Source organism: Carica papaya, chromosome 4, assembly GCF_054855325.1.
Source record: "Carica papaya isolate Zhongbai chromosome 4, ASM5485532v1, whole genome shotgun sequence".
NCBI classification, from domain to species: Eukaryota; Viridiplantae; Streptophyta; class Magnoliopsida; order Brassicales; family Caricaceae; genus Carica; species Carica papaya.
This window is the reverse complement of record NC_142312.1, coordinates 12180175-12249229: the sequence shown is the minus strand read 5'-3', so window position 1 is coordinate 12249229 and position 69055 is coordinate 12180175. Positions and strand designations below refer to the sequence as shown.

Here is a 69055-nt window from a genome sequence, read left to right as displayed (position 1 = left end):
AATCCACACTTACTCAACTTTGTACACAGCTTCTTTCTTCTGAAAACCTGCAAAACCAGAGTTAGATGGTGAGCATGTTCCTCTCTACTTTTTGAATAAACCAGGATGTCATCGATGAACACGATAACAAATTGATGTAAGAATTGTATAAAGACCCTATTCATCAGATCCATGAAGATGGCTGGAGCATTAGTTAGTCCAAATGATATGACCAGGAACTCATAGTGTCCGTACCTAGTTCGAAAAGCTGTCTTGGGGATATCTTCTATCCTAATTTTCACATGATGGTAACTTGAACGTAAGTCTCTTTTAGAGAAGACCTGCGCACCCTGCAACTAATCGAAGAGGTCATCAATTCTGGGAAGGGGATACTTGTTCTTGATTGTGACTCTGTTCAATCCTCTGTAATCGATACATAGTCTCAATGTTCCATCTCCTTTTCTGGCGAAAGTGACTCCGGCACCCCAAGGGGACACACTATGTCTGATAAAACCACTGTCCTGCAATTCAGTGATCTGTTTCCTTTGCTCATCTATCTCAACGCGGCTCATGTGGTAAAGAGCCATTGAAATAGGCTGGGTGCCTGGCTGTAGATCTATGGTGAACTCGACTTCCCTGTCCACTGGCAGTCCGAGTAGTTCATCTAGAAATACATCTAAAAAGTCTCGGACTACCGGAATCTCTTGAATATAATTCTCTTTCTTGGGTTTGCCTAGTTAGAAAAATAGTAAGGTTAAGGTACTCGACGAATAAGAAAACTTGCCATCAAAGAATAAGTACTAAATGATTTTATTAATTTGTAAATGAATCTTCATTAGGAGGATTGAATACAACCTTCTTGCTAAAACAATCTACGGTGGTGTGATATGCCGCTAGCCAATTCATTCCTAAAATTACATCGAAATTTTTTGTGTCTAATTCTATTAAGTCCACACTCAATTTTCTATCTGCTATCTCTATGACATAAACCCTATAGACAACCTCTTTAACTAGTGTCATACTCCCAGCAGTAGACACAAACAACATAGAATCAAGTATATCAGGTAATACATTAAATTTGGATGCAAAAATATGTGAAATAAATGAATGCGATGCACCAGTGTTAATCAAAATATGAACAAGATGGTTACAGATAGTATACATACCCTGTACCACGTCCGGGTCGGCTTCGGCATCCTGCTGGGTGAGGTTGTAAGCCCTGTCCTGAATAGGAAGTCTACCCTGATTCTGGTTCATTGGGCACTCTCTCACATATTGTTGGGCACTACCACATACACGACAGGTGTTGTTGAGGCAGTAGCATTGTTGGTCCCCGTGATCCCTACTGCAATGCTGACAGATCTTACCATGTCCTGCCACTAGAGCTTGAGGGGGAGCCTAGATCACCGGTCTGGGCCTCTTGTTCTGTTGGACAGGAGCAGTAGGTGCTGGTCTGTGGGTAGAGCTGAGGGTCTGTGGTTCCCTGCTGACTGAGGGAGGGTGTGGAGGCTCCTCTCCACTAATTGTGCCTTGGCCCGAATGACCGAATAAGTCCTGAGCTCCAGAACAAACAAATACTGCTTGATCTCTGGGCGGAGGCCCCATTGGAACCTCCTAGCCTTCCTGCCCTCATCCAACAACGTCTCAGGGGAGTATCGGCCCAAATCTAAGAATTTACGAGCATATTCTGACACAGTCATGTTTCCCTGGACCAACTGGATAAACTCCATTTCCTTCAGATATCATATGTGCTCTGGGAGGTACTCTGCATGAAAGGCTGCTAGGAACTGTTCCCAAGTAACTGGAATAGGGAGGGTGGTCTGCTTGAGTTCCCACCAGCGGTCTGCTTCTCCCACCAGCATGTAGGTAGCAAGGGTGATCCTCTGCTTAGGAGTCACCCCTAGGGTCTTGAAGATATTCTCTGTCTCCGCCAACCAGTACTGGGTATATTCAAAAGAGGATTTCCCTACAAAAGTAGATGGGTTTAGTCTCCTGTACCTCTTTATGTAGCTTGGGTCGATCGTGGGAGGAATTGGGTCCCGTAGAAGAGGGACTGGGCCAAGCTGAGGATAGACTGGGGGGCCCTGTGGTGGTACTTGCTGATACAGTGGGGGCACTAGATTATATTGTGGTGGTGAGGGGCAGTACTGTGGCTAGGGCACCGGATTATACTACAGTGGTGCTGGGTGGTACTGTAGAGGAGCAGGGTCATACCGGGGTGGCTCAAGATCCTTTCGCTGTAGTGGTGGCTCAACCTGTGGCAGCGGGGGAGGGTCAGGTAGCTCCCTCCTCTCATCTCGACCATGCTGGACAGCAATGAGTCTCTCTAGCATTTCAAATATCTTGTCAACGTCTTTTCGAAGTGAACTATCCCAGGCTGCTCGGTTTAATGGGAGTCTTCCTCTTCTCATCTCTCTGTACTTGCATTTCACAAGGAAGGGTTGAGTAATGATTAATTGGTTTGGTGTTTCTCTAAGTATTATTGTGTAAGGGACGGGTCCGAGTAACGCAGCTCTGATACCAACTGTAACGGCCCTGGAAATTCAAAAAGAAATAAAAATAATAATCTGAGTGCAGAAACAAAATAAAAAATTAAGATTAACATCCCTTACACAATAACTTAAAAGTACTAAACAACATAACGTAATAAGTTCTTTGAAAGAAATACGAGAAATGAGAAAAATTAAGGAAACTATAAAGCATCTAGCATCTACTTGCAGTCTTCTTGTGGATCGGGCTCGAGAACCAGGTCCTCCTGATCTGAAATGGTTAAATAAGAAATACATTTATTTAAAATACATTTATTTAAAATAAAACCATTTACCATTTTTCTTACCATCGGGGAGTTGATAGAAACAAGTTATAGAAACAGTAATATTATACATATCACAATTTCATGCATAATCAGTAATGTAAAACATATCATAAATCGGTATTCATTAACAATAACTGTTTATCACCGTTTATCATTTTTATCAGCCTACTAGTATTCATGGAGATCTATAGAGGTGTCCCCACTACACGTGAACCATTCTCCTTAACAATCTTAATTTCAAAGCCGTCCATATACCCCGTCTGGTATGAGCACCAAGACATTAAACCTCAATACCCCGTCCAGTATGAGGATGAAGCAGACCGTCCCCATACCCCATCCGGTATGAGTACCAAATGACCAAGTCTCCATACCCCGTCCGGTATGGGACAATGTTCACGGTAGGGTTCTCTATTAATCCGGTCCATCCACCATCTCTCATGATATCTAGTGAGGCTATCACCTTATCTGTGTTCCCTTAGTCTCTGTTACTAAGTTAAACATAATAACATAAATAATAAACATACACCCGATAATACAACTTAAATTTCAAAATCACACAGTGGTCAAGTAAGACAGTAATACATGCATTTAAAACCATAGAATAGATAAACCAGATACCATAATATATTTAAACTATAAAATAAATTAAGCAGGAATCGACAAAGAATAATGTTCAGTTCGGGCTCCATTAACAACCTTAATTAATTACGCATATCTATTTAATTTGTACAAAATACAGTATTATCATTTATTCAAAATTCAATTACATGGTAGGAAATAGGGTGAGGGGTCTTTACTTGATTTGATACCGAAAAACTAAATGGTTACTGCGCCTATGGGCAGTCCCTGGGTTTCTTGAATTTTTCTTCGGGAACTGAAACGCACTTACGGTACCTACAAATGTCCAAAATAACCCAAAATTAGTCTCAGGGCCTATTCGGCCAATTTTAGAAATTCGGCATGGCGGCTCCGCCGTGCTCCGGTGACGCCGCTGCCACCTGCGGCGGTAATCCGCCTCAGGTTGGCTGTTTTCGGCCCAATTCAGCCAAACTTACATCGGTTCCTGTGAAAAAACACACTTAGGGCCCTCGGTGGGCCGAAAAAATATAGAAAACCGAAACACCCTGCGGCGGTGCCGCTGAGCGTCAGCGGCTTTTTTGGCTAATTAGTCGATTCTTTCACTTTGATTTGGCCATGGATGGGTTTGAAATCAAATTCTGAGCAAAAGATAGAATTTTTACCTCATTTGGCGGTCGAAAATTTCTCCAGTGCGGCGACGGGTTGCGGCGGTCGGCTCCCCAACGGCTGGGCTATCTTCTCCGGTGAGAGGCTCTGACGGCTAGGGTTAGGGTTTGGGTGCGGATGGGGTTATTTATACCCATCCACTTTTGATTTGGGTCGTCTATCGGTTTTAATATGGACCGTCCGATCGCGATTAAATAGGGAGTGAATCTTGACTGTTCATCGCGATTCAATCTGGGCCATTCGTGCGCGATGCAATCTGGGCTGTCCGTGCGCGTTTTTGATCTGGGCCGTCCGTGCGCGTGGGAACGGATCTCAGCCGTTTGATTGCCCGCACGCGGATCTCCTACGTGGCTCCCCCCGCGTGGCCTCCTGCGTCAGCATCTCTGCCACCTGGCGCGTCCTGGTTGGTTGGGACTTCTGACCACGCAGCTGACGTAGTGTAACTTTTCTAAATAGCGTTTTGACCTCCATTTTTCGATTTTTCTTTCAAAAATACCTACAGAACCCAAATTTTCACTCATTTCTCCAAAATTATTTTCAATTAAATGCTCAATTATTTTTTCACCCTTTTTATTATTATTATTACTATTATTTTTATTTAATCATATTAAAATTAAAATTAAATTCAATTCAATTCAATTGATACATATTTATATTTATATAGAAAAAATAAAAAATAAAATAAAATAAAAATAATAAAAATAATTGGGTGTTACATAATGTAGATCGTATAAGCCTATCAATTTAATGAGCTCGCTTAAAAATAATCAAATATAATTAAACAATATTGAGCCTTTATGTATCAGATTTAATTATGAACTTATATTGTATAAATATTATTTTTGTAATATTCTTATTTTATGATAGATAAAATAAAAATTACAAAAATTTATCGATATAAAAGATGGTTATGGCATCTGAATCACAAAGTTATCATTTTTATTTTTCTAAAATTTTGTCACAAAAAAAATTAATTTCAATGTGTCGTATTGATTCGGAAGATCCTACCAACAGACGCAAACAAATCTTCTACGATAGATTCAGGTGCGCTTCCAGTTATATTTCTCGTTAATTCAGTATAATAATGTATGTTTAATTTTTATAAATTTACGGATTTAAAAAAAAAAATTTTATTTCAACAATTGATATCAGAACCATTTCTCGTATTGGATTTTTGAGAAAATTTTTTTTGTTACGTAATTTTAAATTTTGATTCAGAATTTTAGATTTTGAATTTTATTTTTGTTTAGTTGAATTCATATATATATATATATATATATATGCGGAAATACATATGTATATACATGAAGATTAGGAATATATATATATATATATATGAATATTAGAAATATATATGTAGAAAATTAAGAAATATATATATCCTCAAGTTTAAAATTATATATTTATATATATATTTTAAGGATGTACATATCTATATATATATATATATATTAAGTAGAATAACAAGAAGGAAGAGCAATGGACGACCGCCACTGCATGAGGAAGAAAGTTCGGCGGTTATGCAACCATTTGACTGTTAAGATGACTGCCAAATTTCGTATGTAACGACTCGAAATTTCCAGCCGTTACTGTGGCAATTAGGAATGTAGCTGTTACAGGCTGCATGAAAATGAAGGAGAGACAAAAAAAAAGGAAAGGTTTTTGGGCTTGTTGGGTTTTTTATTTTTCTGTTTTAAAATTAAGTTATGTGGGTTTGGTCCACAAGAAGAGAAGAAAATGAAGAAAAGAAAGAAAAAAAAAGAAGAAAAGGAAAAAAGGGAGATGCACATTCGGCTGGGCCAAAACTTAGGTCGGTTTGGGTTGGGGCAACCCGGCCCAGACCCAACGGGTGTTGACTCGACACGGTCAATGGTCGTTCGGTCATCAGTCAATGGTCAATGCTGACTTTGACTTGTTAACAGTAAGCTTTTGACCATTTTTTTTTAAAGGACATTTTTGGTTATTTTATGATTGATTTTCTTCCTAATTCAATATAAATTTAGTTTTAATTTTGAATTTTAATATTGGTATGTGTCTATACATATTGAAATAAATTAATTTGCACAACATGTCACCAAATTGACCTATTTTGTGGATAATTTATTTATTTTATAATATAAACAGTTATATGAATGTAATTTATATAAATATTAAGCGGTTCAAAAGAATATTAATATTTTACATTATTGCATTTCATTTTTGTGGTAATGAATACGTGACAGTTATTCAGCATAACATATAAATTTTAAATTTGGCTAACAGAAATTTTTTTGTTTGATGTGTTTTTACTGTCTGTATTTAATTATTCTTACAGAATATCACTTACAAGTTAATATTCTGTGCAAAGATAGAGTGTTAATAGAGTACTCAATATCTTGAGATGAGAATATACATTTATTTAAAATTCATTATTAAATTTTATAATTTACAGTTTTATGTGAGTATTAATTAATTTATTTGATCAAATCGATCTGATTATTCTTGATAACACCCCTGAGGAAAAGAAGGAGTTTGAAAGATGTGATCGGCAAAATCATATAAGTATGTTGGTTATGGAATAAGCCGTTTCAGAGGTTTTTCGGGGCACTATGTCCAATGATATCACAACAATTAGAGATTTCCTTCATTCTCTAAAATAACATTTTGCCTGAAGTGATAAGGCCAAGGCATGTACACTTATGTCGACTTTTGTTTCCATGAGGTATACGAAAAATGGAAATATTAGAGAGTACATAATGGAGATATCATATGTGCATACAAAACTCAAGGCACTAAGAGTGGAATTGTCAGAAGAAGTACTTATGTACTTTGTTTTGATTTCTCTTCCACTACAGTTTAATCATTTTAAGGTGACATAAAACTGTAAGAAAGAATCTTGAAATTTGAATAAACTCATTTCACATTGTGTTCAGGAGGAAAAAATTCTCAAGTTTGAGAGGATAGAGAGTGCTCATTTCGCAACGATCTCAAAGGATAAAAAGAATAAGAAAAAAAAAGGCTAATCTGTTGCGACTCTAGTACAATAAAAGAAGCAACAGAAGGTTCAAACAAAAAAAATTTGTATCTTTTGTAAAGCTCAAAGACACCAGAAGAAGCAATATGTTAACTATCATGCGTGGTGCACAAAGAAATGTATGCTTCTTAATTTTACTTGTTCTGAGGTTAATTTAACTGCTGTACCTACACACACCTAATGGATAGATTTTGGTACCACAACTCATATTAGTATGTTTATACAGGATTGCCTCCATTGCCGCAAGCCAAGTGATGGTACCAGATTCATTTATATGGGCAATGACAAACCAGTCGAGGTGGAAGCAATTGGTAAATTTAGATTGTTGTTAAATACTAAATTTTATTTGGATTTAAAAGAAACTTTTATTGTACTGTCATTTAGATGGAATGTGATTTCTATTTCTGTATTGGACAAATTTAGTTATTCATGTTCATTTGAAAATGAAAAATTTAGTCTTTTTCTTAATTCAAATTTAGTTGGTTATGATTTTTTATCAGCGCATGATAATCTTTATTTGCTTTATAAAATTACTTCTTATAATGAATTTTTGCATGTTGATAAAAAAGATATAAAGAGAAAATTAACTAATGAGAATTTCGCATTTTTATGGTACAAGAGATTAGGTCACATCTCTCAAAGAAGAATTAAGAGACTTGTGCCAGAAGGAATTCTAGATTCTCTTGATTTTTTAGATTTTGACAGATGTGTCCATTGTATCAAGGAAAAACATATAAATATTAAGAGATTAAGTACCAATAGAGCTATGAATGTATTAGAATTCATTCATACAGATATTTATGGACTATTTCCTATGGCCTCTTGGAATGGTCAATAATATTTCATAATGTTCGTAGATGATTATTCAATATATGACTACCTATATCTCATTCATGAGAAGTCACAGTCCTTGAATGTGTTCAAGAGTTTTAAAGTAGAAGTTGAGAATCAACTCAATAAAACAATTAAGGTTGTTAGATTTGACCGTGGTAGTGAATACTATAGTAGATCTGACAGATCATGTAAACAATGTCTAGGGCTGTTTGCTTGATTCCTAGAGAAATGCGATATCATCCCACAGTACACTATGTGAGGTTCTCTTAGCATGAATGGTGTTGCTGAAAAGCGAATAGAATGCTTAAGGATATGGTAATGAGTATTACTAGTCATTCTACCTTATCTAAATTACTCTAGGGAGAAGCATTAAAGACTCCAACATATTTACCCAATAGAGTTTTAACTAAAACAACTACAAAAATCCTTTATGAGCTTTGGATGAACAAGAAGCCTAATTTGAAACATTTGCACATTTGGGGATGTCTAGCTGAGCCTAGGCCTCATAGGCCATAGGAAATAAAACTGGAATTTAGGACTGTTAGTTGCTATTTTGTTGGTTATTCTAAGCGATCCAATAGTTATAAGTTTTATGATCCCACTACTAAGATAATTTTTTAGACAGAAAATGCCAAGTTCTTTACGAATGTTGAGTTTGCAGGGGGAGAAAGAGTTTGCAACCTTATTTTTGAAGAGGAATGGATTGATATTCTTATTCCTTTAGTTGCTCTTGACAATGATTAAGATCAGATTCTTATACCTAATATTATTCAAGAAGCAACTTCAGATCAAGAGAATGTCATAGTAACTCCCGTTCCTGTTAAAAAACTATTCCTGAAGCACAAACTTTACACCTTTAAGAATTTATGCCATTAAGAAAATCCACTATAGAGAGGAGAAGTGCAATTCCAGATGATTATATTGTATATCTCCAAGAATATGAGTTTGGCATTGGCACGGTGGAAGATAAACCTATCAACTTCCGTCAAGCCATGGAAAGTTCTAACTCTCAAAAGTGTATTGATACCATGAATAGAGAGATAAAGTCCATGAAGGACAATAACGTTTGAGATCTTGTTCTATTACTTAAGGATGTGAAATCTATTAGTTCCAAATAGATATTTAAGACCGAGAGGAATTCAAAAGGTAATATGGAGAAATACAAAGTCCGTCTTGTCGCTAAGGGCTTTACACAAAAAGAAGACATCAATTATAAAGAGATTTTCTCTCCAGTTTCGTCGAAAACTCTTTTAGGATTATATTAACTTTAGTGGCACATTTTGATCTTGAGTTATATCATATGGATATTAAGACAGGATTTTTCAATGGTGACATTGATGAGATGATTTACATAGTGCAACTAGAAAATTTTGTATCCGAAGATTCATAGTAAATGGTTTGTAAACTAAAAAAATCCATTAGTGAACTTAAGCAGACTTCCCGTCAATGGTACTAAAATTTTTATCAAATCATCATCTCGTTTGATTTTGAGATGAATTTTGTAGAAAATTGTGTATACCATAAGTTTAGTGGGAGTAAATATATTTTTCTGATTTTATATGTCGATAATATATTGCTTGTCAGTAGTGATATAGACTTATTGCACGAAATTAAGATATTTTTGACAAAAAAATATGAGATAAAAGATTTTGGTGGTGTCTATTTTATATTAGGGATCTAGATACAACAGGATCGCTCTCGAAGTATTCTTGGATTATCAGAAAAGAGTTATATTGAAAAAGTTCTAAAAAATTTTGGCATGCAGAATTATAAACTAGGTGACTCCCCTGTGTCTAAAGGAGATAAGTTTACTCTAAGTCAATGTCCCAATAATAATTTAGAGACTATAGAGATGTAAAAGATTGCTTATGCTTATGCTATAGGGAGTTTTATGTGTACACAAGTTTGTACGTGTCCTGATATTGCGTACATTATTTGGATATTAGGTAGATATTTAAGCAACCCATTTATGGATCATTGGAAAACAAATAAACTATCATGTGATATCTATAGAGAACAAAAGGTTATATGCTCACATACAGGAGGTCAAATTAATTGGAGATTAATGGTTATTCAAATTCTGATTTCGCTGGATGTCAAGATAATAGAAAATCTACATAAGGCTATATTTACTTACTTGCTGGAGGAGTTATTTCCTAGAAGAGTGCTAAACAAACACTTGTAGTCTCTTTTACTATGGTAGCAGAGTTTGTAACTTGTTATGAGGCATCTAATCATGGAATATGACTTTAAAATTTTGTCATTAGATTGCGTATTATTGATGACATAGAAATACCATTAAAGTTATTTTGTGACAATAAATCTGTAGTTATATATTCCAACAACAATAGGAACTCGACGAAATCAAAGTATAGAGATATCAAGTTCCTCATTATTAAAGAAAGAGTTCAGAGTAAGCATATATCGATAGAGCACATTGGAACAAACTCCATGATTACTAATTCGCTCACTAAGCGATTACCACCTAAGGTCTTTCATGAGCACACTGCTTATGTGGGTATTGTATCCCTAGATGATGTGTAGTTTTAATGGGAATCTTGTACTATAGTTGCATTTATTTTGTAAGACATGTCATAAATATTATAGTCAGGTTTGGTTTATGTATATATAATTTTATTTCAGTTTTTTGTATTTATGTTTATATATATTATTATCTCTAAATTTTTTTACAGTTGATCTCATTAAAGTTAAGACATGACTAGTTGAAAATAGACATGGTTAGATCATATAGCATATAATTTCCATGTTACACATCCATATTTAATCCATGTCGTTCGGTTATATTGATATATGTGACCATTGATGGATTTAGCTACATTAATTATGGCGAAAACCGCTTTGAACCTATGTCTTTATGATCAATGAGCGTGATTATTTGGTGATACATTCAGGTATTGATAGCACAGTTCTAAGTACTCATACGATTATTTAACATATAGTTAAGGTGTCATATAAAGTCTCAAGTGAGAGATTGTTAGATTTTTTCTAACGTGTGGGCTTAATGTGGATCTTGATTTGTGTATCAAGCTATCAATTTAATGAGCTCATTTAAAAGTGATCAAATATGGTTAAACAATATTAGACCTTAATGCATCGAATTTAAGTATGAGTTCGTAATATGTAGATACCATTTTTATAATATTCTTATTTTATGATGGATGAAATGAGAATTGAAAAAGTTTGTGAATATAAAAGACAGTTATGACAATCGAATAATAAAGTTGTCATTTTTATTTTTCTGAAACCCTGTTATTAGAAAAAACTAGTTTCAAGGCGCTGTGTTGATTCGAAAGCGAACAAATCTTTTGTAGTGGATTCAGATATGCTTTCATTTATATTTCTCGTTAATTCAGTACGAAAATATATGTTTAATTTTTACAAACTTATGGATTTGAAAAGAATTTTTATTACAACATATTCATCATAAAAAAAGATCAACGTGACATCTACTGGCATAAACACTAATTATAAGATGTTATGTGTGATCGTATTTGACATGTAGTATCAAGCTTAATGATGTTAATAATGGTTTAAGATAAGGGAGTAAATTTTTTTTTTTCTCAAAGATAAAAGGAGCAATTTGAGCAAAAATGAAGACAAAGATTAATTTGAACAAAAATTAATAATGTAAGGGTCAAATTTTTATTTTTGCCTTTAAATTTTTCATTTTTTCTTCACCTGAGTCATAGAAGAGAAAAACAATAAAAATATAAACAAGAGGATAAATAAAACGTAGTAGAGGGGAAGATAAACAGAAGCAAGAGGAGGTGTAATGATATTGGAGAAGGGAGACGAGATTGCTTCTTGAAGATAGGCTAAATGAAGAAAGCTAAAAACGAGAGTGGCGCCCTGATGAAGCAAAAGCTGAAGATGAAGATGAAGTGCTTGAATTGGAGAACATTAATTGAAGACAATTATGTACTTAAACTGAAGATGGAGGCTAAGGGCAATTAATGGAGGATGATAGATGAAAGTTGCAGAAGAAATTTGGACTGTTGCGTTTTAATATTAAACTAAGATTAGGGTTTATAAATGAAGGGTTAGAATTTAATAATGGGCGGTAAAACCATTGCGAAAAACACTTAGATAATTTATAGTATGACAGTAGCTTTGGAATCCGCCGCAAAATATTATTTTTTTGTTTGGTTGCATGCGAAGATGTCCAGTTGAAATTATGTTTAAAGGCCAAATTCAGTTTCTTAAAAATATTATTTCCTGCTAAAATCAGTAATATGCCAAAGTTGATGAGTAATTGGTAAAATTAAAAGGTCAATTTCATTATTTGATGTTTTAAAGACATGTAGAGATATATACTGGATTGATCTTAAGAATAAACTTACTAAAGCAACTTATGTAATATTAAAATCAAATTTATGCAATTTTTTAAATTCATTTCAATGTGCTAATTCTTTTAGTAAGATTTGATAATAATAATAATAATAAAGAAACTAAATAAGGCATATTCAAAGCCCATCATCACTTCCTTTGCATAAATGCAAGAAACTGGTGGAAGGCATTTCTGCGGAAAGAGAGAGATGGAAGAATATGAATACGACTCCTTTTTTGTTTTGTTTATTATCATGGATATAATTAAATATATTTTCTGTCTGATCAATGTTTTGCCTCTCTTTTATCTATATAAACCCTTTTCTTTTTTTTTTTCTCACTAACAGATCATCCATAAGATGCTACTCTACTCATCTCATCACCCACCTAGCTTCTGATACTACTACATGTACAAACCTTAATTTCCCATCTTTAGCTCTTCCTTTTTTTCTTTTTTCTTTTTTTTCTTTTTTCACTCTTATTTACCCTTTATGCAGATCTACCCACTTAGTCATGACTCTTTTTCTTCCTCCATCTCTAAAGATATATATATATATATATATATATATACATATGTGTACGTATATCATTTATATCCCCATAACTTTTTCTAGCCTGCTTAATTTGAATACCTTCATCTCCTTCAATTGATCAGTAGCCTACAACTCTAAATGATGACAGTAAATGGGTCTACGTTTAATTTTTTTTTTTATAGGAAAACAGATTATTTTAGTACTTGGTGAGCATATATATATATATATATGTATGTATAATCATATGTTATATATGTGCATGGAATTTGTACTCTGACCGTTGTTTCCTGATCATAGAGAGCGAGTGATGATGATGATGATGATTTATTAGAAGGTAATAAGGTAAAGAGCTTCCTTCAGTCCAGTTATGGGTGGCAATAAGATCTAATTAACTGCCGACTCATTCATCCAAATACTGAGTTATATACGGAGGATTCAGTAATTGAGTGAATGATGCGGGAGACAAATCAGATCTTAAGCTTCCTATACTTGGACTGAAGGGAGCTCCCTACCTCTGCTCTTTTTATCTTCTTATCATCCTCACTGTTACCTAGCATTCGTAGGCAAGGTATATTTATGGTTGGTATATGTTTTGTATGTTATATTCTCTCAAAATTCAAAGGAAATAGATAAGAATTATGAGGTAACATTAATAATAGCGATGTATACATATACATATATATGTGTGTGTGTGTGTGTGTGTGCGTGCTTGTTTTTTGAGTTTATCCATTTGGTTTTTAATAGTCTTTATCAAAATGACTAGTGTATCTATATATAAATACATGCATCTCACCTTCTCTTTCTTTCTGTTGTTAGTTTTTTGATGAATCTTCTCTTCTCTCCTGTTTGAACTCTGCTTGAACTATAGTTTAAGATTACTGTTGGACTTAGTGCAACATAAGAATTCTTTTAAAGTACATATAAATCTTTAACAAGTAAAGTTATATATGTAAATATTTAAGTCTACTAATCTTAAACGTGATGACATATGTATACGTATATATCTAGCTATAAGGAATATTACCTTTCATGATTTCAATATCTGTGTTAGGGGAACGTATAAAGCAGAAACCTGCAAGTTCAAGCTACTTCTCTCAATGGCGACACCATTTTCTTGGGCTTTCTCACTTACACATCAGACTCCAGAGATCAAATATAATTTTTCCATCTCCATCAACTTTTTTTTTGCCCTCTCAATTCTTATTGTTGTCCAAATGGATCAAATGCGTCCCATGTTTTCTTTTTTTTTTTTATAATTCTTAAACGTATGGTGTTTATTCGAAACACTTAGCATGAGATGTTTTAAGTTAATGTAATTTATTGTTATGATAGAATAATTATCATTGTAAGATAAATTTTAATAAAAAAAGTACATATTTTAAAATAGATTATATTAATAATAGTTTATTTTATATGTAATATAATTAGTTTTACAATTAAAAATTTTATAAAATGTTATCAGCACAATTCAGTTGTAATATTTTCTCATACGTTGATCTACTTTTCTTGCTCAGATATACTTTCTCTCAATTAATTGTCCTTAATATTTTTAATATATATACATATAAATATAATTTTTAATTAAATTTTGTATGTTATTTTTTTAATTAGATTATGCCTACATATTTATTTTAATTAGTTTCTTATCTTCATAAATTTATTTGCAGTTACATATTTATAATATATTTGGTACTATTTTGTGATGGACTTATGATAGCAAACCTTACAAAATTTAATTTTTTGGCGCTTGACATATCTTATAATAAAAATTCTTGATACTAAAATTCATTTAGATGTCACGAATATTAGAGATACAATAAAAGAATCCAAAATTGTGCCATTGCAATAATGTTTCCTTCATCACCATTTTCTTGAAGAATTGAAAATTGAATATCTTATAGTAAAATAAAAAAAAAATCTACTTGGACTTTGAAAAAAAAAAAATTCAGAGAATGTTATGACTATATAAAAAAAATAGTAATTCATTCAAAAACACCTTACGCAAATTAAATTGTAAGATTCAAGACACTTTAAATGAATATAGTTCTACCATATTTTATATAAATTTTTAATTAAATTATATGAATAAAATATCATTGATGAAAATATGTTAGAAAAAATAGTTTTTACTTTTAATGTCTCGAATATGTTCCTACAATAGCAATATCAAGAGAAATATTTTAAAAAATAACGAGTTAACTAACAAAAAAATTATCAATCTCGTCAAATTAGTTCTATCTCATTTTTTAAAGTGAATGTGATAGCTGTTAATAATTTGGAACATTAACGAAGTTACGGTCGTGCCATCGTTATGGACGTGAACGTGGTTGAAATTAAAATAAATATTATGAAAATGGTGATAATAATAATTCTATTAAGAATCATAATATTAATCTAAAATGGAAAAACTACAAAGAAAAGAAAGGAAAATAGTGGATATAATTAACTATTGTTTTCGCTATTTTTCTTAAATGATTTATTATTTAGATTCAAACATTAATATATATTGAACTGCCCTTAATTTTTAATTTAACTTAATTCTAATGAAGAAAAATTGATATTTCTCAAAATTTTGTTGGGTCGAAAATTGAGACACGGACCATATTACAATATAAAAAAATATTTTTACTCACTTAATACTAGGTGAAGCCAATTTTAACATAACACAATACAGAGTAATATAAAAATTACTGATGATTTGAAGGAACAAATATATTTATAAATATTACATTATTATTAATAAACTTTAAAAATATTTGTTAAAATGGATATCGCACTAAAACATATAATAAGAAAGGTACTAAATATTTTTGTATTACTGTGCATTTTATCAAGTAAAAAATATGTATTAAAAAAATTATCTATATTTTCCTTTAGAATTGTACTTCACAAATATTTATACAATTGAAATAAATATAATAATGAATTAGAAGTTTGCTAATTCAAATATTTTTAAAATTTGGCATGATTGATTAAGACATCATGCTTCATTATGTGATGCATAGAGTAATTAATAATTCTTACCAACATTCATTGAAGAATCAAAAGATTGTTAAATCTAAAATGATTGAGTAGTTCTCAAGGTAAATTAATTATTATATTCTCACAAGTCAACATTGGAATTGAATCCCTTGCATTTCCAGAAAGAAAGAGAAAAAATAAAAATAAAAAATAAAAAAAATACAAGTAGATATATTATGGTTTTAATATATACATTGTCACAACGTGTGCTTATTTATCTGACTCGCAACCAGACATTTGAGAAGTTACTTTCTCAAATAAATTATGAGCACAGATTATACAATCTAAAGCTTTTAATGATTATTGTTGAATATTACATAGTCTATGGCTTGATTGATGAATTGTTAATTAAGTGTTTCTAATTTATGAGAATAAAATTGCTTATTTCTATTTGAGAATTTATTATTTCTTATATCGAATTTTTGGATGCACAGTGATGTTCTAATTGCTCCACCAAATTTTCATCTATACTTCAATATTTAGCACTACTTGTTAGAAATCAAATACCATATGCATTCCATGACCTTAAAATAGACTATAGTACACTATATAATTACTGCAGATGAATTTAAAACACACAAATGCACGGTAGACCAATCGATTCCAAAGTTTAAAATCTTCAAAAGAAATGTGTAAATAATCGATGCATCCAAATTGACGAGGAGATTAGCAATCAAAATTCAATGCTAAAGAGACAAGTGCTCGTAAAAAGTCTATTGACATAATTATTGATAAATTCTAAAAGAAGTTTAAAGCACCCAAAAATGATGACAGTAAGATCTTAATAAATTATATTTTACTACAACAAAAAAATGTTGGAGTTATGATAATAAAATCGTTAATACTTTCTTGTATAACTTAGCAAGAAGAATTATAGAAGGAAAAAATAAAAATAAAATGGTGAATATGTTGGACCTAAATTGGAGGATTATTGATGTACAAATAATTGGCCAAAATAGAACATGCAATATAGACAGAACTTAACTCAATAATTGATTACATAGAAGTAGCTGATTACAAATGAGTATTTGTCATAAAACGGAACAAGAAAAATGAAATTGTCAAATATAAAGCCAGATTTATAAGTTCATAATTTTCACTAAGATTTGGTGTTTACTATGAAGAGACATATTCTTCGACCGTGGATGTTATAATATTTCGATACTTCATAACTATAACAGTATATGAAAATTTTAAAATGCGTATAATAGACAAAATTACTGCATATGTAAATGAATCTGTAACGACTCCAGAAATTTAAAAATAAAATGTATATAAAAATTTTGAGTGCGGAAGCGAAATAAAAAGTTTTGATTAATATTTCTTACACAATAACCGAAACGTACTAATAATATGAAAGAATAAGTTAACAAAAAGAAATACAAGAAATAAAATACTATAAGAAAAACTATAAAATATTTAGGCATCTACTCGTCGTCTTCCTGCGGAATGGCTTCGGGAACCAAGTCCTCATGATATGAAATTGTTAAGTAAGGAATGAGCTACACTAGCCCAGTAAAAACATCATACTATATCACTGTCACAGAAGTAAAAGTTGGTAGAAAAATAAAAACGACCAATGGAGCACAATTTTTAACAAATTCATTAATCAATAATAAAACTCTTTATTGTCCACTTACCTCGGTGAGATTTATGAAAATGACCCGTAGAAACAATAATATCAAAGATATCATGAATTCATACATACTCTGTAACATAGCACATGTCATACTTTTATATTTCAATCATCAAACAATAATTTTCCTCTTTTTATCAGCCTACTAGTATCCATGGGGATCCATAGGGGTTCCCGCTACACGTAAACCATTCCCCTTAACAAACTTAATTACAGGGCCGTTCCCATACCCCGTCCAGTATGAGCGCCAAAATAATAGACCTCAATACCCCGTCTGATATGAGGGTGAAGCGGGTCATCCCCATACCCCGTCCGGTATGAGTGCCAAAATAATAAAGTCTCCATACCCCGTCCGGTATGAGACAACGTTCACGGTAGGGTTCCCTATGAACTCAGTCCGTCTACCATCTTCCAGGATATCTAGTGAGGCTATCATCTTATCCCTTTATCAAATCACACCCCTTTCCTATTTTTTCTTAGTCTCCGTTACCAATTCAAACATGAATACATAAACAAGTAACGTACATCCAACAAAGCAAGCATATCTTAGATTCTCAAAATCAAACAATAGTGAAGTAAACAGAGATTCATGCATTTAAAACCATAGAATAAATAAATCAGATACCATAATACATTTAAACCGTAAAATAAATCAAACAGAAATTGACAGAGAAATATGTCCGGTTCGGGCTACATTAGCAACCATAATTAATTATGCATATCTATTTAATTTGTACAAAATAGAGTATTATCATTTATTCAAACTTCAATTCCATGATAGAAAATAGGGTGAGGGATCCTTACTTGATTCAAAGCCAAAAACAGGATTTTCACTGCGCCTATGAGCAGTCTCTGGGTTCCCTGAATTTTTTTTCGGGAACTGAAACGCGCTTACGGTACCTACACATGTCCCAAATAACTCAAAAATCAGACTCAAGGCCTATTCGACCAATTTTAGAATTTCGGCACGACGGCTCCGTCGTGCTTTGGCGACGGCGATCCGCCTCAGGTTGGCCGTTTCCGCTTGTTTTTGGTCGAATTCGGCCAAACTTGCATTGGTTCTTGTGAGAAAACACCCCTAGGGCCCTCAGTGGGCCGAAAAAATACCTAAAACTGAAACTTACAGGCGGCGGGGCTCTCCGATGTGGCGGCTCCTCCGACTCGAGTCGTGATTTGGTGTTTTGCTCCGATCAACCTGTAGAGAAAGGAACGGTGGTCACAATGGTGAAAAAATTACATCGAACAGGAATCGAGAAGGGCCACATCGGAGGCAAAAATCGAGAAAACTCGCAGCAGCGCCGCTGGGCTTCGCGGCATTTTCTGGCCAATTGGCCGGTGTTTTGGCTCCGATTTTGCCACATGTGGGTTTAGAATCGAATTCTGAGCTAAGGGGAGAATTTTTAACTCGTTTGACGGCCGAAAAGTGCTTCGGTGCGGCGGCAGGTGGCGGCGGTCGATTCTCTGATGGCTGGGCTGTCTTCTCCGGCGAGGGCTCTGGCGCCTAGGGTTAGGGTTTGGGTGTGGATGAGATTATTTATAACTTTTCGCTTTTAATATGAGTCGTCCATCGCGATTTAATCTGAACCATCCGATCGCGATTAAATAGGAAATGAATTTAGACCGTTCATCGCGATGCAATCTGGGCCGTCTGTGCGTGATTCAATCTGGACCATCCGTACACGTGCAATCTGGGTCGTCCATATGAGCTTTTGATTTGGACTGTCTGTGCGCACGGGAACGGGTCTTAACTGTTCGATCGCGCGCACGCGGATCGCCCACGTGGCTCCCTTTTGCGTGGCCTCCCGCATCAACGTCTCTGTCATGCGGCGTGTCATGGTTGGCCGGGGCTGCTGACGTGGCGCAAGATTTTTAAATTGTATTTTGACCATTGATTTCAATTTTTTTTTCAAAAACACTCACATAACCCAAATTTTCACCCCTTTTTTTCAAAATTATTTTCAATTAAATCTCAAAAATAATTTTATCTATTTTTATTATTATTATTATTTTTATTTCTATTTAATTAAATTAAACTAAATTAAAACCATATATTATTACGTAATAAATTATTATATTCATCTGAATATTATAAAAAAATTAAAATAAAATAAAGTAATATTAATAAAAATAATAATAATTTGGGGTGTTACAACTCTCCCCCCCTTAAAGAAATTTAGTCCCTCAAATTTACCTCTTACTCTTGATCGAACAAATGGGGATGATGGGCTTTAAAGTCTAATTCTAGCTCCCAGGTAGTCTCACTTGGCGTGTGGTTCTGCCACACGACCTTTACAAAGGATATTTTCTGGTTGCAGAGTATTCTGTTCTTTTGGTCCGCAATGCTAACTGGTACTTTCTCATAAGATAAGTCCTCATGGAGTGGGAGGGGTTCATGAGCCAAGACATGAGAGTGGTCCGGGTTGTACTTATGTAGCATGGATACATGGAACACATTGTGGACCTTGGAAAGCTCTGGAGGTAGTGCTAGTCTGTAGGCGGCAGTACCAATCCTATCTAAGACTTCGAATGGTCCAATAAATCGGGGGTTAAGTTTTTTCCTCCTCTCAAACCTACTAATTTTCTTGAAAGGAGTGACCTTGAGGAACACCCGGTCGCATTTCTCAAAGGCTAAATCTCTCCTCCGGATGTCCGCATAACTCTTCTACTTGCTTTGAGCCGTCTGAATGTTCCTTCTGATCTTAACTATCTTGGATGTGGTCTCCTCTACCAGTTCCGGGCCGAATAATTTTCTATCACTCACTTCTTCCTAACAAATCGGCGATCTGCATGGACGCCCATATAACGCCTCATACGGAGCCATGCCAATGCTCGCTTGGTAGCTGTTGTTATAGGTAAATTCTATCAGGGGTAGATGGTTGTCCCAATGGCCCCCAGAGTCAAGGACACAAGCTCGAAGCATATCTTCAAATATACGGATTGTCCGTTCTGATTGTCCATCAATTTGAGGGTGGAAGGCAGTACTGAGGGACAGCTTCGTTTTCATGGCTTGCTGAAAGCTACTCCAAAATCGAGAAGTGAACCTAGGGTCACTGTCGGACACCACTGTCTCTGGAACTCCATGTAATCTAACTATTTTTCGGATATATATTATTACTAACTTGTCCAAAGGATCGGTCATTTTGATGGCAAAGAAGTGAGAAGACTTGGTGAGCCAGTCAACAATTACCCAGATGACGTCATGTCCTGCTCGTGCTTTAAGTAACCCTATCACGAAGTCCATAGCGATATGTTCCCACTTCTATTTCAGAATCGGTAAAGGTTGAAGTAGCCCGTCTGGGCGCTAATGCTCTGCCTTGACCTGCTGACATATCAAGCACTTAGACACAAAGTTAGCTATATCCCTTTTCATCACATTCCACCAAAATCGGGGTCGCATGTTTTGGTACATTTTGGTGCTTCTGGGATGCATGACAAACCTTGAGCTATGGGCCTCAGTCATAATGTCTCTTTTCAATTCACTGTCATTCAGAACACACACCCTGTCCTGAAATCGGAGTAACCCATTGGCAGAGACTCGGAATTTTGAACTAACTCCCTGTCCTGCATTGTTCTTGAGGGCCACTAGGGTGAAATCAGCTAACTGAGTTTCCTTTATTCTCTGGATTAACTCAGCCTGGACGGTCAAATGGCTCAAACATGTGGTTCTCCTCAAGTCCTGAAGTCGAACCTGTTGTGTAGCCCTAATTTGCCTGTATTCTGAGACAATCAAATGGGCTAAGATACTTGCACTTTTCCTGCTGAGTGCATCGGCTACCACGTTGCCCTTACCCGGGTGGTACAAGATATCACAATCATAGTCATTAAGAAGTTTTATCCACCTTCTCTGACGCATGTTGAGATCCTTCTGAGTGAATATGTGTTTCAAACTCTTATGATCGGTATAGATCTAAAAGGTCTCTCCATATAAATAATGGCATCAGGTCTTCAAGGCGTGTATGATTGCGTCAAGCTCTAAGTCATGGGTGGGATAATTTTTTTCATGACTCTTTAATTGTCTGGACCCATAAGCTATGACCTTTCCATGCTGCATTAGGACACAACCTAGGTCAAACGGCTCAAATATGTGGCTCTCCTCAACTCCTAAAGTCGAACCTGTTGTGTAGCCCCATTTTGCCTGCATTCTAAGACAATCAAATGGGCTAAGATACCTGCACTTTTCCTGCTGAGTGCATCGGCTACCACGTTGCCCTTACCCGGGTGGTACAAGATATCACAATCATAGTCTTTAAGAAATTCTATCCACCTTCTCTGATGCATGTTGAGATCCTTCTGAGTGAATATGTGTTTCAAACTCTTGTGATCGATATAGATATGAAAGGTCTCTCCGTATAAATAATGGCGTCAGGTCTTCAAGGCGTGTATGATTGCAGCAAGCTCTAAGTCATGGGTGGGATAATTTTTTTCATGGCTCTTTAACTGTTTGGACCCATAAGCTATGACATTCCCATGCTGCATTAGGACATAACCCAGGCCTAGATAGGAGGCATCACTGTAAACCGTATATCCTCCCGATCCACTCGATAAGGCCAGCACAGGTGCAGTAGTCAACTACTTCTTCAGTTCTGAAAAGATTCTTTCATAGTCTTCATTCCACTCAAACTTGGCATTCTTCTTTGTGAGTCGGGTTAGGGGAGCAGCTAGGCTAGGAAATCCTTCGAAGAATTTGCAGTAATAGTCCGTCATTCCTAGAAAGATACAAATTTCTTTAACTAATGCCAATTTCTCCCAGCCGAACACCACTTCAACCTTTTCAAGATTCACTGATACTCAATCCTTTGATATGATGCGTCCTAGGAAGGCGGTCTGCTAAAGCCAGAATCTACACTTACTCAACTTTGCATACAGTTTCTTTTTTCTGAGAACCTGCAAAACCTGGGTTAGATGGTGAACATGTTCTTCTCTGTTTTTTGAGTAGACCATGATGTCATCGATGAACACGATAACAAATTGATCTAGGAATTCTCTGAAGACCCTGTTCATCAGATCCATAAAGATGGCTGGAGCGTTGATTAGCCCAAATAGCATGACCAGGAACTCATAGTGTCCATACCTGGTTCGAAAGGCCGTCTTGAGAATGTCTTCTGTTCTTATTTTCACCTGATAGTAACCTAATCGCGGGTCTATTTTAGAGAAGACCTGCGCACCCTGCAACTGATCAAAAATGTCATTAATTCTGGGAAGGGGATACTTGTTCTTGATTGTAATCCTATTCAATCCTCTGTAATCAATACATAGCCTCAACGTTCCATCTCCCTTCCTAGCAAAAGTGACTCCAGTGCCCCAAAGGGACACACTGTGTCTGATAAAACTACTGTCTTACAATTCAGTGATCTGCTTCCTCAACTCCTCCATCTCAACGCGACTCATGCGGTAAGGAGCAACCGAAATAGGTTGGGTGCTAGGCTGTAGGTCTATGGTGAACTCGACTTCCCTGTTTATTGGTAGTCCGGGCAGCTCATTCGAAAATGCATCTGGAAAGTCTCGGACTACCGGGATCTCTTGAATACAATTCTCTTTCTTGGATTTGCCTAGTTAGAGAAAATAGCAAGGTTAAAGAACTCGATAAGTAAGAAAATTGCCATCAAGTAATAAGTACTAAATGATTTTATTCATTTGTAAATAGCTCCCCATTTGGAGGATTGAATACAATCTTTTTGTTAAAATAATCTATAGTGGCGTGATACGCCGCTAGCCAATTCATCCCTAAAATTACATCAAAATTTCCTGTGTCTAATTCTATTAGGTCTACACTCAGTTTTCTATTTGCTATCTCCATGGCACAAGCCTTGTAGACAACTTCTCCTAGTAATGTTATACTCCCAGCAGTAGATACAATTAACATCGAATCAAGTTTATCAGACAATACATTGAATGTGGATGCAAAAATAGGTGAAACAAATGAATGCGATGCACCAGTGTAAAAAAAAATATGAGCAAAATGGTTACAGATAGTGTACATACCCTGTACTACGTCCGGGTCGGCATCAGCATCCTGTTGAGTAAGGTTGTAAACCCTGCATTGAATAGGGGGTCTTCATTGATTCTGGTTCCTTGGGCACTCTCTCGCATAGTGTTGGGCACTACCACATATGCGACAAATGTTGTTGAGGTGGTAACATGGTCGGTCCCCGTGATCCTTGCCGCAATGCTGACAGATCTTACCACATCTTACCGCTGGAGCCTAAGGGGGAGCTTGGATCATCGGTCTGGGCCTCTTATTCTGTTGGACGGGTGCAGTAGGTATTGGTATGCGGGGTGGAGCTGCGGGTCTGTGACTCCCTGCTGACTGAGGAAGGGTGTGGAGGCTCCTCTCCACTAACTGTGCCTTTGCCAGAACGGCTGAGTATGTCTTAAGCTCCAGTACAAATAAGTGTTGCTTGATCTCTGGGCGGAGGCCCCACTGGAACCTCCTAGCCTTCCTGCCCTCATCCATCAACGTCTCAGGAGAGTATCGGTCCAACTCCAGGAACTTACGAGCACATTCTGACACTGTCATGTTTTACTGGACTAACTGGACAAACTCCATCTCCTTTAGATATCAGATGTGCTCTGGGAGGTACTCCGCATGGAAGGCTACTAAGAACTGTTCCCAAGTGACTGGAACAAGCAAGGTGGTCTGCTTGAGTTACCACCAACGATCTGCTTCTCACACCAGCATGTAGGTAGCAAGGGTGACCTTCTGTTCGGGAACCACTCCTAGGGTCTTGAAAGCCTTCTTCGTCTTTGCCAACCAGTACTGGGCATTTTTAAAAGAGGATTCCCCTACAAAAGTGGAAGGGTTCAATTTCCTGTACCTCTCTACGTAGCCCAGGTCAATCAAGGAAGGAGCTGGGTCTCGCGGAAGGGGGACTGGGCCGGGCTGAGGATAAACTGGGGGGCCCTGTGGTGGCACTTACTAGTATGGTGGGGGCACTGGATTATACTGTGGTGGTGCCGAGCAGTACTGTGGTTGGGGCACTGGATTATACTGCGGAAGTGGTACCGGGTGGTACTGTGGAGAAGCAGGCTCATACCGGGGTGGCTCGGGATCCTCTCGCTGCAGCAGTGGCTCAACCTGTGGTGGCGGGGAAGGGTCGGGTAACTCCCTTCTCTCATCTCGACTTTACTGGGTAGCAATGAGTCTTTCCAACATCTCAAATATTCTATCAACATCTTCCCGAAGCGAACCATCCCGGGCTGCTCGGTTTAGTGGGGGTCTTCCTCTCCTCATCTCTCTGCACCTGCATTTCACAAGGAATGGTTGAGTAATGATTCATTGGTTTGGTATTTCTCTACGTATTATTGTGTAAGGGATGAGTCCTAGGAACGCGGCTTTGATACCAACCGTAACGACCCCGAAAATTTAAAAAGAAAATGTATATAAAAATTTTGAGTGCGGAAGCAAAATAAAAAGTTCTAATTAATATCCCTTACACAATAACCAAAACGTACTAACAATATGAAAAAATAAGTTAACTAAAAGAAATATTAGAAATGAAATACTATAAGAAAAACTATAAAATATTTAGGCATCTACTCACCGTCTTCCTGCGGAATGGCCTCGTGAATCAAGTCCTCCTGATTTGAAATGGTTAAGTAAGGAATGAGCTATACTAGCTCAGTAAAGACGTCACACTATATCACTGTCACAGAAGTAAAGGTTGGTAGAAAAACAAAAACGACCAATGGAGCACAATTTTTAACAAATTCATTAATCAATAATAAAACTCTTTATTGTCCATTTACCTCGGTTAGATTTATGAAAACGACTCATAAAAACAATAACATCAAAGATATCATGAATTCATACATACTCTGTAACATAACACATGTCATACTTTTATATTTCAATCATCAAACAACAATTTTCCTCTTTTTATCAGCCTACTAGTATCCATGGGGATCCATAGGGGTTCCCGCTACACGTGAACCATTCCCCTTAACAAACTTAATTCCAGGGCCGTCCCCATACCCCGTCCAGTATGAACGCCAAAACAATAGACCTCAATACCCCGTCCAGTATGAGGGTGAAGTGGGTCGTCCCCATACCCCGTCCGGTATGAGCGCCAAACAATAAAGTCTCCATACCCCGTTCGATATGAGATAACGTTCACGGTAGGGTTCCCTATGAACCCGGTCCATCCACCATCTCCTAGGATATCTAGTGAGGCTATCATTTTATCCATTTATCAAATCACACCCCTTTCCTATTTTTTTTTATTCTCCGTTACCAATTCAAACATGAATACATAAACAAGTAACGTGCATCCAATAAAGCAAGTATATCTTAGATTCCCAAAATCAAACAGTAGTAAAGTAAGCAGTGATTCATGCATTCAAAACTATAGAATAAATAAACCAGATACCATAATGCATTTAAACCGTAAAATAAATCAAACAGGAATTAACAGAGAAATATGTCCGGTTCGGGCTACATTAGCAACCGTAATTAATTATACATATCTATTTAATTTGTACAAAATAGAGTATTATCATTTATTCAAACTTCAATTTCATGATAGGAAATAGGCTGAGGGGTCCTTACTTGATTCGAAGCCGAAAACAGGATTTTCACTGCACCTACGGACAGTCTCTGGGTTCTCTGAATTTTTTTTCAGGAACTCAAACGCACTTACAGTACCTAAACATGTCCCAAATAACTCAAAAATCAGACCCAAGACCTATTCAGCCAATTTTAAAATTTTGGCACGGCAGCTCCGCCTCGGGTTGGCCGTTTTCGGCCATTTTCGACCAAATTTGGCCAAACTTGTATTGGTTCCTGTGAGAAAACACCCCTAGGGCCCTTAGTGGGCTGAAAAAACACTAAAAACCGAAACTTACCGGCGGCGGAGCTCTCTAGTGCGGCGGCTCCTCCGGCTCGAGTCGCGATTTAATGTTTTGCTCCGGTCACCTGTAGAGGAAGGAACGATGGTCACAATGGTGGAAAAATTACATCGAACGGGAATCGGGAAGGGCCTCATCGGAGGCAAAAATTGAGAAAACCCACGACAGCGCCGGTAGACTTCGGTGGCATTCTTCGACCAATTGACTGGTGTTTTGGCTCCAATTTGGCCACATGTGGGTTTAGAATCGAATTCTGAGCCAAGGAGAGAATATTTACCTCGTTTGGCGGCCGAAAAGTGCTCTGGTGCGGCGGCGGGTGACGGCGGTCGGTTCTCCGTTGGCTGGGCTGTCTTCTCCGACGAGGGCTCTGGCGGTTACGGTTAGGGTTTGGGTGTGGATGAAATTATTTATAATCTTCTGCTTTTAATCTGAGCCGTCCATCGCGATTTAATCTGGGTTGTCCGATCGCGATTAAATAAGAAATGAATATGGACCATTCATCGAGATGCAATCTGGACTGTCCGTGCGCGATTCAATCTGGGCCGTCCGTACGCGTGCAATCTGGGCCATCCGTACGCACTTTTAATCTGGGCCGTCCGTGCGCGCGAGAACAAATCTCAGTCGTTTGATCGCGCGTATGCGGATCGCCCATGTGGCTCCCTTCCACGTGGCCTCCCGCGTCAGTATCTCTGCCACGCAGCATGTCCTGGTTGGCTAGGGCTGCTAACCGAGCTGCTGACGTGGTGCAAGTTTTTTAAATTGCATTTTGACTCCCAGTTTTCGATTTTCTTTTCAAAAACACCCCAGAACCCAAATTTTCACCCAATTTTTCCAAAATTATTTTCAATTAAATCTCAAAATGATTTTATCCTTTATTATTATTATTATTATTTTTTATTTAATTAAATTAAACTAAATTAAAACCATATATTATTACATAATAAATTATTATATTCATCTAAAAATTACAAAAATAAAATAAAATAATATTAATAAAAATAATAATAATTTGGGGTGTTACAGAATCATTTGATGATGATTTATATATAAAAATCTATAATTCGAATGTTTAAGAAATTTATTTTATCAAATTGTAAAGATCTTCGTATGAATTGAAATAATTTGAACAATTGTTTGCTAAATATCTATTGAGGAAATGTTATAAGAATGGTCTAATAATATCTATATGTTTTTATTAAGAAATTTATTAGTGAATTTATTATATTTTGTTGCCTACGTGGATGATTTAAAAATAATTGGAACTTTTAAAGAACTTAATGTGACAATTAATTATTTAAAGAAAGAAATTGAATTGAAGATATAGGGAAAACAAAATTTTGTCTTGGTTTACAAATTGATAATTTAATAAATTAAATTCATATTTACTGTAACGGCCCCGGAAATTTAAAATGAAATATGTGTATTATAAAATGTCAAATGCGGAAGCGAAGTCAAAATTTCGATTAACATCCCTTACACTAAAACCAAAAACGTGCTTAAAATATAAAAGATCAAACTAACTAAAGGAGAAACTCGAAAGTAAAAGCTATGAATATGACTATGGAGTCTTTAGGCGTCCCCTTCGTCGTCTTCCTGCGGAACGGGCTCGGGAACAATGTCTTCCTGATCTAAAATGATTAAATATGGAATGAGCTACACTACCCCAGTAAAGACATCACGATATCTCACCGTCACGGAGGTAAAGGTGGGTAGAAAACACAAAAAAGACCAATAGAGCATAATTTACAACAAATCCTTTTATCAATAATAAAACCTTTACCATCCACTTACCTCGGTGAAAATCATAAAACCGTATACGAAAGCAATAACATTATCATCATCATGAAATCATATGAACTGTATAACATAATACTTATCACGCCTTTTGTAATTCAATCATTACACAACATATTTTCCTCATTTACCAGCCCACTAGTATCCATGGGGATCCATAGGGGTCCCGCTACCCGTTAACCCTTAACACTTGAAATTAGATTCCAGGGCCGTCCCTATACCCCATCCGGTATGGGCGCCAAAACTATAAACCTCATTACCCCGTTCAGTATGAGGGTGAAACGGGTCGTCCCCATACCCCGTCCGGTATGGGCGCCAAAACTATAAACCTCATTACCCCGTCCGGTATGAGAGTGAAACGGGCCGTCCCCATACCCCGTCCGGTATGGGTGCCAAAACACATAAGGTCTCCATACCCCGTCCGGTATGAGAGACCACAATCCCGGTAGGGTTCCCTACGGACCCGGTCCGTCCACCATCTCCCAGGATATCAAGTCAGGCCGACCACATTATACAATTATCAATTTATATAATATTTCATTCTCCTTTTCCTCAGTCATCATCATCAATTTACATACAAACAAGCAAACAGTAATTTATGTCAAACAAGACAACATACAGCATCGGTTTCTCAGTCATTCAACCCATAATCAATAAAACAGTTAAATATGCACGCGAAACAATGAAATGAAAACATCAGACCTCATACTGCATTTAAAACTGTAAAATATGTCAAATAACATTTAACCGACAAACACACTAGACTCGGGCTCCATTAGCGACCTTAAGCAATTTCACACATTCGTTGATTCAAGAAATACCGTTTTATCATTATTGAACTTTAATACCGTGATAGGGAATAGGGTGAGGGGTCCTTACTCGTTTCGGGGTCCGAACACGGCTTCACAGTGCGCCTACAGGCTGTCCCTAATTTTCCCTAAATTTTTTCCAGGTAACTGAAACGCACTACTGGTACCTGCACGTGTTCCAAAAAATCCCAAATTAGGCCCAGGGCCCCTTTTTGGCCAATATCGCAATTCCGGCACGGCGGCTCTGCCGTGCCCCGGCGACGGCGCCGCCGCTTGCGGCGGCAATTCGCCTCGGGTTGGCCGTTTTCGGCCGTTTTCAGCCGAATTCGGCCACACTTGCATCGGTCTCTGCAATAAAACAACCCTAAGGCCCTCGGGGGGCCAAAAAATTACGAAAAACCGAAGCTTACCGGCGGCGGTGCTCTCGGGTGCGGCGGCTCTTCGGTGAGATTCGTGTTTTGGTGATTCGGCTCCGATCAACCTGTAGAAAAAAGAATGGTGATCACGGTGATATAAAAATTGCATCAAACGGAGGCCGGGAAGGGCCTCATCGGAGGCAAAAACCGAGGAGGGGCACAGCGGCGCCGCTGGGTTTCGGCTGTGTTTTTCGGCCGTTTGGCCGGGATTTTGGCTCCGATTTGGCCACAGGAGAAATCAGCTTGGAAAAACGAGTTGGGGGTATGAAATTTACCTCGATCGACGGTCGAAAATCACCCCGGTGCGGCGGCGGGTGGCGGCGGCCGGCTTCTCCGGCGTCTGGTTCGTCTTCTCCGGCGAGGGCAGGCGGCTAGGGTTTTTGTGGTCAGGTGTGGGGGTTCTATTTATACCCTTTTGCCTTTTGATCTCAGCCGTCCATTTTGATTTAATCTGGGCCGTCCGTTTTTGATTGAATCTGGGCCGTTCGTGCGATTGCATCTGGGCCGTCCGTGCGCATGCTTGATCTAGGCCGTCCGATCGCGCGTACGCGGATTGCCAACGTGGCCCGTCCCCGGTCGACGTGGTCTTGCCACGTGGCAGGTCCTGGTTGGCCAGAACTACTGACTGGGTCTGCTGACGTGGCGTTTTTTTTTATTATTAAACTTAATTAAAAATAATTAATAATAAAATAATCAAAATTTCCCAATTTTTCGGGCGTTACATTTACCAATCTACACATATTGAGAAGATCTTAAAATGATTTTTATAAATAAACCACATCCATTAAACATACCTATGATTGTTCACTCACTTGATGTGCATCGTTTCCAACCTCATGAAGATAATGAAGATTTACTCGGTCCTGAAGTACTATAGTTTAGTGCAATAAACTACTAACATATCTTACTAATAATACTCAGATGGGTATATAATATTTTCTATAAATTTATTAGCAAAACATAGTTACTCTACCACAAAAAGACATTAGAATGAGATTAAACATATATTTAAATATCTCCAATAAATAACATACATTTCTTCAAAATTATCAAAATAATAACTAACTAGTTATGTTAATGAAGAATATTTATTTGATCCATACAAAACAATATTTTAAACAAACTATTTATTTACATATGATAATACTACAATATCATGATTATTTATAATACAGATAATAATTACTACTCTTCAAATCATGTAGAAATATTTGCTGTAAATGAGACAAGTCTAGAATGTGTGTACATATCTAAAAACATGAAGTCTATTTTTTTTAAAGAAATATCACAATATTTTATGAAGATAACATTGCATGCGTAATTCTCGCTTGAGAGAACGATACATCAAAGAATACATATTTAATCCAAATTATTTTTCATGCATGATTTTAAAAATAATGGTGATATCCAAGTTCAACAAATTTGTTCAAATAACAATTTGACGGATTTATTTGCCAAATCATTACATTCAAGAAATTGTTATATAATAATGGAACACATCAACTAAGAGAAATAAAGTAATATTTCTACTAGAGAGATTTATTACATATTTACTCTTTTTTTTTTTTTTTGGTTAAAGCTTTTTAACAAAGCAATATTTTTTGTTTCGAAATGGATATCCTTATGAAACTGGCATCATTTATGCCTTTATTATGAATGTTGATTAATATAATTAAATTTAATTTACAACATCGGTTTAATTTAGTTACTATATTAATTCATAATATCTTATAACCCCGATAAATAAAGATTGAAAAACAATTTGAAAGATACAAAAAATGTGTTTAGTTTATATTTATTTTTTGTCAATTTTGTAATTATTTTTATCGTCCTACTTCTATGTTATTTTTATGTTTTGTAACAAAAAACATAATTTATGAGGGGTCAAGACAACAACAAATTTATTGAAAAAGTGAACCCAATAACAAACACAAACACAAAAAATCGAAGTTTGATTCAAATTTTGGTTTTATAGAACAAGAACTTGAACGTAATTCATACGTGATGAAAAATTTAATCAAAGAAACGTTGTCAATTCAGATGAAGTGTTTTGGTTCTTTGTTCCTTAACAAAATGAGAGTACAGATTCATAATGTAATAACTGAAATAAATTATAGTAAAAAATTATTTAAATAATCAGATACACAAATTGTAACCAAGTTTTATTAAATAATAAAATGTAAAAGCATTAAATAACAAATCCCTTTTCTTGATCTGTTTGGGGCACTGTTTAGAGCGTTTAAAACGGGATGATGATATGTTAAAATATACGGATAATAAAAGGGATAAGGTACTCCCGGTTAAATTACCCATAAAAAGGCAAAGGTCACTTGGAGAAGCAGGCACTGGAAGGGAAAATGGTTGAGATTTTTGAAGTGGGGCCATGTGAAGATGGATACGAGCTGGGATTTCTGATAGGGCAGAGGTTCTCCCATCTGATAAGAAACAGGTTGGCTACAGATCCTTCTCTTCAAAACCAGCTTCTTCCTTTCAGTCACTCCCCACATGCACAATCACTCATTCAAGCACTCTCCGAGAACAACAGAAAGAAATTCCCAAGATACTGGGACGAGCTCATAGGCACTGCAGAGGGAAGTGGCGTGCCTGTTCTTCATGTAACATCATCATAAACTCATGTCAAGTTCATAGCATATATATATATATATATATCCTCTATATGAGTCACACTATCAATGTTCATGTTATATGCAGTTAATACTAGTCAACTTCAGGAAGGAGATTCTTCCATTCATTACAAAAGCATCAAGAACAAAGGACACAGATGATACCTCAGAGGATTGCTCTGATGTCCTTGTGGTCAGTGATTCCATGGCCATTGCTGCACACAACGAGGATGCAAATGAAGCTTTAGCAGGCCATACGTATTTGTTCTTTTTTTTTTTTTTTTCACATGCCTTGTTTAAGTTCCTTAAAAACAGGAATTATTGTAACATTTGACAGCTTTTATACAACATAACGTAATTTACATGGGGCATGCAGATACCTAATTAGGGGAATTCTCTCAGACAGACTATCCTTCATTGCTTACACATACGCAGGAGAGCTTCCAAGCTGTGCATTTGGATTTAATAATCGAGGACTGGTAAAATTTTGCAACTATCATGATTCTTTGTTCCCTCGAGTAATTTGATCTGAATCCCCTAGAAAATCATGATAATGTTGACATGCTCACACGATACAGCAGTTACAAACTGTGGATTTATCAGAAATCAGCAGATGAAATGATACCTCTAATCTTATCTGAAATTTCAAGAACAATGTAACAGCATGTATAAAATTTTAATGAAAATATAACATCCTTATATTATATACCTCAGGCATTCACACTGAATTCAGTACCCCCAACTGAAGATGAGATTGTAGCAGGTGGTATTGGACGAAACTTTATTTCTCGAGACATCCTCGAAGCAACAAGCATTGAAGATGCCTTAACTGTATGAATCTCTACTCTTTCATCTCTATTTCAGGATATTGCTTGCTCCATCAGCAATTCAAATCCTTCAATTTTCAGAGAATACGTGCATCAGAAGTATCTGTGGGGCATAGTTACAATCTAATTGATCTACAGAAACGAAAGATTTTGAATGTTGAAACAGCATCGAAATATCGAATCTCAGTTTATGAGGTTGGGCCAACACCATTCTTCCATGCAAACATGTATCTCCATCTTCAGATTCAGCAGGTAAGGAATAAGTTTAAATAAGTTGCACCAAGATTGTGCCTACCACATCATCACCCTTATTCAAAGGAAAAGAATATGGTCACAACATCAGAAATAAACAAAAAAGTAAAATTAAATATTTTCTCAATTGATTTCTGATGTGCTGATTCGATGATTCATAAAGAATCATGGTATGGTAGCTTCTAATAGAATTACATAGGCAGTTCTGAATCCGACTAAATAAGGAATTTGCAATCAATAAAATTAGTCATATCCATTAAAAAGAATGTAAAGTCCTGCTTTTGTGCCGAAGGTACATGATGAAAACTCAACAAGTAGACAAAAGAGGGCAGCTTTGCTACCAAAGGAATCAAAACAGGATTTCCTGTCCCTTCTAGGAGATACAGATAACACGAGATATCCCATCTACATGACAGGTAATTTTGTTATAATTTGAGCTTCTTCAGTTTGATCCTTATACTTGGTTAACCCCTTGGCCTAATTTTCTTCAGGTCCAACTCTTTGCACACTATGTACGGCTGTAATAGATTTGGATGAACAGGAGTTGACCATAATTGAAGGGAATCCGAAGAAGAAACAAGTCTCTCATGTCTTCTCCATGTCTTCAAGTTATCCACTGTAAGAGCCCTTTTACTAGATTATCTTTGGAGTTTGGAGTGCTATGCAGGTTCATAGAGGCCTAGCATGTGACCATCAACGCATCGCATGGCTGCAACCTGATTACAAGCAAATCATGCAAAACTCTGATATTTTGAGTACCAACTCTGGAGGAAAAATTCACTCTGAAAATATCTACAGTAGAGGAAGTTTCTACCTTCCCATGGATTTCATATTTGATGGGACCATCTAGTTCTGCACCTAATGCCATTAATTTTGTCACTGTATTGTTGATGTCGGTCACTGTGAATGATAGTAGCGAAGCGCATCCTGTCTGCATGACATGTTCACTGTAAAACCAGATCTAATGCCATGGTCAATTGGAAAGAAACATTAAATATATCTACCATACAAATTAGAGTAGTATACTCTAGATATAAAAATGAGAATAAGCTACGATTCAATTTACTATTAGAATTGGCTTTTTGGATAGAAGAAGAAATATTTAGAAAATAGGGAAAAAGGATAACTACATACAAGGAGAATGAGTCATCCACTTAAAAGTCTCCAAAAAGAAATGGAGGACAAATAAAACAAAAGTAAGTTGGAAATAGCTCCATAATTCATTTGTAACAAAATAAAGATATAACTTTAAAATAAATACATCTCTAAACAACCATGTGTCTTAGCCCACCAAAGAGGCCAAAGAAATCAATCTGTCCCAAGGTGGGTGAGAAGGGAAACAGTGATGGTTGAAGATCCTACTATTACACTCCAACCACAAAACCCATTGAGCAGCAAAAAGGCTCCTCTTCAAAGGATCCTAGCCTCCTTTTTCACCCCATGCCCTTCAATGCAGAAGCTCAATAAACACTCAAGAGAAGGCGGAACCAGAAAATATTTTTATATTACTTATATAAAGTTTAGCATTTTCATTCGTTTGCATATTACATAGGCTATTTAGGGAATATTAGTTAGATATAGGTGTTATTTTGATTATACTTATTAGTAAGAGGATGTGGCACTCTGTTTTCTATTGGTCAATTAGACAAGCTAGCCTACTTGAAATTGCTATCATCTTTTGTCCGATGAGAGGTGGTATAAGTTAGCTTTGCTACCTCCTTTCTTTAAGCAATCAGCGAAGGAAGCCCATAATTGAACTAAATCCTCTAACAAAACTTCAAAAAAAAAAAAGTGGCTACACATGATTAAATACTTTTAAATCAAAATGCCAATTGCAAAACCAAATATGATATCTAGAAACGGCTTCTCGTCTAACGATGATAACAACCCGTTTCTATCCAATGTAACCAAAATCAACATCAATTAAGTAGCAAAATTTTAAAACAAGGAACAATCAACAGCTATAATTTGTGATTGTATTAAAGCAAACAATTTTTTTGAGGCAAATCATCAAACAGATGTCGGGCATCCGTCCAAGGGATGAGCACAGAAAAAGAGAAAGAGAGAGAGAGAAAGAGCACACTTTGGTGATTGCATAAGGGCAAGCTTGAGAGGACCCGACTGGAGCTCGGCCCAGCGAAGAGTGCAAACGTTGACAGTGAAGTCGAGTCCCTGAGAGTAAAAGCTAGCTGCTTTTGGCACGTCCCTGTGCAGCTGTAATATCCACCTAAACGACGCCGCTGCCATCTTCTCTTCCTTTTCTTTATTCTTTTCCCTCTTGTCGCCTCACTGCACTCGGTATTCTCTTCCCCAGGTCCCCACACAGAGATCTAACTGTAGAGAGCGAGAGAGCGAGCGAGAGGGAAAAAGGGAGACAACGGGTTCGATGAAAACCAGGACGTAGACAGAACCGTAACACTCGGCTGATGCGATGTCGTTTCGGACGGAAGAAATGGCACAAACGAGGAATTGCGGTGTTTTTTTTTTGTTGTTTTTTTTTTTTTTAAATAACGTAATCAACTAAAGTGTTTGTGTAAAACTGCTTTTAACTAACATTAAAGTCAAAATCTGCATTTAATATATATAAATATAAAAACTATAGATACTAACTTTTGAAAAACGATTTTAACTATAATATTTTTATTACAAAGTTTCCCTTATAAAATTATACGTAACTATTTCTTTTACTTTGTCAAATTACTGCTATTGTTGTCTGCAGCCATCAACTGCTACTCGTTGGTCACCCTCCAGCCTCAGCTAGTTGTCGCCCACTAGCTATTAGTTCTCGTCCTTTATCACCAGTCGGCTGCCGTCCATCTTCCTTTGTCGCCAATTTTTTCCATACACCAATTAATATTTTCTACATCAAAATTAAAAGGCCTTACAACAAGTTAGTAGTCAGAAAACATTGCAACTTTATTCAGTCCATTTTTAGAGGCTTTTCGTAGACATAGAAGAATTGTTTCACAATGTTATTCAACAACTAATGGGTTGGAGGTAACTAGTTGGTCTGTCCATGCTTGTTTTCCTTTCCCGTATGCCCAAATGCACAAGATTATTTTTTCATCTCTTTGTGATGTTGCATCACAATAGTTTCTTACTGCATTGTTATTTTCAATTTAAATATGAATCTTCTAATAGTTATCTTCTTTTTCCAACAGAATTTTTTTTAAAAATTGAAAGAATGATCGAAGTTCAATGAAGAAAAGGAGAGGCTGGTGTGTCTTCCGAGTAACCTTTTTTGTATTTGATTGCATTCCTCCATTTACATACTAGGTCGGCCATGATTGAAGCAAACAAGAGTATTTCCCACCACTTTTCTTTATAGATATTTTATTTGTCATGCGTGGTAAGAATAGTTTTTAGTAGCTCTCCCATAAATTTTATTCTTATGTTATCAAATATAAACTTCAATTTTAAAGATAATCACAGAGTTCTAATAGTATGACATTTAACAAATAAATGATTATATATTTATTTTTTATGCATGCATAGAGGCTAATTATTTGTCACCAGTAGGAGGGTCTTCTGATATGTTAGAAAGGTATTTGATTAGTAAATGCTACCACTACACTTTGTATCTTTCCAAGATTTTTGCTTCTTGCAGCTTCCTATGAACAGTACGTTGATCTTAAGAATTTATTAAATGGACAAAATAATTAAGAATTTTTTAGTTGGATTTAACGCTATATTTTGTCATTAGAAACTAGTATCTAAATCAATTTATCTTTTATTTAGAAAATTGATAGTCTGATTTTTAGACTTTCATGGCACACCTCTTAGTTAAAATTCATTTTAAACAATTGTGGATCTCACTCCATCATTGAGTGGTTGATTAATTGGGAGACAAGGAGACAACATAAATAACTACCTTACAGCGGTGTATAGCCCTCCATTTTAAAGATCCATGAGTCATCTCAAATTCTAACCGAACTTTTATCACTACTGTCTTTTTACTCTTCCAACTTTGTTTCAAATTTATCTACTAATTTTTGGAAAATAGCATTAGTTGTTCTTCCCATTATCAAAGGGAGGCCTAAATATTTGGTACTACTTAGGGCTAGTTTAAGGCCTATTAAATTTTTTAGTTTGCTATGTTTTTTTTTTCCCATATTCTCATTGAATAGAATATAGGATTTATTTTTTGGTTAGACCATTCACAATATGATTGAATACATGCTGTTATAGTTTTTTCTTCTTCCTCCCTTACTGGCAGAAAATAACCAAATTATCTACAACAATAGATACTTGATAAAAAAGATATTCCTGAATACTCTAATTTCAAGAAAATTTCAAGAATTTTTTCTTCACTTTTAGCTTTATTTAATATTTTTATTAAACTTTGGTGTATATAATGAACATATAGGGGAGATACTGAATCTCCCTACCCAATTTCTATTTTTGAGTTTTTGCCTCTAAAGAAGTACCATTGATAAAAAAAATCTCAGATTCCTTATAATTTAAATTAGGAAAGAACATTCAATTATGTTGAAGATTTTTTCCATGTTGCATTTTGTAACTATCTAGCCTTTGTTTCCCTTTTTTTATCATTATAGAGTGGAGGATCTAATCTACAATGATGGAGTTCTCCTAGATATTGTTGCCTTTTACACATGTAGCTTGCATTGGTGATATATATTTTTTATATCAGGGGCTTAAGTCTCATAGTTGTAATTTTCTATATTAGCTTATAGATGACATTTGCATAAATATATAGATCCATGTTTTGTTACTTTATTTACCCCAATGTATTTAGGAATTAAAATCAAACGTTGGTTTGATTTAGTTATTTTAACAAATATCTTAATCTAAAAAAAGTTGTACACAGTTTCAATCACTTCTTTTTTAATAGTATTCCAAAATATTTGATAAAAAAGTCTAAGCATAGAATCAGACCCCTAGAGTTGTAAGTCCTCCAATTCCTTTAACATCTTGAAGGAATTCTTCTTCTGAAGAGACTTTCTTCCAATTAACATTTTTTTATATGAGATTATAAGTTGAGATAAATTATATAGGTCAACAGAAAAAATAGGATATTTTCTTATTTACTTCTTTTATTCATGACTAAAGTTATATGGAAATCCTCAATTTTGATTCAATGCCGTATTACGTCTTTCAACTTGATAAGCCTTTCTACAAAACTTTTTTCTAGTGAATGTTTACGGGTTCATAAACTCCTGAAAAGTGCCATTTGAGTAGTTTGTATTTTCTTGCTCTACTATAATTGACAGATATGCAAACTTAGCGGGTATGCTTTCATTGGGCCTGTTCGTTTTTTGGGTGATTCTTAGGCTTCTTTTACATTGTAATACAATTGCCTTTTATTATTTGGTGGACTTGCAACAACAATGTTAAAATGGGCTAATGCTAACTGGGCTTAACTGTTTGACTTCTGAGAGGCTTCTTTAGAGTCTTCGTCTTAGCTTTATGGAACTCTTGTAGAGGTTTTGGCGGATAGTGTGATTGACTGAACTATCAGTGTTTCTAATGGCCGAGTGCTATGGATATTTAATGTGTTCCCTTCTTGCATTAACATTTTCCTCAAGCCTTTCAAACTCCTGACCAATGGTCTCTTTTCCATGTATTGCTAGTTATTGCACATTATTGCTTTTCTGCACCGATTTTGATGTTTCTTCTTCATTTGCGCAAATGAATAAACCTTGATGGTGAGCAAGGAGAACTTTGATGAGAGTTACATGATCTTCTATATCTAATGACTTGCGAAATTCTTGAGTCAACTCTTTCCTTAATCATTTTCTAGCTTCCCATAGATCAGTTAGTAGAGTTGTAATATTGACCCTTAACTATGATCCAAATGCTTTAAGCCAAAGTCCATATTTCGCTTTAGTGATAAGTGGCTTTCCTTTACTGCAACCTTCTATTCAAGATCTTGTTTACCACAATGATAACTATAATCTGGAAGTTCATATTTAAACTGCACTCGATATTGTCTGTGTTGTGGCTTTGCTAGAAACAGTCCAAGAAGCAAAGATATTTGTAAATTAATAGAAATTCAAACTCTAATATAATAAGTCCATGTTCTTTAATTACCAGCAAACTCTAATTCTAATACATCATCAATTTTGCTGGCAATAGCAAATGCATTTGATTTATTGACTAACTATAGTGGAAGCCCTATGATTCTGACCCACAGTATTGTTTCAGAAAAATCTAGCTCCCTTGTAAAGTGTTAAATTTAATGTTTTTTTTTATCCGTTTAGTTTCAATTTTTAGTTCAAATCTACCGTGAAGTTGTTTCACGGTAGGATACGAAAATACCATGCAACGTGTATGCATGGATTTCGGGCTTTCTGATTTGATCAGTTAGTTGAAGTAATCTGCTTCTATTTGTATTCCTATATATACAAGCAAGAAACAAAATGCGTACTACTTCTTTCTCCAAAAAACTACCTTCCAGAAAACAGCAAAACAGAGGCTTGCATAACCTTGCTCTCATTAACTTTCTCTCTCTAATTTCTCTTATTCACAGAGCCTCCCTTGAAGCTCATTTACTTACAATCAACAAGTGGTATCAGAACTCTTATATTAAGGGACCGGTAAAACAACATACCCTCAAAAACCCGATGACATCCATTGGAACCTCACCTCCCCCACACTTCAACGGAGAAAATTACCATGTATGGGCAATCAAAATGAGAGCCCATCTAAAAGCCTTAAGTCTATGGGATGTTATTATGGATGACAGTGATCCTCCTCCACTGGGGGGACATTACCACTCTAAACTAAATCAGAAGGCACGAGGAAGACAAGACAAGGCCAAGAAACCAAAGGCAATTGCTAGCCTTTTCTCGGCCGTCTTGGATAGGGTGTTTTCAATGATTATGAACTTCGAATCATCAAAGGCTGCTTGGGAGAAACTGAAGAAAGAGTTTGATGGGGGAGTCAGAAGCAGGAAGGTAAAAATCTTGAGACTGAAGAGTGAGTTTGCATTACTCAGAATGCAGAAAAATGAATCAGTGAAGGACTATGCATCCAAACTCTCAGATGTGGTAAACAAAATGAGACTGCTTGGGGAGGATTTTCTGGAATCAAGGGTAGTAGAGCAGATTCTTATCAGCTTGCCCCCAAATTCGAGTCTAAAATATCAGCCTTAGAGGAGCTTGCCGAGATTGAGTCTATCTCTTCAGCTGAGCTGATAAACAAGCTTCAATCTAGTGAGCAACGGGTAAATATGCATGTTCGAAAACATACCGAGGGAGCCTTAATTTCAACTCAGATCAAAAGTAGCTCTTCAACACAGAATCAAGTGAGAATGAGTGAAGGGATCAAACTGGAAATCAAAATTCCAGTAAACAAAAGAAATATTCTCAATGCAGCATCTGTTCCTTGACAAATCATTCTGAAAATGAGTGCTGGTATAAGGGAAAGAAAACCGTTCGGTGCAATTTCTGCAAAAGGCTTAGTCATAAGGAGAAATTCTGCAGGCAGAAGCAGAAGCAGGAAGGATCGCAGCCAAAGCAGGAACAACAGCAAGCCAATGTCACTGAGGTGTTCTGTGAGCAACGTGACACAATTCTCGTTGTGTTTAGTAAACTGGCAGTGGAGGATGATACTCTCTAGGTGGTGGACAGTGGGTGCACCTCCCACATGTGCAAGGATGAGGCCTTGTTCGTGTCACTTGATAAAACAATCTCAGGCCAGGTCCGTCTTGGAAATGGTATGCTGGAAACCATCAAGGGCAAAGGCAACATAGCCATTGAAACCAGGGAAGGTAGGAAGCTTATCACTGATGTGAATTTTGTTCCTACCCTTTCACAGAATATTCTTATCACTGATGTGAATTTTATTCCTACCCTCTCACAGAATCTTCTGAGTGTGAATCAGATGACTGATCGAGGATACTCGGTTGGATTCAAGGATAATTGCTGCAGAATATATGATCCTGAGGATAGATTGATCACTTTCATCCAAAAGAAGGATCAAGTCTACTCCTTGAAGTTCATAGAAGTAGTCGAGAAAGTCAGTGTTGCCTCTGTAACAGAATGTGAGATTTGACACAAGCGCCTTGGGTATTTTCATGCGGCTGGGCTACAACAATTGCACAAGGGAGGTCTAACCAAGGACTTCCCAAACATTGCAATCACTGAGTCAGTATGTGGGGCATGTCAGATGGGAAAAATGGCTAGGAATTCCTTCCCTTCGCAAGCAAATTGGAAAGCAGAAGAGAGGCTGACACTTATCCATTATGACATCTGTGGTCCAATGACAGAAAACTCCATGAGTGGATGCAAGTATTTTAGCTTGTTCATAGATAATTTTTCTAAGATGATTTGGGTTTGTTTTCTGTAGAATAAAGCTTAAATTTTTGGTGAGTTCAAGAAGTTTAAGGCTATTACAGAGAAGGAAAGTGGTTGTGTACTGAAGTGCCTAAGGAGGGATAATGGCCTTGAATTCAATTCCAGCAAATTCAAGGATTTCTGTTATGAGAATGAGATCAAAAGACAGCTCACGGCACCATATTCTCCTCAACAGAATGGTGTCTCGGAGAGGAAGAACAGAACCATTATGGAAATGGCAAGAAGCATGCTTGCTGACAAGCACTTGCCTAAAGCCTTGTCGGCTAAGGCAGTGAACACTGCTGTGTTCCTGCTCAACATACTGCCTACAAAGGCTGTGAAGCAGATGACATCGGGGGAGGCTTGGAGTGGCATCAAACCATCGACTAAATATCTAAAGGTGTTTGGCTCGGTGTGCTACTGCCATGTCTCGAATGACAGGAGATCAAAGTTAGAAGAGAAGGCTGAATTGGGAGTATTTCTGGGTTACAGTACTGAAGCAAAAGCATGTCGAATTCTAAGCTTGAAAACTAACAAGCTTATGATTCGAAGAGATGTAACAGTGGATGAAAACAGCTATTGGAATTGGGAGAAGCAGAAGGTCGAACCAGACTGTGTGACAATGGAAGAAGGAAGGAAATCTGTATCAGTATTAAACCCAACTCAGGCTGAGGAATAAGATGAAGAAGATGAAGAAGGTGAAGTAGAAGGGAGAACAAAATGAAAAGTTTAGCTGACATCTATGAGAGGTGCAGCTTTGCTTCAAAAGAACCTTCCTCTGTTGAGGAAGGACTTCAGCAGCAAGAGTGGAAACATGCTATGGAAGAGGAAATTAGGATGATCAAGAAAAACAATATTTGGTCTCTGGTAAAATCAAGTGCAGATAGAAAGCCTATTAGAGTAAAATGGGTGTTCAAGGTGAAACTGAATCTGGACAGGACAACAAACAAACACAAGGCATGGCTTATGGCAAAGGGGTACTCTCAGCTTCCTGGAATTGACTACACAGAGACTTTTGCCTCTGTGGCCATATATGAAATAATTAGACTCATTCTGGCAATGGCAGCTCAGTTTGGATGGACTGTGATGCATTTGGATGTGAAATCAGCCTTTTTGAATGGCAAGCTGAATGAAGAAATCTATGTTGAGCAGCTACCGGGGTTCATTCAGCCTGAAAAGGAGAGACATGTCTATTTTCTTCACAAGGCCTTATACGGCCTCAAACAGGTCCCACGAGCCTGGTATGATAAGTTAAATACATATTTACTTCACTGTGGGTTTGAGAGAACCATGACAGAAACTACACTGTATGTAAATAGAGATGAAGACAGACTAATCACTGCAATATATGTTGATGATATACTGGTGATAGGCAACAACAAAAGAAAGATGATAGAGTTCAAGCTGAAATTGGAAAAGGAATTCGAGATGTCTGATCTCGGGGAGGCTACCTATTTTATGGGAATGGAGATTCATCAAAGTAGCTTGGGTATTTTTCTTTCACAAGGTAAGTATGCCAAAGAAATCCTAAATAAATTCAACATGAATCACTGTAAATCAGTGTCTACACCACTTGTGTCCAACTTGAAGTTGTCAAAGGACGAGAAAGGTAGCAAAGTTGATGAGGGGAATTACAGAAGTATGATTGGGAGCCTTCTATATCTCACGGCTTCTAGACCAGACATTCTGTTTGTAGTGAGTTTGCTTTCAAGGTACATGGCTTCACCGAGGGAATCACATTTACAAGCTGCTAAACATGTGCTGAGGTACTTGAAAGGAACTTGAAACTTTAGTGTTCAATTCAAAGCAAGAGTTGAGGGTGAATTGGTCGGCTACAGTGATAGTGATTGGGCAGGAAGCGTGGAAGATGCACGTAGTACAACTGGGTACTTGTTTAAAATAGGCTCCGGTGCTTTCTCATGGGCGTCTAAGAAACAAGATACTGTGGCACAGTCCACTGCTGAGGCTGAGTATGTAGCTGCAGCTACAGCAGCTAACCAAGCAATTTGGTTAAGGAAAGTGTTCGATGATGTAAAGCTGGATAAACAAACACCTATTAGTGTTGTATGTAGACAACAAGTCTGCAATTGTCATTGCGAAAAATTCTGTAATGCACGGGAGAACTAAACACATCAATGTTAAGTATCATGCTATACGTGAGGCTGAGAGGAATCAAGAAATCAAGCTGATACATAGCTCCACTGATGATCAGCTTGCTGACATTCTAACCAAGGCCCTATCTAAAGCTAAATTTGAGAAATTGCGAGGAAATGTGGGGATTGGTGAAAAAAATCATTAAGGGGGAGTGTTAAATTTAACAATTTCAATTTTTAGTTCAAATCTACCGTGAAGTTGTTTCACGGTAGGATACGAAAATACCATGCAACGTGTATGCATGGATTTCGGGCTTTCTGATTTGATCAGTTAGTTGAAGTAATCTGCTTTATTTGCATTCCTATATATACAAGTAAGAAATAAAAATGCGTACTACTTCTTTCTCCAAAAAACTGCCTTCCAGAAAACAGCAAAACGGAGGCTTGCATAACCTTGCTCTGTTTTGCTATCCCTCTCTCTCATCAACTTTCTCTCTCTAATCTCTCTCATTCACAGAGCCTCCCTTGAAGCTCATTTACTTACAATCAACATGAAGAGTTTTGATTTACATTTCTCAAGAACAATGATAGACCCTTTTAAATTTCATGCGTTCCTACTCACTAGTTTCTTTAATCTTCTTCATGTTCGAAGGAATAAATGAAAAAGTTTCGACCCCTTTATTTGTTTTCCAAATATTATTTAAAACATGTTTTACAGACTTAATGGCATAGTTTTAGAAGTAAGAATCTTACCAACTAGCATGACTGGAATTTTTTGACGTTAATAAAGGTTCTTCAGTGTTAACTTGCCTTGCCTTGTCTGCTAAAAACGCCATTTGGCTATTGAATGCTTTAAGCTCCCTTCCTTTTGAAGTTGCTCCCTCTGCTAGCTCTCAAGTTATTGCATTTATAGGGATTTGAACTTTTGTCTTTATCTTTGTATTCTCTTCCGACAGATGTCTTAAAGGTTGCATGAGAATTTTCAGGTGTTAAAATTATGGATAGAGAAGCAAGGAAATGGAAGAGAATAGCAACAACTTGGTGCTTTTCTGGTGATTAGCATACAAGGACGAATGTTTAAGAAGGGAACAAACGGATAGAGAAATGACAGAGTCAAGCATAATCTCACAGGGAGAAGAGGAATCTCATGGAGAGACGAGCTTCTTTGGGTCCAGATTTGAAGAATTGCAGTACTTAGCTACCTATTTTAGTATCTAGGAATATATGTATATATATATACATATATATCTATCAGTGAATAAATAAAAAAACTTCTGAAGATGCATAAATAAAAATTTTAATTTTAGTTTTTTTTTTTTTTTAAAAATATATATATATATATATATATATATATATATATATAGCCTTGACCAGCAGCAGCTATCACTCCAAAATTTCCCTTATCCTTGTTCTTGCCATTTTTGTTCTTCTCCTCCTAGCTTCTATAACTCGTACCGCCAAGACGAACCTGCTGCTGATCCCGCTTTTCTTGCCAAGTGAATGTACCCACTGCACTACCCAACTTCTCCTCCTAGCTTCTTCTCCTAGCTTCTATAACTCGTACCGCCAAGACGAACCTGCTCCCGATCCCGCTTTTCTTGCCATGTGAACGTACCCATTGCACTACCCAACAAGCAAAAACCATTCTGCCTTGGCATTTACTTTTATCAGATACGGCACCCTTAGTTAGAAAATAAGGGAAGTAAAGGGCAATAAGACAGTATATGATACAGAACTCTTATCAACTCTTCAAAATTGTAGTGGTTTTTCAAATTTGTCTAATTTTGTAGTTATATAATGACATTACACATATACAGACTTTGTACAATATTACCAGCTGAAGTTCAAAACTTCAGTCAAGTTGGAAGTCTTCAAATTTTACAGAGCTCCAAGGTCAGGATTCATAATGACACAATTCCCAGTTGCAAGGCAAATGCATTTCAGCCACTCGCATTGGCTTGACAGGGATCCTCCAAACTCTTTAGCATATTTTCTCTACAGATTATGAGGAGTTTTTAAAAACTTTGAAGCGGGATCGTTGCCCTTTTGATCTGGCTTCAAGAAGCTTTGCTTTCAACGTGTTATCCTTCAATCCAGGAGGTAACTTCGTAGAAGACTCAGATATACCAAGATCCGGGGTTATGATTTTTGGCATCCATTGCCATACAGGACTTGCTTGATTCCTCCGTGCAGAGTAACTGCAAGAAGCCTCACCATAATCATTCTCTGAATGTTGTATGTTCCCACCTTCTGATAACAATATATGATTCCTTATCATGTTTTCCATTACATAATTTGAATTTCCATGAATCTCCTCAAGTTTATTTTTTCTTTCATGACCTCCCTCTTCAGAGATTTCGCAATTTTCAGATCTTTGGGAAACACTTATTTCCACCGGCTTCCCCTGACCACTGTGTCCCTCTTCCTTATCCACCGCCTTGGACTTCTTATTTCCATTGCAAGACATGGTCCAAGCCATTTGCTCTTCAAACTTCACTTGCAAGCTTGACAGTTTTCGACTTTTTATGTTTTCCTGAGATGCAGGTTTGCCGTTCGCATGATTCGATTTTACAGTCTCATCAATATGGCCATCCACAGCTTCATCCCCATAGGAGTTGAGGCCAGCATTGCTTGGTTTGTTGAGCTCAAAACAATTTGATCCGCTCCCTGCAGAATCTTCTCCATTGCCCACATCTTGGAGTGCACTCACTGTGTCATTCAGAATGACAGATTCTAGCGAATGGCGGCGGTCCTTCGGTGTTGGCAATGTATAATCAGTAACCTTGAAATTTCCCTTCCGCTTGGCTTGAAGGAAGGTCTCTATTTCAAACCCTAATTTCTCTACTATTGATTTGTTCTCAACAAAACCAGACTGAGCTTCCTCTAGCTTCATTTGCATCCTTTCATCAAGCCAGGATTCAGATATATGGAGAATTAAACGATCATGATCAGCCCTCCCTATCCAATCTTTTTCTGATTTCTGTTTCAAAGAGTGAACCTCCTGCTCATAGTCTTTTATTTCTTTAGCAAATTCATCACAAAGGTTCTCCAAAAGCTTCCTTGATTTGGTTTCCCTTTCTAGCTCTTTCAAAGCATTAGAAAGAGAAGACTTCACCTCAGAAAGCTCCCGAGCTAACTTCCGATGCAAGCTCTCCGATCGTTTCCTTAACTTTCTTTCATCTTCTAACTCGTCCCTCACAGACTGCATAGCAGCTTGGATCCGGTCGTGCTCCTTAGTCTTCCTGACTACTTTATCTTCTGCTATCTGCTTCATTAAATCATCTATTTCATGTCGATCTGCCTGCTGATCTTGGAGCAGCTCTTTGATTCTGACACGGGCATGGTCTAGCTCTGTCTTCAATGCTTTTATTAATGAGATATTAGATGAATGCTGTTCTTCTAAACTCCAGATTCGGTTTAATACTTTGAGCAGCTCTGTAGATGTTTTAAGATTGTAATTTGACCCACCAATTCTTCCCGTGAAGTCCAAAGAACTAGTAGGAGTAACTGCAGGGTTATAAGGCGCCACCTACAAAGGAAACATGTCAGATTATGGAGGAGCTTAGATTAGGTGGAGTCGGGATGGATGAAAAAATAAAGCCCCATGAAATGCCATTAACTTGCTAACACACCTTCTACCAAAAAAGATTAAATAAAAAAGAGCAACTTGCTCAGCATGATACTGATTCTACCAAATACCAATTGAGTAAGTCTGGTACGAAATAGATGGTAGTCTTTTAACAAGAGGCAACACCAACATTTCCAGCATTCTCAGACAGTCAAAATTGTCTCTTAGCTCAAAATTTCTTTACCCAATGAAAACATCCAGGATGAATATGCAATGCTCCTTTTGAAATGGATTCTATTCCATGTCTATTAAATAGCTGTTAGGTGCACAAAATCTAGCTGGTTTACCGGTCAGGTGTATCAAAGAAGGACCCATGGAAAAAAAAAAAAGCAGAAGAGCTGCAGCTCCAACCCTACCAAAAGCCTCCTCTGCCACTATTTAGGACCTTTAGGTTCCTTACAAGTGGAATTTAGGAAATCAGATGATTAGGAAGCTCATATGAGAATCTCCCAAATAATAGTATTTGAGTTATTTTAAATTAAGATTGATCTCCTATGTGCCAGATATGAATGCTCTGTAAATTTCATAAGGTACTACTTACTTAACTAAAGTTCAATTCTGACTTTCCAGATAAGTTTACTGAAGGAACTGACCCTAAGCTCACTTTCTCAAATACAAATGCCAAGAAAGAAATTCCCAGGATAAGTAGAAAAATGCCTTTCATTTCTTTTTAAGGCCTTTGTCCTACTCATAGTCTCAGTCAAGCCTATTGAAATTCGGGTTTTTATTAACCACCAACACATGCTTTTTGTTGGCACTGAAAAAAGGTTATTCAATTCATTAATGCATTCTAGTATTTAGAAATTGGTTAAGTTTCCTAATTTCTACCAAGTAGGAATTGGTTAATTTCTGAAATAGTAGGTGAAATGCTCCTTATAGGTACCTATCTTAATAATGAATGAAGCATCTAACAATTACTCTTCAAAATTAGAGAACTCTCTAGGAGATGTGGGTTCTCTCTAATGAATCATAGACCATCAAGTTTGAAAATCTAACAGGCAGGCTTCACGTTTCTCAAAAAGTTTTTAGTTAAGAAACCTGTGACCCAATCCGAAAGTAAAGAACTAATCTCACGCTTCTCAAAGGCGAAATTTTTTAATCATTAACAGGATCATTTAGAAGAGGCTAGAACATGGATTCGAGTCTGAATTCCTGGGCAGTATACAACAAGATGATCTTATGCATCAAATATGTAGAGAACTCATTATATTCACTGTGCCTCAAAATGGAATTTTTTGTTTTTACTTTCTTTTTTCTTTTTTTCGTTCTTTTGCTAATCAAACCGGATTCTGTTGAATGATCATCTCTGATCGGAACAGCATTTTTCTTAGAAAGCATCACCTTTCCATTTTTGTGATGTATTTTATAGGTAATTAAGGAAGGAGAAAATTTCAGGGGGGAACAAATTATGAGAACAATGTTTACCTCCATTGAACTACCAAAACTTGCAGGAGATACAGGTCGCAATGCATTGTTACTTCTTTCAATTAATCGATGATGTTGCATCAGTGATTGAGCAATATGTCTTCTCAAACTGCCTGCACTCTCTGGCTGAAATATAAATGACGAAAAAGATCAATGTTGGAGGAAATCTAGCCTCTTGTAACATTAGCCTTCCAACCTCTTTGGAAATGGCTAGAAACATCTTACTGAAGCCTTTCCGCAAGTTGGGGGTAAACTAAATTTAGTTGGATGGACAATGATATATCAACTAAACAAACTCACTTGTTATTTTCAGTATGCAACTCTTAACCATCCAAGGCTATCATATCCCGCAACCATTGGTTTCTAACTAGAATAAACTGACACATTCAGCTTCTTAGGTTTAATTGCAGAAGAATTTTGAATTATTTCAGCAGCCAGCAAGGTTTTGAAATGTATAATAAATTTAGAAAACTTGCCTAATTAAGGAAAGCAAAGCAACTAACCAAGGAATCAATCATATGATATAATATTCCCATTATTGTCTTTTTGTTTCTGTGCTATAAATTTTACTAGAAGATCCATATTAACTATTCAACCAGTACATACAATCGAATATAGCTCCGCAGATCTCCGAACTGGTCAAAACTCCTTTCAGAGAAACTTCTTTCTTTTTCCTTCACATTGTAACATAATAACCCTAGTAACTAACTCAAACACAAGTAGCTCCACAAGATCCAAAACTCTCTGCCAAGACGAAAAAACAAAGCCAAAAACAACTAGTCCCATAAACATAAACCACTCATCAACACGTGATCCTCCAAGTCAACTACAACCACCACAAACAAAAATGAAAAAACCAAATAACCCAATTGAAGAATTGTCACAACAGAATAATTAAAAAACTTAAGTAAGGCTGTAATACTCAGACGCGCGTAGATGTAGATACTAGGGCATATGTCTACCTGGTCGGAGGAGCTGGGGCAGGGATCAGCAAGAAAGTGGGAGAGGTGGAGACTCTTGTCCTTCAAAAGCTGGTGTCTATGTTGATGGCGGCGGCGAGTAAGCTTAGAATCAGCAGAAGGGCCAGGGGCATCGTGAACAGGGCGGTGCATTTTAGCAAGGGGAAGGTTGTAGTGGTGAAATTCCCAGAGAACAGCAGCTAGTTTTCTAGCGGAAACAGAAGCGGCGTGATGGTTAGGGATACTGCAATCATGCGCAGAGGAAGAAGGGAACAGTGTCCAAGAAAGGAGTGGAGTACAGGGGCCCGCCTTTTTCCCTACCAATACCCCTCTCTTCAACTTTTCTCCCAAATTTTCCTCCTTTTCTGCTCTCCCTCTACTACTTTTTGCTTCCCTTTTCATTTTTTTTTTTTTCCTCTCTTTCTCTCTCTGTGTACCTACTCTTTCTCGATCTCGATACTCGAACACAGTAGTTTCTTTTCATATTCTCTCTCAACCATGGTTTACTTCCTCTTCGTTTTTTTCCTTCGTTTAATGGGTTTTGTACAGTGGGATTCTGTCGATGTGGGTGGTGTTTTTGAGCTTCAGAGTATGATCGTTGACGACGAGAGAAGGTGTTTCATGGGAGAATTTGTTGCAATTACCTGTCAAGCATATAGTTATGTCACCCGCCAAAATGCTATTGCACGGGAGTTTTTTGGTATTTTACAAAGAAAAATACAATCATGATATTATATAAATAAATAAAATACTAGTAAATTTAAGAACTGCCAGTTTTAATAAAATTTGTAAGCAAATTTGATTTATTTCGCGAATGGGCCAATTGTTTTTTTCTTACTAAAAAATTAAATTTCTTTTTAAAAGAAAATATAAATTCTTAATTACTTTAGTTTAAAATTTCAAAAACCCAGTTAAAATAAAATTTTGAATGTTTGAATAAAACTAGTCTACTGTTGAATCTAGTGAGTTGAGAATAACTTTTTAATACTTAATAAAATATAGAAAATTAAAATTTTTAAGAAAAAGTTTTGAAAAAAAAAATAATAATAATCTTTAAATATATAAATCCACACGGCTTACTTCTTTGTGGATTCACTTGCAACAGTGTAATCTTTAATTTGGCAATAATTTCTTGTGGAATTTTTTTTTTTTTTTTTTTTTGGTTTGTTTGTAAAATAGAAAAGATAATTATGAAGGCATTATGACGTGCACAGAAAAAATTACTGACCGAATAATTACGTACAGAAGTTGGAGATAAAAGAGTGTAAATAATTTCATTTGGGACATAAAACATATTAATTATTTGTCCCGTAGGGTAAAATGGGATTCCATTCTGGTGTGTGTATTTAAATCATTAGTCATAAAGAAAATAATGCTTTATACTATAATACAAAGAATCTGATTATATGTGAGGTGAAATACTCAAATGCATCTATTATTATTATTATTATATAAATTTGATATTTTACGTGTATCTTTGTTGAATTGAATTATGATTTTTCTTTTTTATATTACATCTAATAAAAATGCTAGTGTTTTTCTCTCTCTTTTTTTAAGTAAGAGACTAAAAGAATTGATTCTTCAAATTAACTCCTTAATTATAATTAGACAAGATGTGATGCTGGCAAATGTTGATTGCTTAACATTGTTGATAGTTAGTTTGTAGAACATAAACAAATTCTCATCATTCATGAGTTCTAATATTCTTTTTAATCTAAAAACTTACTTGTCAAGGATTAAATTAAATTACAACTTTGGATGAGATCTTTTTATGAATTTTAGTGATGCAATAAGTCTCTCTCTCTCTCTCTCTCTCTCTCTGTATACATATATATAAATAGATTTCCCACTATAATTTAAATTAATATGTTACGATAAATCAAAATTATGTTCGTTATAATTTGGTTTCTTTTTTTTATTTTTTATTTTACGAGAAATAAATTATTAATTTAATCTGATAAAATTTGTGATACAATGTAATCATTAATTTAAATTTTTGGTTACAAAATGAATACTCAAATTTAAGGCTTTAATTTTCCATTAAATAACTTTTTTTTTTTTATTGTAGAATTCTTATCCAAAACTTAATAATTTAACATAAATATCAGTTTAAAATAATAGAAAAAATATTTTATAGTATGATCATAATTGAAGAATTTATTTATATTATAAATCAAATCGTGATTAACGTGTCATTCTCGTATAATAATTCACTGTTATTTTTTTTTAACTTATCTTTTTAAGGTAATAAAATAAGTAAATATCAAATCTAAGGTAATGGTGGGTCATAGTTTTCCATTTTTTTTACATTTTATACTTTGGCTGTATGCTCTGCAAATTTTTTTTACTAGAATTCACACACGGTGATTTTGTTAGAAGAGCTCAAGGCAGATTTTGCTTTCGGCGTATTTTGCGTTTTCTTGTATGGTCAAAATCAAGATAGTAAAAATTAAAATTAGAGGCGGACAGTAAATTTTTATATTAACCAAGTAAATCAATTAAAACTAAAATGCACTTTTCAAGGTTCCAATGTCCTCTTTTATTGCCGCTTCCACTTCTACTTATCCATCTGTCATTTTACCTCATCACCCCTCCCAAATCTGCGAATTGTTTTCAGATTTAGTTCGAATTCAGGGGTAATTTGGTATTCTCCTCATCTAACCTGCTCTATTTATATTGCTCCCTTCACTCGTCTTTGATTGCATCTCTTGGCGTCACCTTCGGACCTCTCTCTGTCTCTCGAAGCTCTTTCTAATCTCTTCCTCTGATTTTCTTCTTTCAAATCCGAATAAGTCAGAGAGTTTCCTGTCTGATTTCTCAGATTTTGACGTCATTGCAGGTTCAGGTAATAATCTATATTTGCATATATCTCGTTGATCAGTTTTTATATATATATATATATATATATACGATTTAGCGGGAAACCGGAGTAAAAAGTTCTGTTATTGTGCACTCGTAGTGAAAACAACTAATTCATGAGAAATAATTGAATTGGATTAATTTTCTGGTTTTCATTTTGAAAATCACTTTTTGTTCAACGTTTCCCTTCTCTGGTTGGTTGCATGGGGTAGATGTGTAAATTAGGGAGAGAATGTGGGGGCAAAAGTGTCATTGCGGATGAAATATCATGCAGATCGAATGCTTCCTTCTTCAGCGGAGTCAGAGGTTGGGAATTGTTTTCAATAAAAAACGACCAACGTATTCTGAATCGAAAAGTGAAACGACATATTTACCCCTCCCTGTGAAAAAAAAAAAAGTTACCGTAAGAATGTAGAATTGTAGCTATGCTCGTTGACCCGGTTCCTAATCCTACCTTCCCGGAATTTGGGATGCGTATATAATTCTATCAGAAACCGCCGGGTGGCTCAGTCAATACTTGGCATATATATATATAACGTACAGCTATCGGCTGTTGCTTCCCAAATACTTTTTGAGCTGGCCTTACCTTTATCATTCTTCTATATTTATTTATACACACACACACACACACACACACACGCACACACCCCCATCTATATATACGTGAACTGATGGACACCATATATCCAGCATATATATATATATATGCACACACGTTATTTTCCAAAAAAGAAGTAGAATTTTCTCTGCTTTAGGTAATTATTTTATTTTTAATTTTTTGTATTTTCGCTACGGGCATCAGAGTAAAATGAAAATTATTTTATAAAGTTCAGTTTTAAATCCACATTTTATACATCCAATTATGATATATATATATATGATATGTTCTTATCTATATATATTTCATGTTAAGTATGATTTACCATCATATCAACTTTATGGATATAGATCTAAAAATACATGGTATAATATCAATACGTATCAGATTTTTATTTTTTTAAAAAAAAAACTATATACACCTGATTAGCAATATGAATATTGATTTGTGAAAGTAAGTTTTGCAACCACTGTATGTGGCCTCTGTTATATAAGCCTATAAAAATTTGAATGTAGTCCATAATTTTTACATTATTTTGGTACAAACGATGTCAGTTTTAATTAGTCCCTTTTTGCAAATTTTTATAAATCTAATTAATTAATATATATGTATATGATATACCTTTTATTTATGTATATTGCTTTTTTTATGGATAAGATATAACTACATGAATATCACCTCATTATATATGCATGAAACTAAATCGTCCTCTACCCGGTTAATTTGGTACAGTTTTGTTTTTGTTTTTCTGCGGAGAGCCAAGAGAAAAGACATCATCTGTTCTGGAAATTTTTCAGTTAAAAGCAAATCAAACAGTATCATGCATATACGTTTATATATTTATATATTTTTTCTGCTAATTTTCCCGTAAGTCTGTAACTGAGAACATGTGACTCTGTAAGTTTGGTATAACAGAAGAGTGGTGGCACTAGGAAAACCATCGACCAATGCTTTTATTTTTGTTACTGTGACTTCTAAATATATATTTATTCCTTTTCTATTTTAAGAGCTCCAAGTTATGGTGTTATTATATATGTCTCTGTATATTGGTTGATTTTATGGTTTAAATGTTGCGCAGGGACTAGGTTGAGAATCGAAACCTTGTTAATCGAAAATGGCATCAAATGCTACAGCTGCAAAACCATGCCCTTCCTCCATGAAAGCTACGTCTAATGGAGTCTTTCAGGGAGACAACCCTCTTGATTTTGCACTCCCTCTTCTCATCTTGCAGATATGTCTTGTCCTCTTACTTACTCGCGTTCTCGCTATTCTTCTAAGGCCTTTAAAGCAGCCTCGCGTGATTGCCGAGATTGTGGTAAGTCTCTTTAGCTTTCACTCCATATATATATTTTTTTATTAATTTTGATTCTCTCCTTATTCTTCTTTACAAATTCATTTTCATGTTTTACAGGGAGGAATACTACTAGGGCCTTCAGCTTTGGGTAGAAGTACCAAGTATCTGCAGGCAGTTTTCCCACCGAAAAGCCTCACAGTGTTGGATACCATAGCCAATCTTGGTCTCCTCTTCTTTCTATTCCTTGTAGGCCTGGAACTAGATCCAGCATCCCTTCGTCGAACTGGGAAGAAAGCTCTAAGCATAGCTATCGTTGGAATTAGCCTTCCTTTTATTTTCGGGATAGGGACATCTTTTGTTCTTCGTGCAACTATCTCTAAAGGAGTAGATAATGGTCCTTTCCTTGTATTCATGGGAGTTGCCCTTTCCATCACTGCTTTCCCTGTCTTGGCTCGTATCTTGGCCGAGCTTAAGCTTTTAACCACAGACGTCGGCCAAATGGCCATGTCTGCAGCCGCTGTCAATGATGTGGCTGCTTGGATTCTACTTGCTCTTGCAATTGCCCTGTCTGGAAGTGGCCATCCTCTTGTGTCCTTATGGGTTTTCTTGACGGGGTCTACCTTTGTTTTTTGTTGTATACTTGCTGTGCCTCGCATTTTTAAATGGATGGCACAACGTTGTACAGAGGGTGAGCCTGTGAACGAGCTGTATATATGTGCAACTTTGGCTGCTGTTTTGGCAGCTGGATTTATCACCGACACTATTGGAATTCATGCTCTTTTTGGTGCTTTTGTGATTGGTGTTCTTGTTCCAAAAGAAGGACCCTTTGCTAATGCTCTTGTTGAAAAAGTAGAGGATCTTGTTTCTGGTCTTTTCTTACCTTTGTATTTTGTTTCAAGTGGATTGAAGACTAATGTAGCTACCATTCAAGGGCTACAGTCTTGGGGTCTCTTAGTTTTGGTCATACTTACTGCTTGTTGCGGAAAGATTGCTGGCACAGTGGGTATTTCTGTCTGGTGTAAAGTACCTTTTAAGGAGGCTTTAGCTCTGGGATTCTTAATGAATACCAAAGGCTTGGTGGAGCTCATTGTCCTCAACATTGGCAAAGACAGAAAGGTATTTAAACGTTCCAAGTATTCACTTTTTGTCAATCATCTAATTGTCATATCTGGGCTTGTATTAATTTCGTAATTGGATTACATTTTTAGGTGTTAAACGATCAAACATTTGCCATCATGGTTCTTATGGCTATTTTCACAACCTTCATCACAACACCTTTGGTTATGGCTGTGTATAAGCCAGCTAAAGCAGCGAGTAAAGAAGATTACAGACACAGAACAATTAAAAGAAAAGATTCACACACTCAGCTACGGCTTCTGGCTTGTTTCCACAGCCCAAGGAATGTGCCAACATTGATTAACCTCATAGAGGCTTCGCGCGGGCTGGACAGAAAAGGAGGATTATGTGTGTATGCAATGCACCTGATGGAGCTATCAGAAAGATCATCTGCAATACTAATGGTCCATAAGGCAAGGAAAAACGGTCTGCCCTTTTGGAATAAGAACAAGCTTCAATCAAACTCCGATACAATCGTGGTGGCTTTCGAAGCTTTCAGGCAACTAAGCGGAGTATCTATCCGTCCAATGACAGCAATCTCTTCAATGACAAACATCGATGAAGACATCTGCGCTAGTGCTGAAAAGAAAAGAGCGGCCATGATAATCCTCCCCTTCCACAAACACCAGAAGTTCGATGGGACTTTGGAGACAACTAGAACCGAGTTTCGTTGGGTTAACAAGAGGGTTCTTGAGCGTGCACCCTGCTCGGTTGGGATCTTAGTTGATCGCGGACTCGGTGGAGGAATTCACATATCTGCAAGTAATCTTTCTTCTGAAATCACTGTCCTATTCTTCGGCGGACACGACGATCATGAAGCTCTTTCTTACGCAATGCGCATGGCAGAGCACCCTGGCATAAGTTTAACAGTGGTTCACATCTTGCCAACTCCTGAATTCGTCAAGGAAAATGTAAATGTTGACATACAAGAAGACTCCAACGCTGCTGCTTCATCAGGATCTGATGAACAATTCCTTGCTGAACTGAAGGAGATGAAGAATGAACACGAGATTAAATATGAAGAAAAATATGTCAATAATGGTGCAGAAACTGTTGAAGCCATTAAACTATGGAGTAGATGTAATCTCTTCTTGGTTGGTCGAATGCCTTCAGGCCAGGTTGCTGCAGGATTGACTGCCACAGGCGATTGTCCAGAGCTAGGACCCGTAGGAAACTTGTTAACTTCGAATGATTTCTCATCGTCTTCTGCATCTGTCTTGGTGGTGCAACAGTATAGTTCTGATCAATCTGTTCGATCATCTCCTTATCTTTCTGGTCATTCTGAAAGCAGCAGCAGCTAATCTACAACTGCCATGATGGAGATTACTAATACTTCAAAAGCTTCAGATCGCTCAGTTGGGTACATACAAACAAGAACACCTTTACTTAAAACAGATATCATACAAACTAGTATGATTTTCTTTTTAGCCAGTTACAGTAGCAGAGCTGTTAGAATGAACCGGTACATGTAATGAATTTTAGTATGGTGTTGAAGTTGTTGAAATTGAAGCCATATGTTACTTTAATGAAAATTCGCCGCAGTGTTGAATTAGCATTGATATTATTATTTTTAATCTTTTGAACTACTCCAGAGATCGTCATAATTTAGTTTCATTGTTTTAAGTAATGAGATTAACAAAGAAGAAACCTCTGTTATCCAATATTTGTCTGAATTAATTCATATTCAAATATAATATTAATTAAATGTTAGAAGATTTTGCGATTACATTTTTTTTTTAATTTAATTTGCTCTAAATTAGAGAATAAGTTGGTCATTTTTACGATGAATATAATTGCAGAATCTATATATATATATATATATATATATATACATAGAAAATGATTTAATGGGTTATTCTTTTTTTTTTTTTTTTAAAAAGAAGAAGTCTGGAGAATAAAATATATGGCTTTAAAGGGTGTCTTGTTTTCATTTAATTTTTACATTTTTGTAAACCTAATAAAAAAGTTACAAAAGATTACTTAAAAGTAAAATTAAATTTATAATTATTTTTCTCTTTCATAATTTTCAACTACTTAACTAGAAATCCTTAACTAAATTAATTAAATTGTTAAAAAAAAAAATTAATCAGTCGTAACTACTTTAAATAAAATAATTCAATGTCACAAAATAATAAATACATTATTTTATTTTTTTAAAAAAATTTGTATCTTAAATTAGAATTTAAATAATCAGATATATATATATATTTTAAAAAAAAAAGTTAATTATAAAATTGTATGACACTTTGGACAACTTTAAAATGACGCGTGAGTCAGTTAAAAAGAATTGTAGTTATTATTGTGAGAATCTTTTGGTATGCGTTCTACCGCTAACTCCTCCCCACTTGATAATGTGTATAGCATAAAGTCAAATTCCATAGAAGAAAGATTTGATTAGACGTGTCATTGAATTTAATTTATTATTATGATTAATCACTCAGTCGAATTGAAGCCAAAGGAAATGGAAGTTTTTTATTTAAGGAATCATTCTACTTAGCTTAGCTTATTATGACACTTAAAAATTATAGATTATGAAATTTTATGTTGATGCTTCTTAAATAATAAGTTATATATTTTATTAATTAAATAATAATTATATGTTAAGATAATATATCAAAAATTTCTTATATTATTCCAAGAAAAAAAAAATTAAACATATTCCTATCTTATTTTTCGATCCAAATACAATCCTAAATTTTATATTTTATTCCAAATAGACCCTTATTCTTAAAGAACCTAATTAATTATTTCTAACAAAGCTAGCCACTCTTAGTTGGGTCCTAACAATATAACACAATAGAAGGTTATTAATCAACGTGTAGATATATATCAAACTTTACCCCCTAAAAGTATCAAAAGTCTTATTATACAAGAGCAACTGCTAGAGAGTACGCATGAGCAGGATTCAAGAAATACAATGATAAAGCTGAGGACAAAGATGTTTCTATGGGGAATGACCCAACTAATAGTGGTCAGGTTGTTTTGACAAATTAGTTGTAAAAAGGTAGAGTTGAAAATTAATTTGTATTCAAAAAACTTATAACTTGTAATATTCGGATCCGAAATTTAGTTCGAGATTAATTTAAAAATAAATAAATAAATAAATAAAAATAAAAATAATATATATAAATATAATTTTTATACTTCTAAATTTTTATTTTATGTAAAAATTAGGAAAAAATAGGTAGATGATGAAATTTTGGAAAAAAAATGGTGAAAATTTGTGTTCGGATGTATTTTTGAAAGAAAAATTGAAAACTGAAGGTTAAAATACAATTTAAGAAAAATGTGCCACATAGGACTGCCCAGTCAGCAGTTCCGACGAATTAGAGCGCCTCGTGTGGTAAGGTACGCTGACTCGGTGTCACACGGGAGGCCATGCTGGCAATCCGTATGCCCGTGATCGTACGGTCCGGATTTATTCCTGCGCGCGTGGATGATCCGAATCCGTTCCCTCCTCAGGTGCGATCGAACGGTCGCGATTAAATGCGATAAACGGTCCAGATTCGTTTTCTCTTTAAACGCGATCATACGGTCCAGTTGAGATCGCGATGAATGGTTCAGATTTATTTTCTCTTTAAATGCGATCGCACGGTCGAGATAAAATGCGATGAACGACCCAGATTAAAGGGAGACAGATATAAATATCTCACTTTACTTTGAACCCTAACCCTAGCCGTCAGTCCCACTGCTAGAGAAGAAGAACTAGTCACCGGAGAAGGGAGCCGAACGCCACCCGCTGCCGCATTAGAGCCACCTCCGAGCGCCAAAAAAGGTAAAAAAAATTTCATTCGCTCGAAATTTAATTTTGAACACCCACATAGCCAAATCGGAGAAAAAGAACTGACAGATGAGCCAAAAAATATGGATAAAGCTCGGCACTGCCGCCGCGAAAAAAATTAAAAAATGCCTCCGATGAGCCCCTTCCCGATTCCCGTTTCGTACAATTTTTCCACAATTGTATTCACCATTTTATTTTTTATAGGCTGACTAAAGCAAAACACCCAACTGCGTACGTGAGCTGGTGGAGCCACCGCACCGAAAAATTCCACTGCCGGTAAGTTTTTATTTTTCGACTTTTTTGGCCAACTGAGGCCCTCTGACGTATTTTTTCGCAGGGATTAGTATAAAATCGGCCAAAAATGGCCAGTCCATTTGCAGGCGGCGGTGCTGTTGCCTAAGCACAGCAGTGCCGCCGTGCCAGAATTTTAAAATTGACCGGAAAAGGATTTTAACACCTATTTTAAATTTTTTGGGGGTATTTCTAGGTATTTAAAGCGTGTTTTAATTTTCGAAGAAAAATTTAGGAAATTCGGGGACCGCCAGTAGGCGCAGCTGAAAGTTTAGTATTTTGTACACCGATTCGGGTAAGAATCTCTCACTTTATTTTATGTTATGGAATTGAAGTTTAATTATAAATAATACGGTATTTTGTGTAATTTAAAAAATCTCGGTAATTAATTATATGTTACTAATGCAGTCGGAACCGATCATTTATTACTGTTTATCTTTTTTTAACTGATTAATTTATTTTACAGTTTTAAATGCATAATAATATGTTGGAGTTGGTAAGATGATTCAGTTGTATTTCTTTAATGCATGTATTATTTGTTTTGTGTGATTTACAGTTAAATTGTGAAACTGAAAATTAAATATAAACGAAGAATTGCTTGATTAAGTGAATGAATGAATGGTAGCCTTACTGAATATTTTGGGAGATATTGGATGGATCGGGTACATAGAGAACCCTACCGTGAACGTTGCCTCATATTGGACAGGGTATCAATGATTGGTATTTTAGCGCTCATACCAGACGGGGTATGGAGACGACTTGTTTCACCCTCATACCAGATGGGTTATTGAGGTTGGTATTTTTGGCATTCATGCCGGATAGGCTATGGGGACGGTCAGTTAGTTGACAATGTTAAATAAGGGTTCATACTTAGTGGAGACATCCCTATGGACTCCCATGGATACCAATAGGCAGATAAAAAGAGAAAGTTGTTGTTCGGGTTAATTGAATATGAGATTATGATGTTGTTTCTATTATTGCCTTTATAGATCGGTTTTGAAAATATCACTATGGTAAGTATGTAATAAATAATTTTATTTATAATAAATAAATTTACTTAAATTAAGAGTTTTATTAGTTATTTTTATAATTTTTACCAAACTTTATTTCTGTATCGGTGAGTAGTGTGACATTTTTACTGGACTAGTGTAGCTCACTCTTTCATTAACCATTTTAGATCAAGAGGACAAAGATCCAGATCCCAATCCATAAGAGGGTTGCGAATCGGATACCCAGTTGTTTATTTTTCATTTATTTCTTTAATTTGTCGTTTGTTCTTTTAGAATGGTCATTCTCATAGCTCTATTAGGTATTCTAAATTATTGTGTAAGGAATGTAAATCCTAACTCTATTATTTTACTTCCGTATTCAATTTATAATTTATTTTTTTTAAGTTCTAGGTCGCTACATAACTTGTCTCCACAGGAATTCCTTTTTCCTCTTCATCTTTCTTACTTCTTCTCCTTAAATTCTATTTCTATTTCTAAAACAAGTTTTCTTCTTTTATTTTTTGTTTTTCTTTCTTTTTTTTTCTCATTTTCTCTATCTTCAAACAATTATGAATTAAATACAAATTTATAAAAAAAAACAAGAAAATATTAAAACCATAAGAAAATCCTAAATACCAATGCTATTATAATACTTCTTAGTCCCTATTTAAACATCATAACTTACTTCAGTAACATCTAAAAATACAAAGTTGCAAATAATATACTAGCAATGGTAGACTCAATCACATTGTTACCACATTGAAAATATTTTTAAAATTTGATGTCTACATGGACACGCTTCTACATGTGGGCATTTGTTCTAGACTATGATATTTATAAAATAGACTGTTAGTATTGTTTATACTATGATATTAATGAACTCTACAAATTTAGAGTTTACTTAATTAAAGATTATATATCTACTACTTGGTAACCATGAATAATTGGATAAATATTCTTTATCCCATATTCATAATAAAGATAAGTATGTCATAAAACCCTATGGTTGATCTTTCCATGGTAATAAAAATTTAATCATATCTTTTTTATGCTTGTACATTTGAAAAAAATATTCTAAGTCTTCAACTTTTACAACATATTTCACTCTTTTCAAGCACCGCACATTATCCTATTTCTTAAAAAGAATAATGAAACACATAAAAAATAAAAAGATAACTTTCTTTAGAATCCTTAGAAGAAATGTTTATTACGTCAAAAGTGTAACACCCCGAGTTTGTGAGTTAGGCTCGGAATGTTGAAATTTTTTTTTTCTAATAGTAAAAATACATGAGTTTAATTTTTATTTATGTTTATTTTTTTTTAAGAAATATGTATTTTGGACCATTTCGAAACACTATTCAAAAATTTGGGGTCAATATGTAAATAAAAGGGGGCTTGTCTGAAAGAAATTTGAAATGACGGGGTCACTCCGTAAATTAAAAGAGTTGGGCCATGTAGGACAGTTACGTCAGCGGCACGACAAGTCAGGACGTGCCGAATGGCAGACACTCTAACACGGATTCCATGCGGGCAGTCTATGTGTCAAGGAGATTGAATGGTCTGTGTCCACTCTCGCGCGCACAAACGGCCCAAATTAATTCCCCGAATAGGCCACGATGGAATGGCTCCTGCCACCCCACACAAACCCTGATGGACGGCCCATATTGATTTCCTAAACAGGCGCGATCAGATAGCCCGCGTGCCTCTACGTCTAGAATGGACGACTAGGATCGATCGAAGAGAGGTATTTAAACCTCTTTGACATCAAAACCTTAGCCTTAGCTGAGACCCAAAGCCAGAGAAGAAGAAGAGAGATGGCTGGAAGGAGACACAGCCACCGGAAAAACACCGGCGCCACCGTGCTGGAACGATTAAAATACTCCGATAGGCCAAAAATTCTTCTTGTTCTTCCCGTTTCTTCGCTCTTAACTGTCTAACATATTTTCGATGCAGGATCAACAACAATCGCAAACTGCGAGGAAAGAACGGCAGAGCTCGGCTGAGCAGTTACACTGGAGGACCAAAAATACCGGTAAGCATTCGTTTTTTTCCTTCCTTTGTTGAGAAACATCCTCTAATCGTGATTTAAACAATTTTTCATTAAAGACTGACCAAAACAGGTCTGACCGAAAGGAAGAGCTGTCGTAGAAGGCAGACCATAGAGATTTTTGCCTTTTTTTGCCATTTCTTGCGTATTTCACGCCATTTTGACGTACGTTCAATCTTATCGGAAAAAAACTAAGAAATCGTAGATATGAAAACTGTTGAGAATCGTAGTGAAAAAAAAAACAGTGTTCTGGATACTGACCCAAAGTAAGAATCCATCACCCATTTTTTCTATTACGGTAAAATTAAAGCTAATTAATAATAAACAAAAATTTTGGATAATTGGCGATCATTTGATTAATTAAGTACAAGTTGTCGATGGAGCCAGTAATCGGTCAGTCCATGCTTGCTTAATTGTGTTGATTATTTATTTGGTCGTTTTATTGTGTGTATTTATTTATTTGTTCTATTTTAACCTACTGTAACCTATTTGCCTTAATCTATGTTTTTCGTTGTTCTATTGTATTCATGATATATTTCGGTCAACATGATGTATATTTATTTATTTCATTCATGTATTCTGAAATATGAATTTCGTACTTTTGTTTTGCTTGAGGATGCAGGTGTATATATCATTTGGGATTAAATAGAAAATGAAAGAAATAAAATGTGTAAACTAATGTGGTTGGATGAAAATGGCTTACCGAGTGTCATGGGTAAGAGTGTATGGACTTGGTGCATAGGGTGAACCCTACCGTAGTCGTTACCCTCGACCGTATGAGGCTGAAAAGTCTCGTACTAGGTTGGAAAGTCCTATACCAGAAAAGGTTGGGAGTTTATAAGTGTCGTTCATACCGGCCGAGGTATTGAAGCGGCTGTTTATTATAGTGTCCATTACTGAATGGGGTGTGGAGACAGTTGTTTAATTACAAAGAAAATGTCTGCATCCACGTGTAGTGGAGATCCCTATGGACCCCCAACGACACCGATAAGGAAGCGTAAAATGATAGTATAGAGATGAACATGGTGAGAAATCTAGCTTGGGAAAAGGAGGAATCAAACATTGTTTGCCTATTAAAATGTATACTGTTATATTGTGATTATGGTTTTTAATTTAATGAATGGTATTTGAGAAATTACAGGTTAGTCGAGAAAATGCTAATGTTTTCAGTGAAACGAATAATGAATGCAGTAACATTCGGGTTGTAATACCTCGCCTATCACTGTACTAAAATGATTGAGAAACTCTATTTATTTGGGTTTTTGGCCGCCTTAAACTTAAATTAATTTACGTTGTTTAACATTTTTCGAGATTCATGACTTTGATATATTTTTATTTTTATTTATTTTATTTTGAATTATTTTATTTTATTTTATTTTATTTTATTTTAAAGGAAAAATTTAGAAAAAAAAATCAGAAAACAGCAAAACGGGAGAAAACTTGCTCGCAGGAAAATTTCCATGAGAAGCAGTTTACCCGTGCAGGTGCTGGGCTCTGTGCGCACGTGCATGTGGGCATGGTGGCCGCGGGACGTGTGCACAACCTGCATGACCCATCCGCATGCACGCACGAACGAGATATGCGCACAACACGCACATCCCTTCCACGCGCACGTCCTGTTGCACGCAGGCGGATCATCTGCACATCACTTCATGTATGGACTAGTGCCGCACACAGTGCGCGCGCCATCCTCGTAGCAGGCCTGCGCGGACAAGCCCTGTGCGTCTGGGGTCTACATGCGCGACGCTTAATCGCTTAGGTCCTGCGTGCGCGGCAGTAGGCCTGTGCGCCTGCAGGCTAGCTTGCAGCACGCCGACCAAGCACTGCCAGCTCGAGCAATGCATTGTCATTGCCTTGGGCAGTGCACTACCGTCGCCGATGGAGGAAATTTTTTTCACTCCTTTTTTGCGTTAAGAATCTTTTATCCTCTCTTTTCACCGAATTTTGCCACATGGCGCGAATCTAACAGTTTCAAATTTCTATAAATTGCCATTCCCCTTCCTTTTCTCTCCACACTTCCATTTCTTCCATTTTTCAAAGCTTTAGAGAGAGAGAAAGAAAGATAGTAACTTAGTGAGATAGAAGAGAAAGAAAGGGAAAATGGTGAAGAAGAAAACATCAAGGTTTTGGTAAGTAATCTAATATTACTTTCAACGTCTTAATCAGTATTTTTAGATAAGTAATTTAATATGATTGTTATTTTATCTATTTTGCATGGCTTTGTGTTCAAATGAGACAAATTATTCTGATTTTTAAGCCTGGCATGTGAATTATTAATACTTGATGAATTTACATATAATATAAGTAATATGTAGTCCGTAATAGTAAAAGTAAGAAGTAAAGAAAAAGAGAAAGGTAGAATGAAACCTGTGTGATCCGAAGTGTATCTGTATTGACATGCATATTGCATCAAATATCTTGTTAAGCTTTTTATCTCCGAAGGGTATATGTTCTCCTTACCCTTCGGGGTATCTGTTTCTCCCTCTCTTATCTGGTCTGAAAAGACATAAGAGGACCACTACTAGTGGATAACAGCATGCCCTCTAACGAGAGTGGTATCGCACTATCTATAGGGGTCACCCGTAACTAAGTTATATCGTGACTATAGATATCTGTTAAGACCACTATAGTTGGTACGGTCGTGGTCATAGATCGTGTCATGGTTTGGTTAGCCGGAAATGGTTCCGAACAAATTGTCGTATCTGTATTTGATTTGGTCATTCCACTTAGGCAGTTGAAAATCTGTATCTATCCTGATAGATGGAAGTTTATAACGACTTCGTGAAGTATGACACGAAAAATCTGTGCATTTCATGAATTATTTGATTTTCTCTATTATTTGGCATGATATATGTATATTTGATTTTCAGTGCTAAGGTACTATTTTGGTATTCATATAAATAGTTTCATTTTTTAATGATGAGTTAGGTAAATAAGAAAGCTAAACAGTAAGATAAAATTATAAACTTTTTGAAATTTTACAATGTTAATTTAATATTATTTTTTTACTGAGTATATGGAACTTACTTTTTTCATCCCCCCTCTCCGCCCATTGGAAGTCTATGAGGATCTTGTGGTTTCACAAGTCTAAGTGCATGATTGTTCCTGTACTCTAATGAATTCCAGCAGCATAGCGAAAGAAATGACCCTTACGTTTTATATTTTGTAGCCAAATCTGACCTCAATAATATATGTATTTGGAACATTATATATATATATTAGTAAGGATTTGTTAAGGTGTAATTCTGCTATATAAATATTATTATGCACTCGTTATTTTAAATCTATATTTGACACCCATTTACCTTAATTGGCACTTGAGATGTCACAGGTGGTATCAGAGCAAAATATCGCTGAACAAATCCCTTGCACTAAGGCTTAGGATAGATAAACCTTTTAGAGTATCTAGAGAAGATAAATGTCCTCTTTTCAAAGATTAAGCCTCCAACTCGTGTCTTTATTTCTTCTGTAGGAATGATGCGGGGAAGACTATCTGTAGAGCGTACTGAACGACTTGAAGCCCCAGATCATCTGACCATGGCTGAATTTATAGAACTTTTTCAAGGCATTCAAGGATTAACTGCAGCCGTATGACAAAACCAGGTCAACCTTTATCCACTCCCTGCCTCTGAATTTCGAAACACAAATCGGTCTATTTCCCATAATATAACGGAGTTTAGAAAACTTAACCCCGACACTTTCAAGGTGGTCCTGATTCGCCAAGATTGTTGCCCCCATGACTTAACTCACTAGAAAGGATGTACCATTCGTTTAAAATTATGCATGCGGTGAAAGCTTCATAGAACTAAAGCGTCGTCTCACCTCTGCCCTTGTGTTGATCTACCCAGACAATGAGGGGTGATTCCAAGTTTACTGTAATGCATCTCATATTGGTTTGGAGTGTGTCTTTATGCAACATGGCAGAGTAGTCGCCTTTGGATCCCGACAACTCAAAGTTCATGAGCAGAACTACCCTACCCACGACCTGAAGCTGGCAGCCATTATCTTTGCCCTAAAGATATGGCGACATTACCTGTATAATCAGTCTTTTAAAATCTACGCTGATCATAAGAGTCTCAAATACATCTTTTCACAACGGGAGTTAAACATGAGGCAAAGAAGCTGAATGGATCTTCTGAAGAATTATGATTATCAGATCATTTATCACTCCGGGTAAGGAATATAATCATCGATGCTCTAATTCAATTAGAGCCTGCTGTGCTGGCCCAAATCATGGCCTCTAGTTAGAAGATGATGGACACCGTGCAATCACTCTACCTTAGCTATTATGGCAAAGACATTTACCGAGCCCAGATCCGAGCCTTGTCGAATCTCTTTATGAAGATCTAGGAAGCACAGGCTACGGACCCAGAACTCATCAAGAACCTGGGTAAGTTCACTTTGGATGACTCTTTTTTTTTTAGGATCTCTAATGATGGATTATTCAGATTACGGAACCGAATTTAGATCCCCAATGCAGTATGCATAAATGTACACAAGACCGCCCATACTTTCAAATTATCCATTCATCCCAGAAATACCAAGATTTATCGAAACTTGAAAAGACAATATTAGTGGCCAGGAATGAATAAGGATATAGTTGACTACGTCTCCCGATGCCTTACTTGTCAATGAATAAAAGTAGAACATCAGAGACCCGATCGCTTGCTACAGGGTCTTCTGATTCTCGAATAGAAATGAAAGCAAGTGACTATGGATTTTGTCACCAGTTTATCTAGAACCTATTTTGGTCGAAATGCGATTTGGGTCATTATAGATAGGCTAACCAAGACTATCCATTTCCTACCTATTCGAACCACGAGTTCCACCAGTAAGTTAGCCCACCTATATGTAGATGAGATTGTTCGACTTCATGGAGTTCCCTCATCCATTATATCTAACTGTGACCCTCGATTCACCTCCCACTTTTAGGATAGCTTTTAAGAAGCCTTGGAGTTTAGGTTGTACGTCAACACTGCTTATCATCCCTAGATAGATGGTTAGTCTGAGCGTACAATCCAGACAATGGAAGACATGTTGCGTGCTTGTATTCTTGACTTTGACGATAACTAGTATGAGTACCTTTCTTTTTGTGAATTTACTTATAATAACAGTTACCATTTCAGTATCAGTATGACCCTATATAAAGCTTTGTATGGAAGGCTTTGTCATTCCCTCACTTGCTGGAGTGAAATCAGGAACCAGTGTCACTTAGGACCAGACTTCATTAAGGAGACCATAGAAAGGTCACAATCATCTGCAAGAATTTGGTAACTGTCCAAAGCCGCCAGAAGAGCTACACCGATAATCGTAGGCGACCCTTGGAGTTTGCTGTGGGAGATCAAGTTTTCCTTAAAATCTACCCCTACAAAGGCAAGGTACAGTTTGGAAAGAAAGGGAAGTTGAGCCCTCCTTATATGGGACATTTTCCGATTGTCAAGTGCATTGGACCCGTGGCTTACCATCTAACTCGATCCTGAAAATTCACGGGTTTACATGATGTTTTTCATGTCTCAATACTCAAAACTATCTTGATCCTTCTCATGTTATTTTTCATGATGAGGTATAGGTACAAGCTGATATGACCGATTAGAAGGTTACTATGAAAATTTTTGGGTGGAGTGATAAGATCTTATGTAATAAGACGATTTTATGGTGAAGGTACGTTGGCAGCATCACACCCCAGAAGAAACAACGTGGGAGTTAGAGAAAAAAAATAAGAAAAAGGTATCAAGACTTATTTGAGACAAATTGGGGGACAAAATTTTTTTAGGTGTGAGGGATGTAACACCCTGCCTATCACTGTGCCAAAATGATTGGAAAACTCCATTTATTTGCGCCTTTGGCCACCTTAAACTTAAATTAATTTACGATGTTTAATATTTCTCGATATTCGTAATTTTAATCTATTTTTATTTTTATTTATTTTATTTTATTTCAAAGGAAAAATTTAGAAAACAAAAATCAGAAAATGGTAAAACGGAGAAAACCTGCACGCAGGAAAAATCCTGCAGGAAAGCAATTTGCCCACGCGAGTGCTAGGCACTGTGCACGCGCGCATGTGCACACAGTGGCTGCGAGGCGTGCGCACAGCGCAGTCGTCCCATCCGCATGCACGCACGTCCCCTTCATGCGCACGGTTTTGGGTCAAGATTTGCGCACGCATCCTATTGCGCTCAGGTGGGCCGCGCACCATTTCGCGCACGGATTAGCGTCGCACACTGTGCGTGCGTCATCCATACAGCAGGCTTGCGTAGACAGCCCTTGTGCACTTGGGGCCTGCGCACGCAACGCCCAATATGCCTAGGTCTTGTGTGCACGCAAGCTAGCCCCTGTATACGCAGTAGTAGGCCTGTGCGCCTACAGGCTAGCTTACAACGTGCCGACCAGGCACTGCCACCTCGGGCTGTGCACCACTGTTGCCTTGGGCAGTATGCCACCACTGCCAGTGGAGGAAATTTTCCTCCCTCGATTTTTGTGCCAAGAATATTTTCTCATATATCTTCACTAAATTTCACCACTTAGTGCGAATCCAATGGTTCTGAAATTCTATAAACTGCCATTCTCATTCCCTTCCTCTCCACTATTCCATTTCTTCTATTTTTTAAAGGTTTAAAGAAAGAGAAAGAGAGACAATAACTTAGAGAGAGAGAAGAGAAAGAAAGGGAAAACAATGAAGAAGAAAACAT

At 36.3% G+C, this 69055-nt stretch overlaps 4 protein-coding genes and 1 long non-coding RNA gene across 7 annotated transcripts; 2 read left to right on the top strand and 3 right to left on the bottom strand.

Moving 5' to 3' along the window:
* Nucleotides 1–31372: 31372 nt before the first annotated feature.
* Nucleotides 31373–32212, bottom strand: LOC148266270 (uncharacterized). The gene is made up of 2 exons (XR_015818420.1): nucleotides 32076–32212; nucleotides 31373–31890 (listed from the first exon to the last, which is right to left on the bottom strand). It is a non-coding gene; the product is annotated as an uncharacterized LOC148266270 (long non-coding RNA).
* Nucleotides 31644–34004, top strand: LOC110825417 (uncharacterized). 2 transcript variants are annotated; one of them, XM_022055864.2, is made up of 7 exons: nucleotides 31644–31901; nucleotides 31999–32168; nucleotides 32287–32389; nucleotides 32625–32673; nucleotides 32775–32989; nucleotides 33282–33405; nucleotides 33481–34004. In XM_022055864.2, exons 1-7 carry the CDS (start codon nucleotides 31644–31646, stop codon nucleotides 33609–33611), a joined length of 1050 nt encoding a protein of 349 aa, XP_021911556.2. In that variant the 3' UTR covers nucleotides 33612–34004. The 2 variants fall into 2 exon arrangements, with proteins under 2 accessions (XP_021911556.2, XP_021911555.2); XM_022055863.2 differs by having other exon boundaries at nucleotides 32625–32741; nucleotides 32819–32989.
* Nucleotides 33224–35489, bottom strand: LOC110825418 (uncharacterized). Its single transcript, XM_022055866.2, has 3 exons — nucleotides 35073–35489; nucleotides 33804–33936; nucleotides 33224–33705 (listed from the first exon to the last, which is right to left on the bottom strand). The coding sequence occupies exons 1-3, from the start codon at nucleotides 35234–35236 to the stop codon at nucleotides 33649–33651; spliced, it is 354 nt and encodes a 117-aa protein (XP_021911558.1). The 5' UTR covers nucleotides 35237–35489; the 3' UTR covers nucleotides 33224–33648.
* Nucleotides 35490–45125: 9636 nt separating this feature from the next.
* LOC110809436 (uncharacterized protein At5g41620) lies at nucleotides 45126–50048 on the bottom strand. Of its 2 annotated transcripts, XM_022035265.2 has the most exons (3): nucleotides 49395–50047; nucleotides 48433–48558; nucleotides 45126–46908 (listed from the first exon to the last, which is right to left on the bottom strand). In XM_022035265.2, the coding sequence occupies exons 1-3, from the start codon at nucleotides 49791–49793 to the stop codon at nucleotides 45382–45384; spliced, it is 2052 nt and encodes a 683-aa protein (XP_021890957.2). In that variant the 5' UTR covers nucleotides 49794–50047; the 3' UTR covers nucleotides 45126–45381. The 2 variants fall into 2 exon arrangements, with proteins under 2 accessions (XP_021890957.2, XP_088073964.1); XM_088217838.1 differs by lacking the exon at nucleotides 48433–48558 and having other exon boundaries at nucleotides 49395–50048.
* A 2031-nt stretch (nucleotides 50049–52079) lies between these two features.
* LOC110809459 (cation/H(+) antiporter 18) lies at nucleotides 52080–56832 on the top strand. Its single transcript, XM_022035314.2, has 4 exons — nucleotides 52080–52236; nucleotides 53927–54163; nucleotides 54260–55258; nucleotides 55351–56832. The coding sequence occupies exons 2-4, from the start codon at nucleotides 53963–53965 to the stop codon at nucleotides 56557–56559; spliced, it is 2409 nt and encodes an 802-aa protein (XP_021891006.1). The 5' UTR covers nucleotides 52080–52236; nucleotides 53927–53962; the 3' UTR covers nucleotides 56560–56832.
* The last annotated feature ends 12223 nt before the right edge of the window (nucleotides 56833–69055 follow it).

Coding starts and splice junctions, on each gene's coding strand:
- LOC110809459 (XM_022035314.2), top strand. CDS start 53,963: ATGGCATCAAATGCTACAGCTGCAAAACCATGCCCTTCCTCCATGAAA. Junction 54,164..54,259: donor GCGTGATTGCCGAGATTGTG/GTAAGTCTCTTT, acceptor CATGTTTTACAG/GGAGGAATACTACTAGGGCC. Junction 55,259..55,350: donor ACATTGGCAAAGACAGAAAG/GTATTTAAACGT, acceptor TTACATTTTTAG/GTGTTAAACGATCAAACATT.
- LOC110825418 (XM_022055866.2), bottom strand. CDS start 35,236: ATGGCAGCGGCGTCGTTTAGGTGGATATTACAGCTGCACAGGGACGTG. Junction 33,937..35,072: donor GCCCTTATGCAATCACCAAA/GTGTGCTCTTTC, acceptor CTGGTTTTACAG/TGAACATGTCATGCAGACAG. Junction 33,706..33,803: donor AATATGAAATCCATGGGAAG/GTAGAAACTTCC, acceptor GCTTGTAATCAG/GTTGCAGCCATGCGATGCGT.
- LOC110825417 (XM_022055863.2), top strand. CDS start 31,644: ATGGTTGAGATTTTTGAAGTGGGGCCATGTGAAGATGGATACGAGCTG. Junction 32,742..32,818: donor GCATTGAAGATGCCTTAACT/GTATGAATCTCT, acceptor TTCAATTTTCAG/AGAATACGTGCATCAGAAGT. Junction 32,990..33,281: donor TCCATCTTCAGATTCAGCAG/GTAAGGAATAAG, acceptor TTTGTGCCGAAG/GTACATGATGAAAACTCAAC.
- LOC110809436 (XM_022035265.2), bottom strand. CDS start 49,793: ATGAAAAGGGAAGCAAAAAGTAGTAGAGGGAGAGCAGAAAAGGAGGAA. Junction 48,559..49,394: donor GCCCCAGCTCCTCCGACCAG/GTAGACATATGC, acceptor TTTATATTTCAG/CCAGAGAGTGCAGGCAGTTT. Junction 46,909..48,432: donor GTTTTGGTAGTTCAATGGAG/GTAAACATTGTT, acceptor TTTCCTTTGTAG/GTGGCGCCTTATAACCCTGC.